The 70647-nt window shown below is 51.4% G+C and overlaps 1 protein-coding gene across 1 annotated transcript; it reads left to right on the top strand.

Moving 5' to 3' along the window:
* Window positions 1–14348: 14348 nt before the first annotated feature.
* SLCO2B1 (solute carrier organic anion transporter family member 2B1) lies at window positions 14349–57669 on the top strand (the record flags this gene model as incomplete). Its single annotated transcript, XM_080612760.1, has 14 exons — window positions 14349–14429; window positions 23768–23905; window positions 23997–24159; window positions 25648–25875; window positions 27281–27379; window positions 29271–29401; window positions 39004–39112; window positions 45967–46131; window positions 48117–48309; window positions 49324–49483; window positions 53858–54027; window positions 55762–55826; window positions 56524–56644; window positions 57495–57669. The coding sequence occupies 14 exons, from the start codon at window positions 14349–14351 to the stop codon at window positions 57667–57669; spliced, it is 1998 nt and encodes a 665-aa protein (XP_080468886.1).
* Between the last annotated feature and the right edge of the window lie 12978 nt (window positions 57670–70647).

Genomic DNA, 70647 nt, shown 5'->3' with positions numbered 1-70647 from the left:
TCTCCTCCTGGTACCTTATGTTCCCCTTGGATGTGACTTTGCAGCTGCCCTGGTCCCCACAGTGCAACATCATAAAATCCCAGCCTGGTTTGGGTTGAAGGGACCTTAAAGCTCCTCCAGCTCCAACCCCTGCCACGGGCAGGGACCCCTTCCACTGGAGCAGCTTGCTCCAAGCCCCTGTGTCCAACCTGGCCTTGAACACTGCCAGGGATGGGGCAGCCACAGCTTCTCTGGGCAATCTCAGTTTCCCTTTGACAGCTTTAACTGGGGCTGTTTGTTAACTCCTCTGGTTCTTATCTGGAGATTCCTCAGTGATTGGTGCAGAAAGGAATAGGGAGAGAGATCGAGAAATAAAAAACCCAAGTTTATAGAAAGAACCTGATCACAAATCCCAGGATAACAGCAGAGCTTTGAACATTTAAGGAATAAATGCAGATAAAGCAAATGGAATGGGCGAATGAATATGGAAATCACTGTGGAGGGATGGGACCCTTTGCTTGGAGGGGATGGGACCCTTTGCTTGGAGGGGATGGGAGATGGAATTCGGACTGGGGCTGTGTAAGCAGTTTGCAAAGCTCTGTCTCAGCAAAGCGCAGGAGCTGCCCAGTCCTTCGGGACTGTAACTTCAGGAGAGCCCCAAAAGACCCCATTGAGAGAGGTTGCAACAGTTTGGGTTCAAATGCGCTCCTGCTTTCAGAGCTGCAGCCTAAGCCCCACCTCCCCACAGCCATCCCCACCTCCAGGCTGGAAGTTAAAGTACTGAATGGCCCCAGCAGCCGCTGGCAGAGGAAAAGTGCTCCCGGTGCAGTGGGATTGGGATCGGGAGAGTCCTGGAACTGTGAGTATGGCAGCGGCAGCCTGGGCGAGGAGGGAGCTGCTGAGGCTGAGGCTGGTACCGAGCTGCAGGACGGGGTTAGGGATGAGCCGGTGGGAAGTTTCTCGCGCTGCTTTTCCCTATGGTGTTTTGCAAGACTCCTTGAACCATCCCGCTCCAGAGCTGGAGTTTTCCAGCAGCTTAAAAGCTGAAGGGGAGGAAACCCAGGAGCGATCACAGTGTCCGTGCGCCTCTTCCATGGCGCTTTCTGCGCTTGGGTTTTGTGGCTTCCTCTCTGCTTGTTCTTGCGCCACTGGGGCAGCTCCGCTTGTTCCTCCCTTTGCAGGGACCTTTCCCAGCCCCTGAAGCTGCCGCAGTCCATTTCTCTTGCCCTTCTGCTCCTTCTCTTATGGCAGCTCCTCTCTCACCCCAGGCCTTGGTGGGCTCTCAGGGTGGGTGCCAGGCAGGCATGGACCTGACCTGGCAGCGTTGGGACCTTGGCCAGACCCAGGCATCTCCAGCAGTGCATTGCTTGGAGAGGAGCCGATTGACACCCATCCAGAGCAGGACCTGCTCCTGCTTAATGGTTTGACTTGATGATCTTAAAGGTCTTTTCCAACCCAGCTGATTCTATGGCTGGCTATGAAAAGCTGATGGGAGCTCCTGGCACTGGGAGAACTGGTGGCAAGGAGCAGGAAGGGGTTAATGCTGAGGGAAGAGCCTTTGTGCAGCTCTGCAGGCTGTGGGTGAAGATGCAAACAGGCCAGTGATGGGTTGCATTCTCCTTGTTTGCTGTGTGGTTGTAACCCTCTTGTGCATTTGCTGCTCAGGGGAGAGCCTGGGTCCAAACCCCGTGTTCAGGGCTGAGCTGCTGCCTCTGCCTGCTCCTGCAGCATCCTGCTGAGTTTTCCCTATCTGACCAGGGGGAAAGCAGGCTTCTTGGTTTCTCCTGAGTCTTGCAATGGTGGAGCTGTTGCGTCCCTGAAACCCTGATTTCCAACAGTTAGAGATGAGATTGATTCAGGATCAGAGATATCAGGTTGAGATGAGCTCTTAGGCAGAAGCTGTTCCCTGTGAGGGTGCTGAGGCGCTGGCCCAGGGTGCCCAGAGAAGCTGTGGCTGCCCCATCCCTGGCAGTGCTCAAGGCCAGGTTGGACACAGGGGCTTGGAGCAAGCTGCTCCAGTGGAAGGGGTCCCTGCCCGTGGCAGGGGCTGGAGCTGGAGGAGCTTTAAGGTCCCTTCAATCCAACCCATTCTATGAGATTAAAAGCTGGAAGAAGGCTCTGTGCTTCACACAACCCAGTGGATCACGCGTTGACCGTGCTTGGTGCTTCTGTTGAGTTTTGGTTGTCCCAGGTGGGCATGGGGACAATGGGGTTGGCTGTGCAGGGATGCTGTGGGGAGACATCCCACCTGGCTGGGGGCTGCTGCACCCTCTGCTTCCAGCCCCTGCGGATCAGCGTAGAACCATAGAATCCCAGACTGGATTGGGTTGGAAGGACCTTAAAGCTCCTCCAGCTCCAACCCCTGCCACGGGCAGGGACCCCTTCCACTGGAGCAGCTTGCTCCAAGCCCCTGTGTCCAACCTGGCCTTGAACACTGCCAGGGATGGGGCAGCCACAGCTTCTCTGGGGCTGCTCAGCCTGGGCCAAGGCTGCCCCATCCTTAGCCGTGCATCCAGGCTGCAGGGAGAGGGAGCAGGGCTTTATCTGGGAAACCTCAGGGCGCAGGCTCCGGGTTGCTCAAGGATCCTTTCTGTCCATCTCAGAGGCTGTAAAACCTGTTACTGCTCCAGCTCGGAGCAGGTTTTTCTCTTTGCTTAAGAGGCATGTTATGCCCAAGGCATTTGCAAGATATGTGCAGGGATTCACCCTGGACCTCCCCTATCTCTGGTGCTTTTGGGCAGCTGCTGTGTCAGAAGGGCACATCCCTCCCTCCCTCCTTCCCATCTCACCTGGGTATGTGCCCAGGTGCCTTTCCACAGGGTTTGCCATGGGCTTTCTCCAGTGGAACCCCTGCAGTGCACCTTAAAATGTATGGGACCTCTAGACCGTGATGCTCTCGGGTCCTGCTGCTTCATGTCCAACCTCTGAGCTTAGACGATCTTAAGGTCCTTTTACATGATCTTATGGTCTTTTCAGATAATCTTGATGTCCTTTCCAACCCTGACCATTCTATGGTTCTATGAGCTCCTCACTGCTGCACTTAGTGCTCCAGGTGCAAAAAGGAAAAGGCCAGTCGAGGATGTTGGAGTAAATCAAAGAATAAGGACAAATGAGGTAAAAAAAGAGACATTTTGGGCAGGTTATGAGCAGCGTCAGGGATACCCAGCTACAGACAGACCAGAGCTGAACTGCTTCAGCTTATCAAAGTGCACGTCTATATTTCACCCTACCAGCAGTCTATGATAACCTTCCACAGCTCCCATTCGAGGCAGTGCAGTGCAGCTTGCCCACTGCTGCTGGTACAGCTCCAGGAAGCAATGGAGCATCCTTTCTTCAGGCTCCCATCAGGATCTGACTTCTCACCAGTGCTCCAACCATATTGATCTGCACCAAAAGGCCTTTTATCAGCTGAGTGCAGGTATTTAATGGCTTACACTTTCTTTTCCACTCCCTCCCTCCCTGCTCCAGACTCCAGTGTCTTGTGCTCAGGCAGAAGATGCTGGAAAGGGGAAAAGCATTAGAAAGGAACATCTCCTCCCTGCTGTGGACCCCATTGTTGCATCTACCTGCTATGAGAGCCCTCCTTCTAGTTGTTGTTTATTACAGAGTCATCGAAGCACGGAATCAGTTAGGTTGGAAAAGACCTCTAAGAACATTGAGTCCAACCATTAACTCAGCACAGCCGAGTCCACCACCAGCCCACGTCCCCAGGTGCCACATAGGATTGGATTATTTGGTTATTTTGCAACATATCCTCATTTATCTTCATTTTCCCTCCTACTCTTCCCATTTCCTTGCTTTTCCCACCCATGCTGCTGGTTTAGGTGGCATTTCCAGGCTCTGAAGGGCTCACCCCAGCACTCCTCACCCAGCCCTTCAGCCTTGCTCAGCTGCTGGCTTTGCTTCCCCTTTGCAGCAGCTTTGGGTCTCTGGGGACCTTGGTCTGGTCAAAAATAGATCCCCCCCCTTCCTCTGTGGTTCCTGGCTCCAGTTTGCTCCCAGTGCTTCCCTGGGGATGCTGTAGCTGTAGCTCAGCTTTAACCAGACCCGGATGCTTGTGCCCTGGCTTGAGCCATCCCAGGGATTAAATTCTTGGTGTCTCAAGCTGTTACCTTGCTAAATGTGGACTTTGGAGCTCCATGACCCAGCTCAGGACCTGCCATTAGCCCCCAGGCCTTGAAAATGTTCATTTTAAAGAGAAATGGAGACAGCGGTGTAGGACTGCAGAGACGTCAGAGCAGATGGGACCACAGGCAGAAGCTGTTCCCTGTGAGGGTGCTGAGGCGCTGGCCCAGGGTGCCCAGAGAAGCTGTGGCTGCCCCATCCCTGGCAGTGTTCAAGGCCAGGTTGGACACAGGGGCTTGGAGCAAGCTGCTCCAGTGGAAGGGGCCCCTGGCCGTGGCAGGGGTTGGAGCTGGAGGAGCTTTAAGGTCCCTTCAACCCAACCCATTCCATGATTCTGTGATTCTATGAAGGGGAATTTCTGGCTTGAAACATGTTTCCAACCCCACAAAGCACTGGAATATCCTCTGGGAGAGATCGATCGCCTGTGGATGGCTGGAGAAACCCTGGCAGAAGATGGCTCCCAGGGATGCAGGAGAGGGCTCGCTGCTGGCCAGGCACTGCAGTGCAGACAGGCAGCTTGGCTGAGGCCAGATGTGGCTCCAGCTGCAGGCCTGCGGACTTCCAGAACATAACCTCCTTTCTCCCTGGGTTTCCTTGCTGTTTCTGCGTGTCCCAGCCTGGAGCTGCTCCTCGGAGAGCAGGAGCAGCTTCTTCCAAAGGGTGTGAATAAACCTGGCACTGAGAAGCAGCAGCATCCCTCGGTGATAACATGGACTTTCTGCAGCCCATTCATATTAGATAATGGGAAAAGGACACTTGGCTGCGACATGAGTTAATCCTCCGTGCTGCCCAAGCTATCAATGTTTCTTCCCTTCCCTGTGCCAGCTCCAACCTCCAATGGTTGCACTGGGCTGGAGTTTGCTCCAGTGCTTGCTCCTTGTGCCACCATCGCCCCATAGTGTGACCCACAGCGTTTCCTCCTGGATGTTTAGAACTCTCTGCCTCTCTTTTGCTGGCTAAGGAAGTTTGGAACTTCTCCTGTGCTCTGCTTTCAGTTCCCTCTTCATTGTAGCAGTGTTTAGATTAGATGGGATCCTAAGAAGCTCTTCCCTGTGAGGGTGCTGAGGCGCTGGCCCAGGGTGCCCAGAGAAGCTGTGGCTGCCCCATCCCTGGCAGTGTTCAAGGCCAGGTTGGACACAGGGGCTTGGAGCAAGCTGCTCCAGTGGAAGGGGTCCCTGCCCGTGGCAGGGGTTGGAGCTGGAGGAGCTTTAAGGTCCCTCCTATCCCAACCCATCCCATGGTTCTATGATCTCTATGCAACACCCTTCGGTCAATCCCTCTTCCATGTGGGTGGCCAGCATCATTCCCAGCTCACAGTGAAGTAAATCTTCCTGGTCTTCCCCCCAGATTTTGGGATGTTTTGATTGCTGATCTATGGATTAGACTGAAAGCAGGAAAGAGCTGCCTTTGAACATCCTATGGGAATAAATAGGTGGGAAACAAGTGAATTGATGTATAGGTGCTTTGCATGCAGTCCTTGGGGTGAGCAGGTCCATGGCCCTGGGCAAACCAAGTGTGCAGATGGAAAATCTTACTTTTGATTGGTTTCTTACCCAGAAGCTATAGATATAGATAATATATAGCAAACAACATCTGGATTGCTCCAGGAAGAGTCTGCTCCATAGAGATCTTGAGACTTCCGCTCAGGCTTTGCCTACACTGCATGAAGAGTTTCTGCAGCATCTCCAGCTCTTCATTTTGTGATGGCTTCCTCTTGGAAAGGTTGGGTTTCCTCATTGGAGCAGGTCAGACACTGGAACCCTTTGGCTGCTGCCTTTTCCTTGCTTTCATGTGTTTTTCTCCAGCTGCTCCTTGCAAATGGCACCACAAAGTCCTCCAGCTCCTTAGAAGTAGTCAGTAATAAGCCTGCTCCTCAGTCTTCACTCCTGTCCAAGCATAGTAAAGATAGAGGAAAAGAGCTATTAGGAAGGTATTTATGGTGTACAAAACCCCAAAGTAGAAAAGTAGTGGTTTGGGATCACTTTCCCCCAGACTTCTATTGGCAGATGTTGCTCCATGGACTGAAATACAATGTCTGCAGGCAGGCCCCCACTGGGGAACAGGCTTTTAGTACTTCATATTTCATACTTCATTCATCATTTGAACTCCTATCCTGTGGTTTGGAGCTGTTCAGAGCAGGGAACATTTCCCAAACACAGAAGAGGTGGTGCTAAAATAGGAAATCCCCACCGAGGACACAAGGCATCAGTTTCTGTAGCACACATCACATCTGGTCATCCCCTATAGCCGAGCATGCTCAACATCAGGCATGGTCCATAGGGAGAGGGATAACGTTATTCAATATTCTGCATAAAATCCTACAGAGAGGGAGTAAAACTGGGAAAGAGGTGGGATCCTGTCTGCAAATCCCCGGAGCTGACCTGCAGTGACCCACAGCTCTGCTCTGGAGCCACGCTGAGGGAGCTGGGCTGGTCCAGCCTGGAGAAGGGAAGGCTCCTGAAGGGGAGACCTTAGAGCAGCTCCAGTGCCTAAAGGGGCTGCAGGAAAGCTGGAGAGGGGCTTGGGACAAGGGCCTGTAGGGACAGGCCAAGGGGAATGGCTTTAACCTGCCAGAGGGGAGACTGAGATGAGCTCTTAGGCAGAAGCTCTTCCCTGTGAGGGTGCTGAGGCGCTGGCCCAGGGTGCCCAGAGAAGCTGTGGCTGCCCCATCCCTGGCAGTGTTCAAGGCCAGGTTGGACACAGGGGCTTGGAGCAAGCTGCTCCAGTGGAAGGGGTCCCTGCCTGTGGCAGGGGTTGGAACTGGAGGAGCTTTAAGGTCCCTTCAACCCAAACCACTCTGGGATTCTGTGATTCTATGACAGCTGCCAGCACGGACAGACCCATGGATCACAAGGAGCTGTGGGAAGGTTTAATGGGAAGTTGGTCTTGCAGAGAGCAGGAAGCATCCCACAACGGCTTGGGAAGCAGCAGGAGCAAGATGTCAAGTGGGGGATCTTGGAGGGTACCAGACCCCTGATTGCTCCATAGCCCTGGGCATCCTTTGAAACTGAAAGTGTGTGAGTGATTCATGTCATGGTGCAATCCCAGCTTTGTTGCCTGTGTAACGCAATGAGATCGTGGATCTCAGCTCCATCACTCCCTCACCCATGACCCCTGCGAGTCCTTCCCTCTGTGCCCTGAGCCAATTCTGCTCTTGGGTGCTTTCCCCTCTTGCAGGGAAGGCCACTTCAGCCCGTGCAATGGGCACTTTCCTCTTCCCAAGGATGCATGGTGATGGCAAGTGCCACCACCAAGGTCATCCAGCACATGGGGACAGTCCCAAGCTGTGATTATGGCTCTGCTGGCCTTAATCTGCAGAGCTGCAGGAAAGCTCCTTCAGTGCTTCAGAAATGATCACCCAAAACAACCCAGTTTTGCTCATTGCTGGACTTTCCACCATGTCCTCAGGCTGGATTTGTGCTGCCTTTGCTATTAGCAAATGCACCTTGAATCATGGAATCCTGGAATCCCAATGGAAGGGGCCTCAGGGATCATCCGCTCCAGCCTCTCCAGGCACAGCATGACCCAGACTGGATGCCCAGCACCCTGTGCAGCCCCATCTTAACAGTGTCCAACACTGGGGAGTCACCACTGCCCTGGGGAGATTGTTCCAATGGCTGCTTGTTCCCATTGGGAATGATTCTGCTCTTGTGTCCAGTGGGAATCTCCCCAGCAGTAACTCGTGCCCATCACCCCTCAGCTTTCCCATGGGACTCCTTGTCCAAAGGGAGTCTCCATCTTCTCTGTAGCCACCCTTTAAACACTGGAACATGGGGATGAGGGCTCCCCTGAGCCTTCTTTTCTCTATGGAGGTGGTCCAGGGGCAGAGGTCCCCAGCGTGGATGCAGGACCAGGTGACCTCCACATCTGCATGACAGTGCCCGCAGCTCCAGCTCCTCCACATCACCCTTTGCAGCGCCTCATCTCCATTGGGGATGGTTTTGGTACCCCCAGAGGAGCTCCAACCCTGCATCTTGCAGTGCTGGAGCTGGTGAGGACCCCTCCAAGAAGGGCTCCAGCATCTGGCAGCATCCTGAGGTGGGCAGGGAGCTCTGAGACCTCATCAGAGGAACAGGGAGAAGGGCTCCATCCTTCCCAAGCCAGAGGGGCTCAGGGCTGGCAGGGACCTCTGGGGAGCAGCAGGGCCTGCCCTGCGCTCATCACCCGTGGTTGTTTTCATGGGTTTCAACACCAATTTCCCCTTTCGTTCTCATCTCTGAACTTCTCCGTCGCAGGGTTCCTCCTGTTCTGTTCCTGTGAGGTTGCTGGGATGTGTCATCCCTGACACATTCCTCATTACAGATAGGCACCGAGTTGGGCTCATTTCATTTGCACTTTGGGTCTGCCAATTGGTGCAAAATAGAAACAGCTTTTGGGCACATCTTCACATCCCTTTTCTTTCCCAGTCCTTTTCCAGGCAGGGAATGATGGGTTTACACTGTCTTTGTCCTCCGTTGTCTTACAGAGCATCTTTGCCCCCCCATCTTCCAAATCAGCTTCATGTTTAACACACTTGTAAATGCCCACACTGACACCATTCCTGTTTCACTGCCAGTGAATGGGAGTTATTCAGCAGGAAGACAGATTCTGGGATATTTGCTGGCATTCTGTGTCCCTGCTGGGATTTAATTTGCTGTGTTGCATTTGCTGTTATTTACTCAAGCTCTGCTGAGCCCAGCACGTGCCTTTCCCTGTTCAGCTCACAGGAGCCGTGCTGCTATCGTTAATAAAGGGCTTGTGATAGGTTCATGTCCTTGGGAACGGGACAGGATACTGGTGCCACTGGGACCGGTCCCCTGCTATCCCAGCCAGGACATTGTGCAAATCCCAGTGGAACTGGGAGGTTTGGGGGTACTTCCCCCTTGTAGGGATAGGAAAAGGGGGATGGCTTTAAACTGACAGAGGGGCTGTGGCCATGGGATGCCATGCATGCCGGCCCTGCCTGCAGGATGAGGACAGGGGTTGCTCCAAGCTGCCTTCAAACGCCAGGGCAGCATCCTCTCTCCTTCCCTCCAGCCAGCCCCATGCACAGGGTTTCTCCATGTTGGCCTATTGCTGCTGGCAATGGGATATTTCTGCCAAGCTGGAGTCGGTGCCACCGCTTGTTTTCAGTCCTGAGTGGGACACTCATCAGGACAACGTGGCCACTGGAAGCCTGCTTGAAGAGGCCTCTTGGTGACCAAAGGGGATGAGCTTGCCCCATACAGGGATGGGAAGGGATGTCCAAGAAGCACAACGGTGGGCATGGAGTGATGGCAAAGGTATGTTTCTCCCTATACACCTCTCCATGGAGGTGCCTTAGGAGCAGGGGGTCTCCTCCTCCTCCTGGGATGGTCTTCACCATGGATGGGAAGCAGAGACAGCACAGGCAGTGTTTGCTCCCATCACAGCTTCGCATCCCTCTATCTCACAGAGCAGTTCTGCTCTGAGAAACCCTCTGAGCATCTTCATCCAAACACTTCACCATCCGTCCTCCTTTCCCCCCCTCACCATGAGCCCCATGGTGAAGCAGCCCTGGCGTTCCTGCACTGCTCTCTCATGCTCAGCTTTACCCGTCAGCTCCACCACAGCTACGTTCATTCACACACATCCAAGGGGAGAGGGGTTATCTCAGCCCAGCGAGGGATTCACGGCACCAAACTGCTCTGCTGAAGCTCTCAGTGCTGCCTTTCACCTTTTCTCCCCAAATCTGGAGCGTGAAGTTCATTTGCCAGGGAGACACAGCCACAGAGGCTGGGGCCGGGTAGGATGCAGGCAGCGGTGGCAGGATCGGTGACTGTGAGCACTGTCACCAGCCCTGGCACAAAGCCCTTTAAAGCCATTGCTGCACCCTAATGAAGCGGAAAATTGCTCCTTTACGTGCCTGCAGGTAAACTCTCCAGTGAAATTGCTTCTCCCGTTGAACTCAAGGGGTTTCAGTAGCAGTGTTAGGAGCCCAGTGAGGTGCATGGGTGGCTGGGTTTCACCCATCCTGTCTCAGTGCAGGGGCTTGGTGGAGCAGCTCATGCAGCAGGACCCCAACCAGCACCCATGGTTTCACTCACATACTGCAGGGAATCCTGGCATCATGGAATTGGGTTGAAGGGGCCTTAAAGCTCCTTCGGTTCCATCCGAGCAGGGACCCCTTCCACTGGAGCAGCTTGCTCCAAGCCCCTGTGTCCAACCTGGCCTTGAACACTGCCAGGGATGGGGCAGCCACAGCTTCTCTGGGCACCCTGGGCCAGCGCCTCAGCACCCTCACAGGGAAGAGCTTCTGCCTAAGAGCTCATCTCAGTCTCCCCTCGGGCAGGTTCAAGCCATTCCCCTTGGCCTGTCCCTACAGGCCCTTGTCCAAAGCCCCTCTCCGGATAATCCTGGTGTGTGCAAACACAGCCTCATTGCTCTCAGGTTAATTATTAAGAGGAGCTGGAGGAGGGGGTTTGGTGTGGAGCAGATGCTCAGCTGCAGGGATGCTGTGGAATCGTTAGAAACTCATCGCAGCATCTCAGCTTTATGGTGCCTTATTGCTCAGGACAAAGTGCCTTCGTGCCTGAAGCTGAGTGCACAGTGCAGGAGTTGCAGGGAGGGAGGGAGCAAGGCTTCCTACAGCACCCTTTCCTCCCCAGTATGGCCAGTGCTGTGCTAAGTCAGTCCCTGCTGCCCCATTCACAGCCTTTGCCTGTCCCAGTTTATCCACTGCTCCCCAAACCCATTATAGGGGCAGGCGGTGTCTGTTCCCTGGCTTGTTCGTGGGGAAACCGAGGCACAAAGATGGGAAGCAGCTTGCTCTGGAATGGAGGTTGGGATCTGCTGGTCCTGGTCCCGCAGGGCTGGGCTGGGAGTGGGTTTGGGTCAGGCTCTCCAAAACAAGGGATGCCATTCCAAAATCGACTATTCCTCAGCTCTCAGTCTCCTTGATTAGTGAAAACAGCTCTACCAGTGCTGCCTGCCATTTTCTCCTACCAGGAAGACTATGAAAGCTGAGTAGGGAAGCGGCTGGGCTAATTGGATGCCAGGCTTGGAGCAAGCTGCTCTAGTGGAAGGTGTTCCTGCCCATGGCAAGAGGTTGGGACTGAATGAGCTTTAAGGTCTCTTCAACCCAAACCAGTCTGTTCTATGATCTGATTCTCTAATTCCATGTATAGCAGCTTCCTGGACACCCAGAGGGGTTAAAGGATGTGCACATTTAAAGCGGGGCCTCAAAAGGATGGGCAAGGGCACCACAGGGTTCGTGGTTTGCAGATCTCATTGAGTGCATCTTTGGTGAGGAGGCAAAGGCATTCATATGGATAACCAGGGAAAGAAGGGCACTAAGCCTACAGTGGTTACCAGCTCCATGGCCTTTCCCATCCCTGGAAATCCAGGCTCAGACTCCTTTTGCTTCCTCTCTTACCACCCTGGCACCCTTCTTCTTTCTCCTGTGTCTCCCCTGAGCATTCCAGCGGCTCCAGCTGCAAACTCAGTGGCTGTAAATGATTCCTCCCAGCTCTGCTCCTAGAGACAGGCAATCTGGTCTGGAGACAGGCTGGTGCTTTAGCTCCTGCTCTGCTCAACCCTCCAGAGGTTCAGGGCAGCTTCTCAGATGCTTTAATTCACAATCGAATTTACTGTATTGATCCCATCCTGTATTTTGTTGCAGCAATATCTTGTCTCTGGCAATGGGGCTGAGGGCAGCAATTGCTACTTGCAGAGGATGATGTAGGGATTCTAACTCAGCAGCCCAGGTTCCCCTCCTGGATTTACCTCCCCTGTGCACTGCACTTAATGCTTGTATAAATGCCACTGTTAAGTCTCCTCTTGCTAGAATATACATCACCCCATCCACTTGTTAATTTGTTTGAGGCTATGGTACTTGCTCCTTTGCTTTCATCAAGGGGGAAATGGAAGGACTCGATAACACAAAGCCTTTCACCCCATTTGCTGTAGAGCCTGCAGATGCCACTGAGATGGAAACATCGATTAGAGTGTGCTCAACAACAAGCCTAATGGGTTTAACGTGCCTCCAAACAATGCAGCTTCCTGAGCAGGAAGCCTGGTACTAAAACCCAACAAAGGCATCGTCCTCCCAGACATCGTTCATGCCACAGATGTAGCTGCTGCGAAGGGAGGAGGGAGCTCAGGTCAGCGGTGCAGGGAGGGGGATGGAGGATTCCCATGGATTTACGTTTCTTTGGATGGTTAAATTTAGGTGGGAGGAACCTTCCAGGGAGGTGAGAAAACACCATTGGGGGGAAATGAGAGTCCAGAAAGGACGGCTTTGATCATAGAAACAGGGAACGGTTTGGGTTGAGGGGACCTTAAAAATCTTCCAGTTCCAATCCCCTGCCAGGGATGGGGCAGCCGCAGCTTCTCTGGGCACCCTGTGCCAGCACCTCAGCACCCTCCATCAGAGACCCAATGTATGGAGGGGTGCAGAAGAGCTGCTGAGCCCTTCTTCTACCTCTGAGCCTGCAGGGAAGTCCCCCAAACCCACGCTCAGATAGGCAGAGTAATGGGTGTGTATTGGGAAGGCCGTTTGGCCAGCTTGATCTCACTTCTGCACACCATGCCCCTTGCAACCATCAGCCTTGGGAGCTGAAACCAGTTACATCCCATGAGGACATACAGCAGCAAGTGTGACCTCAGCCATAGCTGGTGAGCTTGGCATCGCCCTGGTGGGATCTTCATGTCTGGGCAGATCCTTCACACATGGCACAAGACTGCTCCAGCACTGTTCAAGGGCTGAGCTAATGCTCAGATGGGGCTTTCTTCTGAACCCCTTTTCCCATCTCTCTAATGCCATGGGTATTTTTCTCCCTCCACAGCACTGACCTTCAACTACAGTGTCACCAGGTGATGCATATTGCAATGGACCTGGAGCTTATATAGAGCACCCTCACAGGGAAGTGCTTCTGCTTAAGAGCTCATCTCAGTCTCCCCTCGGGCAGGTTAAAGCCATTCCCCTTGGCCTGTCCCTACAGGCCCTTGTGCAGAGCCTGGATCCTGCTCTCAGCTGTATCTCACCAAGTCAAAGGAGCTGCTACGGGACGGTAGAGTCCCATGGGAAAGAGAATAAGGCTCAAGGAGGCTTGCACCAGCACAGTGGAGACCAGAGCCTGCCCCACGCACTATATGAAGCCCTTAGGATGCTCTCTGCAGCCAGGGTTCAGGGTGGGAACGGGGAGGTCTGGAGATCTGCTTACTAATTTAGATGGTTGATATAGGCATGTGGTCAATAACAGACAGAAAGAAACCAAGATGTCTTGTGTAATTGAAGGATATAAAGGGTCTGATCAGAGCAATTAGAGTCCTATAGCTTGGGACAGTAAAAAAATTGCCCCTTTTCCCCTATGGCATCCTGATTACAGGATCACTGAACGGCTGAGATTGGAAGGGACCTCTGGAGATGAAGGCAATCCTCCTCCTAATGCAGCCCAGCTGGCTTTCCCTGCTGGCTTCTGTTCAACCCTAGGTCCTTCCCTACAGAGCTGGTTGGCAACAGACAGTGCTGGTGCCTCCCCAGGGGCAGGACTTTGCCCTTGTCGGGGTTGGACTCCATTGAGGTCCCTCTGAACGGCAGCACAACCGTTGGCTCTATCAGTTGCTCCTCCCGGTCTTGTATCTCCTGCAAGTGACTGAGGTGCTCTCTGCCCTTCACCCGGGGCACTGATAAGGATGGTAAACAGAGCTCACCCCAGTAACAGGCTCAGACCTGTTTGGGCTGAAGGGAGCTTGAAGCTCCTCCAGCTCCAACCCCTGCCACGGGCAGGGACCCCTTCCACTGGAGCAGCTTGCTCCAAGCCCCTGTGTCCAACCTGGCCTTGAACACTGCCAGGGATGGGGCAGCCACAGCTTCTCTGGGCACCCTGGGCCAGCGCCTCAGCACCCTCACAGGGAAGAGCTTCTGCCTAAGAGCTCATCTCAGTCTCCCCTCGGGCAGGTTCAAGCCATTCCCCTTGGCCTGTCCCTACAGGCCCTTGTCCCAAGCCCCTCTGCAGGTTTCCATATTCAAACGCTGCTCTCCTTGCACACGTCAAACAGTGTTTAACCTCTCAGGAGTCCTAGCTGGTGTTTTGCATCAACTGCTGCTTTGCAGAAGCCGAGTGCAAGGAGAAAATGAAAGGCAGGAATAATCACTAATTGCTTATGAGGACCATGTGCTGCTGTGTGGGTGCTCACAAAGCACAACAGGATTCTGCTTGCTGAGCAAGGCGGATTCAAGCAGAGCAACTTATTCTTGTGCTGAATGGTTTTTCTTGGCAGGCGGATAAAGCTGAGCTGACAGGATGACAAGTACCAGCACCAAGAGCAGCTATGTGGAACAGTCCCGGAGAACACTCTGCAAGAACCCATTTCTCAGTATCAAGGTAAGCACCTCCTGCTTTCTGTAACACCCCCTTGTATTACAAAGGATACTCCCTGGTAAAGAGGAGTTTGGCTTTCTGCAGAGGAGGCCACAGGGATGCTCAGGGGCTGGAGCAGCTCCTGTATGGAGCCAGGCTGAGAACATTGAGGCTGTTGAGCCTGGAGAAGAGAAGCTGCGTGGAGACCTCAGAGCAGCTTCCAGTGTCTGAAGGGGGCTACAAGGATGCTGGGGATGGACTCTTCATCAGGGACTGGAGTGATAGGACAAGGGGTAACGGGTTCAAACTGAAACAGGGCAGACTGAGATGAGCTCTTAGGCAGAAGCTCTTCCCTGTGAGGGTGCTGAGGCGCTGGCCCAGGGCGCCCAGAGAAGCTGTGGCTGCCCCATCCCTGGCAGTGTTCAAGGCCAGGTTGGACACAGGGGCTTGGAGCAAGCTGCTCCAGTGGAAGGGGTCCCTGCCCGTGGCAGGGGTTGGAGCTGGAGGAGCTTTAAGTTCCTTTCATCCCAAACCATTCCTTGGTTCTATGATAAGCCAGAGCCAGTCTATAACAAAGTCACCAAGGCAGAGGGTTACCAGAGCTGCGGAGGCTGGAGGCACAGCAGAGGGTGCCCTACAGCCCGGAGGGTTCACCCCCATCCTCTTTCCCATCCATTCAGCAGTTCTCTTTTCAGTCACCAGCAAGATGGGCTTTAAAGTAAACCCCATTGACTTTTTCCCTGTGGAAATGTTCTAAAGGGGTTGAAGCTTCAGAGATCAGAGCTGCTGAGGTGCAGTCAGCTTGGTCCGTGAGCAGGATCAACATCTCCTTTGCTGAGCAAAGGTATCTGTGAAGGCAGATGCAGAGGAAACTCTTAGGGGGAGTATTTCAGGCCAGACCTGGGCAGGGCAATGGGTAGCTCTGAAGCTGCCCATGTCTCCTATTGCTTATTGCTGTTCTGCAGCACACCCTGAGAAGGGCAGAGGCTTTGGTGGAGACCAGCCCTGCTCCTGATGGACACCTCACTGCTGGGTTGCTGCTTGGGAAGCTCAGCAGGGAGATCCTGATGGATCTTTCCAGGTCAGAGCAGCGTTGCAGGAAGCTGGAGGGATCATTGCAATCACAGCAACCTCAATGAAGCCATGGCCAGGCCTTATCCTGCCATTGCCAGGCATTACCCTGGCTGCAGCCCATGGCCAAAAGGAGCAAATCCTCCTTTCCAATTCTATCCTTCACATTTAAACTGCTGCAGAACCTGTTTCCAGCCCCGAGGCAGAGCTGACCTGGCCACGCATGTCACCAAGCACACGACTGTACTCAGCACAGGATGTTTTTCCCCAGTCTCCTCTCTTTTTGTGTGGTTTTCTGGGGTGGTTTTTTTTTTGCTTTCAAGAAGTTAGGTCACCGTGTCCGGTTTCTAAATGACTTCCTTGGAAAACATCACTTCAAGCCCAGGGTTTGAATCGTTCTTGCAGAAGCACAAACCCATTGCACAATGTGGTTTATGTGCTTGACATGGCTGGAGGACCAAAAATCACAGCGCTGCAGTTTATATATATAGATGTAGCTCCAGAGAGAGGGAATGTGACATGAAAACTGGTTGCCACGTATCAAAATGCAGCTGAGAAGCTGTCCTTCTGGGAATGATCCTGGGACTGATGGTCCCTGAGCTTTTAGAGGTACTGGGCATGAATCCCTATAGTCCATCAGAGCAGGTTAAATCAGGTTTGCTGCTCCTTCCATTGAAGTCCAACCTCTTGTCTTGGCTTCAAGCAGCATTAAGCATCCAATGCTGGACGCATGAGTTTGGGAAAAGCTGCTTATGCAAACACATGGAGAAGTAGTTTGGGATCCTCTGGTGGAGACTGCTGCAGAAGGAGAAACGTTTTTGGGAAGACTATGTGGTTATTATGGTAACAGCTCATCTGCAGATGAAGGGGAAGGAGGTTGGGACTGATTCATTGCTTGGCAGCAAAGCATAGTCCATAGCGTGATCCACTACAGGCAACAGAAGGAGGTTTTGTCCAATAAAACTGGGATGTCTGGAAGACCTGAAAGGCCACTTGGACACTGAAGGCTGTGATTGTTGGTGTGGTCACTGCTGGGTCATCTGAAGTGCACGTTTTCAGGCATCATGCCATTGAAGAAGTGTGCAGTTCTGGTGTCCTCAACATAAAAAGGACATGGAGCTGTTGGAACAAGTCCAGAGGAGGCCACGAGGATGCTCAGGGGCTGGAGCAGCTCCTGTATGGAGCCAGGCTGAGAAAGTTGGGGCTGTTGAGCCTGGAGAAGAGAAGCTGCGTGGAGACCTCAGAGCAGCTTCCAGTGTCTGAAGGGGGCTACAAGGATGCTGGGGAGGGACTCTTCATCAGGGACTGCAGTGACAGGACAAGGGGTGATGGGTTCAGACTGAAACAGGGGAAGTTTGGATTGGATCTAAGGAAGAAATTCTTTACTGTGAGGGTGGTGAGGCACTGGAATGGGTTGCCCAGGGAGGTTGTGAATGCTCCATCCCTGGCAGTGTTCAAGGCCAGGTTGGACAGAGCCTTGGGTGCCATGGTTTAGTGTGAGGTGTCCCTGCCCATGGCAGGGGGTTGGAACTGGATGATCTTAAGGTCCTTTCCAACCCGAACCATTCTATGATTCTATGAAGCTCCTCTTGGTAGGGTCATGCATGGGAAGGTGAGCGGCCCCACAGGGGTGCCATGGTCTCATGGGCACGTGCTTCCCATCCCTGCCAACCCCTGCCTGTTGCCATCCAGCACCTTGAGGATGTGCCCAATAACATTTCCCTCTACTGTGCTCTGGGCCAGTTCTGCACCCAGCTCTGGGCTTAGAGCAGCTCCAGTGCCTAAAGGGGCTGCAGGAAAGCTGGAGAGGGGCTTGGGACAAGGGCCTGTAGGGCCAGGCCAAGGGGAATGGCTTGAACCTGCCCGAGGGGAGACTGAGATGAGCTTTTAGGCAGAAGCTGTTCCCTGTGAGGGTGCTGAGGCGCTGGCCCAGGGTGCCCAGAGAAGCTGTGGCTGCCCCATCCCTGGCAGTGTTCAAGGCCAGGTTGGACACAGGGGCTTGGAGCAAGCTGCTCCAGTGGAAGGGGTCCCTGCCCGTGGCAGGGGTTGGAGCTGGAGGAGCTTTAAGGTCCCTTCACCCCAACCCATTCCATGACCTTAATCATAGACATTCACCCTCTGTGGCAGCTTCAGCCCTTGATGTTCTCTGCTCTATGCTTTAGTTCAGGAGCAAACCAGAGCTTTCCTGCCCCAAGCCTTCATTACCAGTGGGTCTGCACAGTGGCAAAGGGCTTGTGCCCAATTACACGCAACTGGTTTGGATTAAACTGGCACAAGCTGATTTGTCGCAGAGCCCTTTTCTCCTCTCTGTAAGCACAACCCAATGCACAGGCTATTATCATGTGCTGAGGCACAAAACCCTTCCTTAAAATAGCAGCAGAAGTCTCCCAAACACATGGGAGCAGCATGATGGGGACTTCCCTGTGGCAATGGGGGCAGGAGTGTGCAGCTTTCAGAGCCCTTACATGGAGGATTTGTTGCCAGACTGCACCAACAACACTAGAAACACAATGGAGGCTTTGTAAGATGTTTGCAGAGCACCAAGAGAGGAGCTGTTGGGGTCTAATCCCCAAGGTCTGCAATTTATGGGCTGCTGAGGTTTGAGTACATCACTGTGTTCTCTTACATGGATGGACTGGGAGCAGCAATAAGTCACCGACAAGACACAAGGCTTGGTAGGGCAGAGCCTGCAAAAATAGAGTTAAAAATATATAGAGAAAATACGTATTTTATATATATAAAATATAGATAACATATATTTAAATATACATAATATAATTAAATATAACTATAAATTATAATTAAATTACCTTTAATATAATTTTATATGACATAATTTAACATATTATATATATTTTACGTATTTATAAATGAAAACATAGAGAAAAGCAGAAAATCGACGAATTCCTCCGATATTAATGATTGATGGCAGAGAAACCCCTCCTTCAGTGTGTGGTAGAGGGGAGATGCACCCATCCCAGGGCTGATTGTGGAGGATGCGGACATTGGGTTGGGACATCATTGCCTATGGGTTAAAGCACCTCAGCAAAGACCTGGCAGGGATTGCTGCCCTTCCCTCTGGGAAGATGCCCTCTCCATGGTGGGAAGTGGTGGTGGCACATCCCCAGAGGAGGAAGGTTGCTCTTCTGGCACTGCAGGGGGGTTGTCTGTGGTAGAGGGACCTTGGTACCAAGCACCCTCTGCCCCTGCTCTAGTTGCTGTGGTGGGAGTGATCTCAACACAGAGCCTGAGCAGGCTCTTATAACAACACCTCCCAGCTGTTTATTGAAGTAAGCTATTAATGAGCCTCTCCCTTCCTTCCTCCTCAGCTACACCAGCGCCTGTTTGGATTCTCTGGGTTGTTTTAGTTCTACTGATGTAGAAGGGATTTGTTAGAAGCACGGCTGAGCCGTTTGTGGGAAAGAGCTGGGCTCGGGGCTGCTCCTGGCTTTCTGTGGGTGCATCCTGCTGTCAGGATCCAGGTCTTGGGAAAGGCTTAGTGTCTGCAGACCCAGGTCACCTTCAGACCCTTTCCTGGGGTAATCCATCAGATCCAGGCTGGCTGATCCCACCAGCCGATGTCCAAGCATGGAAGGACCCCAGCCTCAAGCCCTTGGGAGAAGTCACCAGATGGCATGGAAAGGTGACACAGAGGATCTGCCTGCCCTGTGACAAGGACTGTGTCCCAGATCCAGCTGGGAAAGGCATAGGGTGGCATCTGAGACTGTGTGTGGTCAGCCCTAGACCAAATACCGTGGTCCAAATACTATGGAAGGCCCCATAGGAGCCCTGTGATAGATGCGCTGCTGGGGCTCGACCACCCATCACCATCATCCCATTGCAATGGGGCACACTGGGAATCACACACTAGCCATTATCAGCTCTCTGTGTCTTGCCATGAAAGTATTTCCCAGCCTAAAACTGCCCCATGGTGAGCATGGTTGTCCACAATGAGACCCTGAGGAGCAAGAAGGAGACTTACAGGGCTTTAACCGCAAGACCTTCCATTTTGCTGCCTTAGGAAAGTAAATCACCACCACGGAGAAATGGGAAACACACAAATTCTGGGAGATCCTAGAAAAAAGGAGTATTTTTCTATGTGATTTCCCAGAACCAGTCGACTTCGGATCCCTGTGGAAGTAGGAGAACAATGGTCTTCACGTTCCTCTTTGTTTCTTCCTTCTCAACCATTTCCATCTTATAGAATCATGGAATGGTTTGGGTTGGAAAGGACCTTTAGATCATCCAGTTCCAACCCCCCTGCCATGGGCAGGGACACCTCACATTAAACCATGGCACCCAAGGCTCTGTCCAACCTGGCCTTGAACACTGCCAGGGATGGAGCATTCACAACCTCCCTGGGCAACCCATTCCAGTGCCTCAGCACCCTCTCAGTAAAGAATTTCTTCCTTATATCCAATCTGAACTTCCCCTGTTTCAGTTTGAACCCATTACCCCTTGTCCTGTCACTACAGTCCCTGATGAAGAGTCCATCTCCAGCATCCTTGTAGCCCCCTTCAGACACTGGAAGCTGCTCTGAGGTCTCCACGCAGCTTCTCTTCTCCAGGCTCAACAGCCCCAACTTTCTCAGCCTGGCTCCATACAGGAGCTGCTCCAGCCCCTGCTCATCCTCGTGGCCTCCTCTGGACTTGTTCCAACAGCTCCATGTCCTTTTGATGTTGAGGACACCAGAACTGCACACAATGCTCCAAGTGAGGTCTCCCGAGAGCAGAGCAGAGGGGCAGGATCACCTCCTTCGACCTGCTGGTCACACTGCTCTTGATGCAGCCCAGGATACGGTTGGCTTATCTTGATTTTGACTTTAAATGTTCCCTTCCTTTCTCTGGGGTTCTGTGTCTAAAACCCTGTGTGCAGCATCCACTGCAGTTACCACGAGGACATCGAGGTTTCTTATAAACCTCTTGGTCTTTGCTCTTTCAACACACACAGTGCAAAGTGTTAAATGTTGGCTCCTCTCATGTGCTGGGGTTTTAGCACTCATTGCATAAAAGGCAAATGCTGAAGGGAAGAGATGGAAGTGTTTAATTAGAACCTGCTATTGATGGCTTGATCTCCAGCAGCTCCGCTGAGCAGCCCCTGGGTATTTCCTTCCCTTCCTTTCATCCTGCTCTTGGATGCCTTTGCAGCTCTTTCGTCATCCCTGCTCCCTCTGTGGGACTTGGTGCATGTCTGAAGGCTCCTGCAGGGCTGTGTTTAACCACCCCACCAGCTCCTGGTGCTACCAGGACTCCTGTTGTCCACCTCCAGTTTCCTTAAGCTGCTTCAGTCCCCTCAGGATGTCCCAGCACCAATGATGTCCTCATACCCTTGCATTGACCCTGGCTTTTGCTCATCCCTATTGCATCCCTATTGCACCCATGACCTGTGGTGTGGATGGCACCTCCAAACCCAAGCAGGCTGCAGGGACACAGGTTGTGGTGCTCTGCAGGCTGCAGAAAGTGCAGGATCCTCCTTCCAGTGCATGGTTTTGGTCTGGATGAACATTGCTGCAGGCAGCAGCTTGCTGGGAGGAAACCAAAACCCTCTGGTGATGAGCATCGTGGTGTGATCGCATTTCTGGGCTCCTTAGAGCAGCTCCAGTGCCTAAAGGGGCTACAGGAAACCTGGAGAGGGGCTTGGGACAAGGGCCTGTAGGGACAGGCCAAGGGGAATGGCTTGAACCTGCCAGAGGGGAGACTGAGATGAGCTCTTAGGCAGAAGTTGGAACTGGCTGAGCTTTAAGGTCTCTTCCAACCTGAACCATTCTATGATGCTGTGATCTGAAGAGCAGGACCATTCCTAGCAAGCATTTGGGGTGAAACCACCCTGTTTTGAAGGCTCAGTGAGTTTGGTAGGATGGGTGCAGCCTGTTCCCTTCCCACTGACCTTGGTACCAGAGACTGGACCCTGATCTGTTTTGTTTGCAAGTGTAGGCTCATCCTTTGGGACTTGGCCAAAACTAACCTTGCATTAGAGTGGAGGGGACCTGAATCAGGGCTCTTGGTGTCACACTCCTCTTCCAAGGTTTGTGAGTAGACAGGATCCACAGCCTGTGCTTTGAGAGAGTGGGCAGGGATGCTCTAGGTTGGGAGGTTTGTTTCCTGGGAGCTGATAAGCCCATCTAATGTGATTTTAACGTGTTGCCTTCATTCCTGACAACCCTGCTGTCCGCTGCTTCTCCCTCCTCTTGCTGGGAGCAGGAAGGAGCAGGCTCTGCTGACAGGAAAGGTTCAGATGAAAGCAGGCTTCCTTAGCCCTGCTGAGGCCTCCTGGGGCAGAAGTTCACTGTGGTTGTGCATGTCCCTATGACCTCTGGCAACGTGGAGGTGCCTGTGGCTCTGAGGCAGAGCTGAGCTTATGCCCTCCTCAGGGAGAGCTCTAACTCTGTTTGCTGGGGTCACGCTGGTGTCAGTGATGGTGTCTTCTTCCAGGCGTGAAAAGCATCTTTCCTGCCCATCCAGGTCAAGAGCCAGATGTCCTGAGCAGATACAGGGATGTAAACAAGCGGCTCTGGGCTGCAGGACAAGCCCAGCATCGCCTGTGCAGCCAGAGCACATGGATCTCTCCAGCAGATCTGGAGTCCATGAGTCTGCTCCTGCCTTTCCTGGCAGATCAGCAGCCGTGCTGTGATCTGATGGCAAACAGCAAACAGCTCCTGGAGCCAGAACTGGAGTCCTTGCCTGGTGCTGACACCGAGGCACTGCGAGTCCTTTACAGGGATTTAGTGCTTTAAAGTGCCAATATAGGGGAGAATAAAACACCAGATTCCCATTCCCAACCCATTTTGACCTCCTGAGCTGAAGAGGATGGGGGGGGCAGTGGTGTGCAGCTGATGTAAACCATCATGCCATGAAGGTCCTGGGTACCCACTGAGCTGTGTGCTATGAATGCCCGGGTAAAATATGAATCTAGCTTCGGAATTTCCATCTGAACTTGTGTATTCAGGAAGCAGTGGCTGGATATAGCCAGCCTGTCCCGCAGGAATGCAGGAGTTTCAGCAAAGCTGGCTCTGGGAAAGCTTCCCTTTGGCTGGGTGACATTTTCCTTGTCCAGACATAGATTGTGACATGAGCCTGGAAGGGGGAAGGTCCTGGCTGGCATCCTGCTTTGCATGATGCCAACGCCATCACTCGTGCTGGTGGTACCCGTACTCCTGTGCGCCAGCTCTCGGGGAGCCAAGGGAGCTTCACCGTTCTTGTTGTGTTCTAAACTGTCCCTCTGCTTACAGAGCGGTCCAGTTTGGCAGTGACCACGCTTCAGCCCTGGATCAGAATGAGACACAGCAGAAATCCAGGCCGGGCTGAGCAGCTCCTCTGGGTGAAACTGCTCTCTGATGAGAGCTGGCTGCAGAACGCACAGAGCCAGAGCAATGCCCTGCCCTGGCCAGGGACTGGGAACAGGTCTGCCAAAGCAGTGCCTGTGGATCTGGGGTTGTGTCCAAGGCTGAGGGCAGCAGCTCTGCAAGGACCCAGGATACCCAGTGCAGGGAGAGGGCTGCACCCCAGAGTGTGAGCAGCAGCTCAGGAAGGGGATCCTGCCCCTCTGCTGCGGGAAGGGGAGACCTGAGAGCAGCTCCAGTGCCTAAAGGGGCTGCAGGAAACCTGGAGAGGGGCTTTGGACAAGGGCCTGTAGGGACAGGCCAAGGGGAATGGCTTTAACCTGCCCGAGGGGAGACTGAGATGAGCTCTTAGGCAGAAGCTCTTCCCTGTGAGGGTGCTGAGGCGCTGGCCCAGGGTGCCCAGAGAAGCTGTGGCTGCCCCATCCCTGGCAGTGCTCAAGGCCAGCTTGGACACGGGCTTGGAGCAAGTTGTGAGCTCCAAGTGAGGTCTCACGAGAGCAGAGCAGAGGGGCAGGATCACCTCCTTCGACCTGCTGGTCACGCTGCTCTTGATGCAGCCCAGGATACGGTTGCTTTCTGGGCTGCGAGCGCACACTGCAGCCGGCTCATGTTCATTTTCTCATTGACCAACACCCCAAGTCCTTCTCTGCAGGGCTGCTCTGAATCTCTTCTCTGCCCAACCTGTAGCTGTGCCTGGGATTGCTCCCACCCAGGTGTAGGACCTTGCACTTGGCATGGTTAAACTTCATCAGGTTGGCATCAGCCCAGCTCACAAGCGTGTCGAGGTCCCTCTGGATGGCATCCCTTCCCTCCATTACCATTGATGGTGGGTAATTCAAAGGCTCATGGGGACAGCTTTATGCGCAATGATCATGCCTTTGTGTAGGAGCTGCAGTGGGTTGTGTTGCAGCTCACAGTAACCATGCTGGATGCTCTCTTTCTGTCTTGGCAGTTCTTTGTCTTCTGCCATGGGTTTCTGCAGCTCTCCCAGCTCCTGGTCTCTGGATATCTGAAGAGCTCCATCTCCACCATCGAGAGACGATACGGCCTCTCCAGCCAGACCTCAGGGCTGCTTGCATCCTTCAATGAGGTGAAAACCAGCTTCCTTCTCCTGGTGAACGCTCTCCCCACGCTCCTGCTGTTCCCCGGTGAGACCTCTTGGTCTGTGTGTCCTGCTGCAGGTTGGGAACACGCTGCTCATCGTCTTCATCAGTTACTTCGGGAGCCGGGTGCACAGACCTCGCTTCATCGGCTGTGGTGCCATCCTCGTCTCCCTGGCTGGGTTCCTCATGTCTCTGCCCCACTTCATAACGGGACCCTACAAGTATGACCAGTCCATTGCCAGTAGGTACTCTAGGAACTTATCTTATGCCTTTTGGGACAATAAAAATGAGACCTTCCCTGGAGGGGTTGGGAGCTGCAAACAGCGGGTTTGCCCTCAAGGAATTTGAATTGTCTGGGATTGAAATCATCTCAGTCCTAAGAGGCAATGGAGGATGGAAAGCAGAGCCAGGGATAGCTGGAACCATGGGAAAAGCCATGAAAAGAATCAAAGCATAGGCTGTTCCTCTGTTTCTCCTTGTCTTCTGCACATCCACACAGCAAACAAACCCTGGGTACCGGGAAGGTCTTCTCCAGCCATTGGGGCTCTCGTCTTCCATAAGTTGAACCAAGTTGTCCTCATGCACATGAACTCCTCCCTTACCGTCCTAACGTAGATAAGATAAAGTCTCATGAACTCTGTCACCCTTATGGGGAGGAAACAGGAGGTGTGGGAAGGAGCTTGTCTCAACCCGATGGGGCAGCTTTGGGGGTGAAACAGTGCTGTCTGCCATAGGTGAATGATGGTTTCACACCTAACTTCTGCCTGTGGGGGCATCTCACCTGGCACTCCTGATCTAGCTGAGCTGTCTGGGGTTCAAACTGTAACAGGGGAGATTCAAGTTGGATATAAGGAAGCAATTCTTTACTATGAGGGTGCTGAGGTGCTGGCCCAGGGTGCCCAGAGAAGCTGTGGCTGCCCCATCCCTGGCAGTGTTCAAGGCCAGGTTGGACACAGGGGCTTGGAGCAAGCTGCTCCAGTGGAAGGGGTCCCTGCCCGTGACAGGGGTTGGAGCTGGAGGATCTTAAGGTCCTTTCCATCGCAAACCATTCCATGATTCTATGAATGCTTTCAGGCTTTAGGTCCCACCAGAGAATCAACCTCCTGTGAGAAACATGCAGCTCTAAATCACTCATGGAGGAACAGGTCATGGATTTGGGATTTTCTCCCTGAAATAAGGTGAAGGAATGAGAAAGCAAAGAAACAAGCTTTTCCTTGTCCCATCAGAGCTCAGCTGCAGCCACCAAAGCCTTAATGGGTGACTTAATGGATCATGGCAATAATTCATGGCTGCAAACAGGGGTCAGGAGCTAAGGACAGTTTGGAAACCACCAGCCATGCTTTGCAGTAGTGTTGGTGCAGGTGCTATGTGAGCACTCAGGGCTCATGGCGATCCCGCTGTAAACACCACTACCATTCTCCCAGGGGTTTAAGGAAGATGAAGGTGCTGGAATCAGCACTTTCACTTTGACATCCCTTTCTGAGGAGAATGAGTTCTCATTTCCATCCCTGGCAGTGTTCAAGGCCAGGTTGGACACAGGGGCTTGGAGCAAGCTGCTCCAGTGGAAGGTGTCCCTGCCTGTGGCAGGGGTTGGAGCTGGAGGAGCTTTAAGCTCCCTTCCAACCCAAACCATTCCATGATTCCATGTTTCTATATCTATGTGCTTGCTGCTATCCCAGGGAAGCTCTTCAGAGAGAGCTCCTTAATCCTGCTTCCCTTCTCATCACAGGCATGTTCAGTAACACCACCGACCTGTGCCAGCCCGGGGTCCAGGGCTCCCAGGGGAACACCAGTGATGCCGGCTGCACCTCCCATGCTGCCAGGGAGAACCACGAGGTTCTCCTCGTCATGTTCATCGCCCAGGCGCTGCTGGGCATCGGTGGTGTCCCCATCCAGCCCTTTGGGATCTCCTACATCGATGACTTCGCCAGTGAGAGGAACTCCCCCCTCTATTTGGGTAAGGTTGGGGCTGCTGTGGGCTGGCAGGCTGAGAACTGGGCTGGTCCAGCCTGGAGAGAAGAAGGCTCCTGAAGGGGAGACCTTAGAGCAGCTCCAGTGCCTAAAGGGGCTGCAGAAAAGCTGGAGGGGAGCTTGGGACAAGGGCCTGTAGGGACAGGCCAAGGGGAATGGCTTGAACCTGCCAGAGGGGAGACTGAGATGAGCTCTTAGGCAGAAGCTCTTCCCTGTGAGGGTGCTGAGGCGCTGGCCCAGGGTGCCCAGAGAAGCTGCGGCTGCCCCATCCCTGGCAGTGTTCAAGGCCAGGTTGGACACAGGGGCTTGGAGCAAGCTGCTCCAGTGGAAGGGGTCCCTGCCCGTGGCAGGGGTTGGAGCTGGAGGAGCTTTAAGGTCCCTTCATCCCAACCCATTCCAGGATTCTATGATGAAGAGAGCAAACCAGAATTAGGTTGATAATTAGGTGCTAATTGGTGTTAATGAGAGCAGGAGTTGCCGTAGCCCTTCTGCTTTACCCAGTGCTAGGAAGGTTCCTGCAGAAACAGTTCATCTGCTTCAAGCTTGTACAAGCTGCAGAGATCAGGAGTGCTGGAAAACATGGTTTAGGGGACATGATGGAGTGATAAGCTGGAGAGGAACATCATAACCATGTCTTCCTCCAGAAAGGCTTCGGCATGGAGAAGACAATAACCTGATCTCTGTTGTTCACAGCAGCTATGGGATTAAGATACAGCAATGAAGACTTTGGTCAGATATGGGGAAAATCATAGGAAGCTAAATAGGCAGGATCAAGCACTTAGGAAGTGGGCAAGTATCCTTCTGCAGAGGGGGTGCTGGAGAATTGCTTGGTGTCTAAAAGAGGTGACTCAAGGGTGGTGGGATGGTCTTTGCAGGTCTTTCTAGCCCTTTTCTAGCTGAATTGGATAACAAGTGTGGCTGAAAACCAGGTTATTCCCATCAAGAAACTGGGAGTGCTGCATTAAATTTTACGCCGGTACATGCTCCAAACCTCTGAACCATATTTGAAAGGCTCATCTGTTGCAAGATGGATCTTGTATGCATTTGGGGTTTTTATCAGTATTTCATCTGGGAGAGTTTGCTGATAACTTTTGTCTCCTTAACCTTGTAAAAAACATTGCATTTCCCGCATTTCTTATGCCAAGGGGCACATCTTGTTCCTGGGTGTATTTCAGTCTTTCTAGGAAGCTGAAGAAAAGGGGAAGGAAGGGTCTGAGTTTTGCAAAACCTTTCCTGTGAAGGGAACATGGAAAGCATGGGGCTGTTGCCCTTTGAATGGTGTGAGATAGGAAAGCTGCCAGGGGAGCAGCTGTGCTGGAGGGGGATGTGGTGGACCTTGGTCCAGCCCTATCCTGCCCCAATGTTCCCTCTCTGCTCTCATCCCTCTGCAGGCATCTTGTTCTCTGTGACCGTCATCGGGCCAGGGGTGGCCTTCATGCTGGGCTCTGCCATGCTGCGCTTCTACGTGGACATTGACAAAGTCACTGGAGGTGAGCGAATGTGTCCTTGGAGAGCCAGCAGCATCCTTCACACTGCGTCCCATGTACTGAGCCAGCCCCTCTCCAGGCATCCTGACCCTCCGTGGATGAGGGTGCAACCAGGGTGTCTAAAGGAAGCTGGAGAGGGGCTTTAAACAAGGGCCTGTAGGGACAGGACAAAGGGAATGTCTTTAACCTGCCAGGGGGGAGATTGAGTGTCGGGTATGGAGCTGGATGAGCAATACGTGTTGATAATACAGGTGCATTTAGGAGCTTTGTCTCTTTCTCAGGGCCTCTGGTTCACTCCCGCTCACTGCCTTCACCAGTCGTTTTTTGCCCTGGGCTTTGTCACCCTATGCATTTATGATGTTTGCAGCACAAGAGCACACTCTAGTCTTGATCTGCCTCCTCCTATGAGGGTTATTGCTGCAGCTATCCGTCCTTTTCCGTGGGTGAACCATGGAGAGGTGTCTGGAGTCTTGTCTCACCTGCTTCACCTGATGAAGCAATGGGATGAGGGTTGCTGTTTACCTGCACACCCTGATGCTCTGTTCTTCTAAACTGTCTTCTGCAGATGGACCTTGAGTGAGAAATGTGCCCAAGTAGCCAGAAGTGGAGAACACCTAGTTTTAGAGCTATCTTCAGCCTAAAGGTGTTTTCACCCCACTGGAACGAGCCAGCGAGCTGTGGCTGCTTAATACTAAATCTAATTTAACTCACTAATCTAATTTAACTATGAAAAAACACAACTTGGTGTTTATTCAGGAGGAGATTTAAAACCCCAGTTTGCTGAAAGCATCGTGCAAGGAGCAGATGATCCAATTTCTTTGGCCTATCTCTTGCTCCTGCCATGGATGGGAGACGAGATGCGGCCATGGCCGCTGTGCCGAATCCAGTGAACTGATTTCAGTTTTAATTGCACCCCTCCGGTGAGGATAGCTCACTTGTGTTAAACCTCACCGTGAACAAAGAGGCTTCTGGGAGCACTCATTTCCTGGGGCTGCTCGTGACTAGTGCCTAACCACAGGTATCCCCTTTTCCTGTACAAATAGATCTTGGTTCACACTCGCCCTGTTGTGAATTTGCATCCTGGCTCCTGCATGTTCTGTGTTATTAATGCCAAGTACCTTCCCCACAGAAAATGTTATTTTTGGCAGTGTCCTGAGGATGACAGGAGAGGAGGATGGGATGAACTGGGGGAAGACAGGGAAGAGGAAGGGATATAATCCCTGTTCCAGCATTTGTGAAGAAGGAGTTCTGTTGGTTGAACTGCAAAGCAGGCACTGGCTGATGGACCAGACTGGTGGGAATAGCTCCATGGTCCAGGTCCTGCTGTGAATGGGGTCCTTGTGTGGGTAGCCAGACTGTAAAGAAACCTAACAGTGCTCTTGGATGCTGAAAGTGAACTGTAGTTAATTCCATTTTCATCCTAATAAAGGATTTTTCTGAAGGGAAGTGAAAGGGAAAAATAGGGAAAGGAAAGGGGAAGAGAAAGGAAAGGGAAAGGAAAAGGAAAGGAAGTCCTATTGACAGATATTATGACTTAATCCCCTTGAGTATTTCCAAGCTTTGTCACAACACGGTTATCTCTTATCTGGAAAGGCTGTGATGGGGATGCTTTCCTTTGCCTTTCCAGCTCGAGGACATCCCTGTCTCAGCTGTCTCCATCCAAAGGGCTTAGTGGGTTTTTAGACACTAAAAATGATGGTAAAGAAGAATGAAATGTCATTTAGCACCACGGGATGACTTGGGTGCAAAGGCTGCTCAGCCCCCAAAAGTGATGCTCCCCAGAATGGGAGCCATTGCTTTGGAGCAGGATGATGTTTAGGATACCCATCACCATCTCTTTGGGATCCCTCCAGTCACCTGTGATTTAATACCCATATCTCTATCCGCGTTGCAGGTGAAGTCCAGCTCACGAACAAGGACCCGCGGTGGGTCGGAGCCTGGTGGTTGGGTTTCCTGGTTGCAGCCAGTCTCGTGGCCCTGTCTGTGGTGCCTTATTTCTTCTTCCCACGGGAAATGCCAAAAGAGGTAGGAGAAGGGCTGCAGATTCCCCTTTTTGTATTGCACACCTTGTGTACTCATGTGCGCGTTCCTGCATCACCATCACCATTACTTGCTGTGGCTGTGTGCTGTGGCTCCATCACCATTACACCACTGTGGATGTGGTTGTGATGTTTATAGCTGCATCCCAAAGTCAGTTGTGAGCTGTGATTTGGTCTCATCTCTGATGTCAGAGGCCCTTGTGTGCTGAGCAGATGCTCAGTGAAACCCAGCGTGGTGTGAGCAGCTTAATGGATGTGATGATTTCCTTGCTGAGCACTGGGGTAGTGCCTGTGTGTTGATCCCTCTGCATAGGCAGGACGGGGCTTGGAGCAAGCTGCTCTAGTGGAAGGTGTCCCTGCCCATGGCAGCGGTTGGGGACCAGATGAGCTTTGAGGTCCCTTCAACCAATCCCATAGAATCCCATGATTCTATGAGCAGTCCATCTCCTTAGGGTGTGTGACCATTTCCCTGTGATCTCTTCTCTGGCCAAAAGGATTTTAGATGCTTTCCATCCCCTAAACACCCTGGCTTTGTAAAGTCCTCAGTGATAAGTGACAGGGAAAAACCTTTAAGAGCCTGAACGTGTCGCTTCAAGCCAACGTCTGTCTGCCTGCAGCTTGTCCAGGGGATGTTTGTCCCTGGCTCTTGCTGGGACAGTCTTTTACTGCATGTTTACTACGAGGGTTTTTACATCTCTGGAGCCTCTCTGAGGGCTTCAGTGCCCACTCCAAGCTGCAGAACAGCTCAGGAGGTTCCCAAGCACTTCAGTGGCTGCAGGTCCCGGCGTTTCATGAGGAGTAATCCAAACCAAAGTGCTCTTTAAGAGGAGGCATCACGCTATGGTTTGGAATGTTACAGAAGCTGCTGGGACGCGCTTAGTAGGTGATATTGCACTCAATTGATACTCCAGCCTGTGTGATTGCCTTTCACACGTGCTTTACCTTAGGGCAGTGTCGAAACTCGCTTGTCTAAACAAGCCCATGCACTGCCTGGTGCAGAATAAGTCTTCATTTCTGATTCTGCTGCTTGAATTTCCACAGGGATGAGTGATTCTTACAGAGATTTGGGTTTCACTGCCTGGGAGAATGTGACCGCTTGTACCAGTTACAGTTCTGGGGGTGCTGTAATCTACTCCTGGGTTATGAATCATAGAATCAAGGAATGGTTCGGGTTGGAAAGGACCTTAAGATCATCCAGTTCCAACCCCTCTGCCATGGGCAGGGACACCTCACACTAAACCATGGCACCCAAGGCCTCATCCAACCTGGCCTTGAACACTGCCAGGGATGGAGCATTCACAACCTCCCTGGGCAACCCATTCCAGTGCCTCAGCACCCTCACAGTAAAGAATTTCTTCCTTATCTCCAATCTAAACTTCCCTTGTTTCAGTTTGAACCCGTTACCCCTTGTCCTGTCACTGCAGTCCCTGATGAAGAGTCCATCCCCAGCATCCTTGTAACCCCCTTCAGACACTGGAAGCTGCTCTGAGGTCTCCACGCAGCTTCTCTTCTCCAGGCTCAACAGCCCCAACTTTCTCAGCCTGGCTCCATACAGGAGGTGCTCCAGCCCCTGCTCATCCTCATGGCCTCCTCTGGACTTGTTCCAACAGTTCCATGTCCTTTTTATGTTGAGGACACCAGAACTGTACACAATGCTCCAGGGAATGCTGTGAGGTTTGCAAAGGTGCTGTGGTCCTGCAAGGGAATGGGGTGTAAACTGAGTTTAGAGGATAAGGGTGATCCTGCTTTGTCCTCGTGAAGCTTGGTTCTCTTTCAGGTCACTTCCAGATGATCCATATTAGCAGAACGTGTTTGATGTACAAGGGTGGCACAGTGCATCTCAGGAGAAAGGTCCTTTATTAGGGCTGATGGCAATATTCATTTCATAAATGGCTCTTGAGGGAAAATAATGCACTTTGAACTGAAACAACTGCACCTTGATTGTGTGCAAGTGCTGCTCTCTGATCAGTCTGAGCTGTTGTGAAGAGTTTCAGGGAAGGATTGGTTGGCTGTTGGTTTATAAAGGCAGCAGGAAGGGTTGTGAGTGACTGCAGGGAGTGCTCCCACATGGCTGGGCACCCATTTATCCCTTTGCAGGCTGGACCTGCTTCCTTTTCTCCCCGTTTTACCATTTCCACCAGAAAACTGTTGGAAACCGCTTCTAGTCAAAAATAGTAACGGGACAATAATGGAAGTGATGGCAAAATTCGAGCCCCTGGAAGGATGGGTGATGCCAGGACCAGCCGAGCCAGTTCATGCCCATCCCATGGGGTTATCAGTGCTGGAGCAGCAGTAAAGGGCTCTGCTTAAGACAATAAAACAACCCAAAAAGCCTCATGTACAAACGTTGCTGGACGCTGTTCTGTGTAAAACATCTGTCTGCTGCAGGAGCAATCAAAGTTTTCTAGATAATCTGCATTATCATGGGTGATCTTCCATAGGTATTGCAGAGTGAAAACTAGAAATCATTTTCTCTTGCTTGCCCTTGGGGTAAATCAGTGTTTGCTAAGGGTATGAACATGACTGCTCCTGCATGGTGAAGGGCAGCCCCCTTTCCTCTCCAGTGAGCTGGAGGCAGCAGCATCTCAAAGGCCACTGAATTACTGCACCCAAAACTGAGCTTCTTGCAGCCAGGGTTCACCTCCAAAAGAGCATCAACCAGGGATATATGACAAAACCCTGCAGAAGGGATGGGTAGAGCTGTTAAGACATGCGATGCAGAATGGAAATGTCTGTCTCCAGGTGTAAAACTCAGCTCTGGTAAAGCTCTGACCCCAGTTTTCATAGAACCATAGAGTCCCAGAGTGGTTTGGGTTGAAGGGACCTTAAAGCTCCTCCAGCTCCAACCCCTGCCACGGGCAGGGACCCCTTCCACTGGAGCAGCTTGCTCCAAGCCCCTGTGTCCAACCTGGCCTTGAACACTGCCAGGGATGGGGCAGCCACAGCTTCTCTGGGCACCCTGGGCCAGCGCCTCAGCACCCTCACAGGGAAGAGCTTCTGCCTAAGAGCTCATCTCAGTCTCCCCTCGGGCAGGTTAAAGCCATTCCCCTTGGCCTGTCCCTACAGGCCCTTGTCCCAAGCCCCTCTCCAGGTTTCCTGCAGCCCCTTTAGGCACTGGAGCTGCTCTCAGGTCTCCCCTTCAGGAGCCTTCTCTTCTCCAGGCTGCCCCAGCCCAGCTCTCTCAGCCTGGCTCCAGAGCAGAGCTGCTCCAGCCCTTAGAGCATCTCCATGGCCCTTCCTCTGCCCCAGCTGGAGCAGATGCCCTTTCCCAGTAGGTCCCTGGTACCTCAGTAGCTCGTGCTGCAGCTTTCAGGTTGCACCCAGGTATCTTCTCACCACACAGAGCAAAGCTGTTGTTTCTTCTTGTGCTCGGCTCTGGTTTGGGATGGAGAGGGGCAGATGTGGCATTGCAGTGAGGTAGGGTGGGATCCCTGTGCTGTCTCTGCAGCCTGAAGCCCCATCCCCTGACATGCAGCAGAGGGGAAGGGAGGGATGGGGTCAGCACAGGGTTTTACAGACCAGCAGATCAGCAAGAATGGACACTGTGATAACCTTGGGGTCAACCCTGTCTAAGTACAGCTGCAGCTTCAAAGACAATCAGCATTTCCTTTGCTGCCTTTGCTTTCAGGGCTTCTTCCTGTCTAAAGCAGGGATAAAGCAACCAGCAGCCGCAAGCTGCAAGCGCTTGAAGCATCAGCTGGGTTTTCCCACCGTGTTTGTAAAGCCCCAGCACAGCATCTTACCCACAGCAAACACCTGTAGGCACGTCAGCCATAGCAACACATAGGAAAAGCACAGACCTGCGCTGTCCAGAGAAGAGGCTGAGATGATTCTGCACCACCAGCCATAGGATTCCTTCTTGGAGGCCAAAAGGTCAATCTGTCTTTGTGCCTCTTGCTGCTTGCAGACCCCTGCATGTCTCAGTAGATGATGAGCCTGCCTGGGAGTAACGTGTCCACGTTGAGCTGTGGATGCATTCCACTGCTGCACAGTCTACCAGACGAGATCCCAGTGGTGCAGACAGGCCCATGGCTCAGTCCTTCTCCCTGCCATAGGGATTATTCCTCTTCTCTGACCCTCACCCTACCTTCATTTGTCCTCCTTTCTCCTGCCTTACTCTATTTAGCTTATCTGAGCCCTTGGTGGTAAATCCATACCAAACACCATCCACCTCAATGGGCATCATCCAGGAAGCACTGGCTAGCAGCACATCCCTCTGCCTCTTTCGAAGCTTATTTGCCTCCTCCCATCAGCCAAGACAGATCTCGATTACTTATTCTATGACCACATTTCAGCTTCTCTTTTATTTGATAGCCTCTTCCTTTGAAGTTCCTGGGATGATTTGTGCACTCAGGGTTAACATCAATGATCATCAGAGCTCTCTCTTTTGATCTTTCTTTTCATATATCAATCACTCCAGACACAGAGCATTTTTATTTCTCTGCTTTGATACTTGTCAGTGAGTTTCTAGCACCAAAGCATCCCAAATAAGCCCATTAAGGGATGATCACAGCAAAGCTATAAAGTTGTCATAGAATCATGGAATGGTTGGGTTGGAATGGACCTTAAAGCTCATCCAGTTCCATCATGATCACAGGCAGGGGATGGGAGGATGAGGCTGTTACTGGACAAACTACTTCCAGTCAAAACCAGTATTTCCCAATAATTCCAGTTTAATCCTGCCTCCATGAACCTGAACTCTTTTCTTGGGATTGTGCCCTGGCTTATGGGGAACTACAGCATTTGAGCACTTTCCAGCTGCTGAGCAGCCAAAGTTTAGCTCATTCTTTACTATCTGGTGGTGTTACAGTGTCCCAACACAGGCAGTTGTATTCTGACTGCTAAAGACTTTCCCTTTAGGAAAGGCTTTTTCCTGGGCACTGTGTCTGTTTGCTGCAGGCTCATTGCCTGTTGTATTGCAGCAGGGTAAAGCACCTCCCCAGTCACTGCATCTCCACAGGTGATGGGAAAAGGGTTGCAAAGCAGAAAGGTGATCTCAGGAGCACCTCAAACAAAAGCAGGAGCATTGCCCTTGCTCAGCATTTCTCTTGTACAAGATCTGTCTTTTCCACCCCATTATCCCCCGGTTCAGGTTTCATTCTGTGACATTCCACAGTCACACAGAACCAAGCATCTCCCCAGCCCATGCAAAGGGGGTGAGTGAGAGACGCTTCCTCCTTGCCCTGACAAAGCCTCTCCTGTAATGTCAGCACTTGTCATCTGCAAACAGATGCCTCATGAGAAAGCTGGGATGGGTTTTATGGGAAGCAGGTCTACATGTCCTGGTCGTGTCCAGGCCCTGGAGCTGTCACACAACCCTCTCTGGGTGTCAGTCCCTCTCAGCAGTGCTTCCCTATTAAGCCACACTGGAAGAGATGTCCGGACATCACCATTCCTAATGGAGGTGGCCTTGCTTGGCGAGGTCCAGGCAACTCCTGTCCCTCCAGTCCCAAGGCAGAAGGGTTATGATGAGTAGAAGCTCCTGCAGGTACAATGCAGCCAGGACCCCTCCTGCGCTGCCCTGAGGATGCCGCATGGATGCTGCTCTTGGCTGCACACAGGATTGCACCAGCATGTCTGAGCCTGCAGGGAGCCTCCTGCCCTTCACCGGGCTCGCCGGGGACTTCCCATCCCCTTCCCAACCCACAGAGGTTGTTTCAGGGTACAAACAGCTCTGTTTGGGGTTGTTCTGGGTCCTGGATCAGTGGGGAGGTGCTGGAGCAGTGATCTGACCCTTCAGTGCAGGCAGAGACATTGCGCAACTGTGCTGGGGCAGTGCAAACTAACATCTCCAGTGTGTGTGTGGGGATTGCAGCATTTATCCAAACCCTCCCCTGTTTGTTCAGCAGGGACCTGGTGTGCTTCCAGTGATGCTGACATGGGAGATGATGGGGAACTTTCCTCGATGCCTGCTCCAGTTGGGGTTAGCAGTTGGTAGGGAAAGGTTAAAGAGAGGGAACAGCGGAATCTGAGGCTTAGCCTGGAAACTTCTGCCCCTGGGATGCTCTGAGGCTGCCCCATTAAACCTTGTCAAGGCAAAGGCAGCCTAGGTTTATACAGGGCATTATCTAGGGAGGTAACGGGGGCACAAGAGCAGGGTGTGGAGGTGCTATTGGCAGGAATGGGATGATCTCTACATTTAGGGAGCTTTATAGATGGTGGCTGAATACAACCATCCCATTACACGTGAGCAAGGTGCCTGTGGGCTGGTTGTTGAACGCTCTAGGAAGCCAGGTCCCTGGTGGGACCCACACTTCCTGGAAGAGTCACAGGGATGTGTCGTGGGGAGCGTGACCTTGTCAGGAGGAAACGGATTCCTTTGCACGCCAAGGGCTTTTGCTTTTTGTTTGCTTCAGATGAAAATAGCTCCTCCCTGACCTTGTTTAGCACCGAGCTGGAAGCGCCAGGGGATGCGCAGCCACAGGGAAACGCTCCAGCAGCCTCACATTGAGCAAGGAAAACCTCTCAGCCACAGAGCCCGGCTTTTATCACCTTCTCCAGGGCTGTGCTTGAATAGAACCAGGCTGCAGCACCTCTGGCTGCCCTTCTCGCAGGTGCAGCGGCAGGAGGGGGAGAGCAGAGCCTGGCTCGCAGGGAAGATGCTTCTCCTGCAAAGCAAGTCCTGGTCTCAGCCCTGCTCGTACCTCATTTATTCATGCCCATGCAGGGAAACAGGGCTGCATGCCTTTAATCCTGGAGACGAGAAGGATCTGGGGAGCCCTTAGAGCAGCTCCAGTGCCTAAAGGTGCTGCAGGAAACCTGGAGAGGGGCTTGGGACAAGGGCCTGTAGGGACAGGCCAAGGGGAATGGCTTGAACCTGCCCGAGGGGAGACTGAGATGAGCTCTTAGGCAGAAGCTGTTCCCTGTGAGGGTGCTGAGGCGCTGGCCCAGGGTGCCCAGAGAAGCTGTGGCTGCCCCATCCCTGGCAGTGTTCAAGGCCAGGTTGGACACAGGGGCTTGGAGCAAGCTGCTCCAGTGGAAGGGGTCCCTGCCCGTGGCAGGGGGTTGAGACTGGATCAGCTTTAAGGTCCCTTCCAACCCAAACCAGGCTGCGATTCTCTGGCTTTTCTCAGGTTGATCTCAGGTTAGGGGTGCTCTTCCTAATGGAAAGCATGGAGCAGCTTCATCCTCCTTCCTCAAAAGCCTCCACCATCCCCACACGAGGCTAGACACGATGGCTATAGACAAAATCCCTTTACAAAAACATGAGGTGCAATGGGAGTCCATTCACTGATGGACACGCACTCATCCTTTGAGGAATCATCCTGAAAAATCCAAGCGTGGGGGCACGTTGTAAGCTGCTCCCCACATTTGTCTGGTCTTCTTTGGCATGGTGCTGTTGGAGTCAGGGCAGTGCTGAGCAATCAGCCCATGGTATCGCACCTTCCAACTCCAGCCTGCTCTGAGTAACGCTGAAATCCTCTGTGGCAGGAGCACAGCATCGCCAGCAGGGCTTGAGCATCTCTGATGGCAGACCCAGCATCCTTCTCCTCCCCACCCACAGTGAGGAAGCAGGATTCATCCCGCTCCCTCTGCATCTTGTTTCCCAGCATGTGAATGTCCCTGCTTCATCCCAGAGGAATGCATTTCCTGATCCTTTCAGACAGCAAGTAAATACACCAGGGGTCCAAGCCAGCTTGGGGAGAGGAGTTCTCCTCCTCCTCGAGGGCTTGGCTGCATGTGCAGACAGCAGCTGCTCCTCGGGTGGGTGCTAAGCCAGATGTGCACAGGAACATCCCACTTGCAGGGGTCATGCTCACACAGAGGCATTCCAGAGCGGGGAATTTCGGGGATTTGGGGCTTTTTGTGGTTTTCTGGATGAGCAGAGAGTGCCCAGCAGAGTGATTCCTCTCTGAAGGACAAAGAGCTGGAAGCTGAGAAAGCCACAGTGAACAGCTTGGATGTATTTCTGGAAAACACTGCCGTTTTAGAGCAGAGAGGAGAGTTTGTACCCTGATTGTAAAGTGAAAGGAAGCTGGAGTTTGTCTTTCACAGCATCACAGAATGGTTTGGGTTGAAGGGACCTTAAAGCTCCTCCAGCTCCAACCCCTGCCACGGGCAGGGACCCCTTCCACTGGAGCAGCTTGCTCCAAGCCCCTGTGTCCAACCTGGCCTTGAACACTGCCAGGGATGGGGCAGCCACAGCTTCTCTGGGCACCCTGGGCCAGCGCCTCAGCACCCTCACAGGAGTCACATTTGAGAGGTTTATTAAACCCTGATCTCCAGCAGTAGAAGCCATGAAATGGGGGTTATCACTTTCCCCTTGTAGAGGCTGTTCCACAAGGGAAGGTGGGAGCTGCAGCACGGGATGTTTTGACTTCCTCGGTGCTTAATAATCAGTCTTGTTTTCAGAGGAAAAGAGACCATTTTAGCCCAAGAGCTGCCCAGTTCTCTCCATGAATTAAGAGCATCTAATTTCTGTTGAATGAACCCATTTGTCTGCCTCAGTAAACTGGTGCTGGCTGTTACCACAGCGCTGCTGCTGAGCCGTTGCGCGTTGCCAGAGACCGAGCTGCTGCAGCCAATGTGGGATGTCAGAGACTGAGCTGCTGCCTCTGGCCCTTGGGCTAAAAACACTGCGGTTTTCCATGAAAACCATGCTCTTGAACACTTTCTGCTATTGCATATGGATAATAGCACCTCTAATGTCATTAAAGCCCTCCATCCCAGTGATTCCCTAGCAGCCTGTAGAGCAGGGGATGTGATAGCCAAGGGAGAAATCCTCTTCTCCCTTGGCTTGCTGCTTGCTGGCAGGGGAATGATGCCCTGGGGTGCTGGACACTTGCCTCGGATGTGCAGTCATCTAATGAGGCTGCAATGGATCTTGGATGATTCGAGCTGTCCATCTTCCATCAGCATCTCTTTGCTTCTGAGCAGCAGCACCAGGTCCTGTGGGCACCCAGGTTAGTGATCCACAGAGCTCTAAACACTGGATGAGGCTAAATTAAGCAGAGATACATGGATCCATCAGACCTCCAGCAGCAAAGTGTTGCTCTTCTGCATAGAGAAGGATAAAACCGAGAGAGCTGCAGGATCTGTCCCGTTCCATGGACCAGTGTGGGCAGAGGCACTCACACAGCAGCTTGTAATGGTATATATGGAGATGTGGGGGAAATGCTCATCCTCCATCCAGACCCAGCATCCAAACCTTTGGTTGGAGGTCTAGGATCATTGCTCCTTCAGTTCCTGTGCTTCCTTCCCCCCTCCCCATGGGTAAACCAGACCCTGTGGGGAAGAAAGACATCTCCCTGAGGTTATCCAGCTTTCTGGATGCACAGACTTATACCCCTTGAATTCCCATGTTCATGGGAGCTGAGGACATGCTGTGCTGTACCCGGGTAATGGCCTAGCTTGATATTTAGGAAGTGGGATTAATTACGGTGGGGAAGGGGGCTCTTATCCCTGTAACAGAGATGTATGCATGGATGATCCCACCCCACAGGACATGGACAGCGCTGGCCAAGCCCAAAAGCATTGCAGACTCCATCTCCAAGATGGGCTGCTGTCTGGCATGATGGGGGAGAGATACAGCGAGTAGAGTGGGAAATGGCATGGTCAGTGCAGTGACAGCCTTTTGTGTGTCCCCAGGTGGCGAATGGGATGGAAAGTGACAGCAAGAAGAGCGAGGATGTGCTCAGCCAGCTCAGGTCGAGATCTGAACACGTGCAAAACCTCTCTCTAACCAAGTTCATCAAACGTAAGTGTCTGCATCCCCGGCCTCCCGCTTGGATGGGGTCTCTCTGCTTGCACAAACACACGTCCTGGCAGTGGGCAGTGCAGGGACTTGCGGTCATGGGATGGTTGGGTAGGAAAGGACCTCAAAGCTGCTCCAGCTCCAACCCCTGCCACGGGCAGGGACCCCTTCCACTGGAGCAGCTTGCTCCAAGCCCCTGTGTCCAACCTGGCCTTGAACACTGCCAGGGATGGGGCAGGCACAGCTTCTCTGGGCACCCTGGGCCAGCGCCTCAGCACCCTCACAGGGAAGAGCTTCTGCCTAAGAGCTCATCTCAGTCTCCCCTCGGGCAGGTTCAAGCCATTCCCCTTGGCCTGTCCCTACAGGCCCTTGTCCCAAGCCCCTCTCCAGGTTTCCTGCAGCCCCTTTAGGCACTGGAGCTGCTCTCAGGTCTCTCAGCCTGTCTCCATAGCAGAGGTATAATTAGATCTGCAGGTCTCTTCCTGGTCTGCTCACAGCAGATGCTTTCCATCACGTCCACACTAGTCCATTCCATCTCATGCTGATCAAAGCATCTGGGGTTGGTAGCTTGCAGTGTTGTGTGGCTTTGTGGCTTGTCTAGGCTGTGGGAAAGGGAATGCAAAACCTCATCAGAGCCCCAAACCAGGCAGGAAAAGGGTGCAAGGTGCAAGCCACGGGAAAGGAAAGAGCCCCATTTAGAGGGGTTTTGCAGTATGGGTGCATCCAGCTGCCTTTGCCCATCTCTCAGGTCAGTGAGAATCAGACCCCCAGCATCACCCCCAAAAACCTCCCCAGACTCCCTCTTCCAAGGCTGGTGACAACACCCAAGCCAGGCGCCCTCCCTGTCCTTCCAAGGAGATCCAGGGTCTGAGCAATTCAAACCAGCTGCGTGTTTGTCTGGGGTGGTTTTAACCCAGGGCAATGTCTTGGTTAGCACTGAGTGGGCTCTTTGTGCTGCAGGGATTCAGCTGGGCTTTAGCCTGCTCTGGGTTGTTTTTGTTGAAGGAAACACTCTGCACTTTGGCAATTACTGAAGGAAAGTGACCTTCTGAAGCCAACCCATGGCAACTTCATCCCTATCTCCTGGATATCATCCCTTTAATGTATTGGAACTTCTCTGTATTATTGAGGTCAGTGCAGGGCAGGCACGGCCACAGCAGCGTGGGCAGGTTTGTATTCTGCTCCTTGCACTGTTTGCTCGCTACCTTAATGCTAAATTAGAGGAGCGAGCTGAGGGTTTATCCCCGCACTGACCTTGTTGCATTGTCATTTAGAAACCCCGTGTGATGGGAACAGATTTATCGCCCTCGGATGGGATTTTCACACCGATGCTGCTCTTTGCCTCTTTAAAATGAATGGAAATGAGCTCCTGGGTGAAGAGGGAAGGGAATGGGTTGTGTGTGGTTGAGCTGCAGCGTTGCTGTTGTCAGGGCTGTGGAGCTGTGCTAACAGAAATTCATTGTTTCTGAGAATTCAGCCCCAAAAGCCCAATCCTAAAGAAAATGAAGTGTCTGGATTTTTGGTGTCTTGCTGAAATCATAGACTCATGGAATGGTTTGGGTTGGAAAGGACCTTAAGATCATCCAGTTCCAACCCCCTGCCATGGGGAGGGATGCATTATCAGGATCTCTAACACAAACCTCTTTTTTGAGCCAGAAAGTGGGTGGGAACTAGTATGAGGTGGTTAGATGGAGACAATTGGGTGAAATGGCCTACAAGGATTCTGGAGAGGGACTTTTAATTAGGGACTGCAGTGACAGGACAAGGGGTGATGGGTTCAGACTGAAACAGGGGAAGTTTAGATTGGATCTAAGGAAGAAATTCTTTACTGTGAGGGTGCTGAGGCGCTGGAATGGGTTGCCCAGGGAGGTTGTGAATGCTCCATCCCTGGTGGTGTTCAAGGCCAGGTTGGATGAGGCCTTGGGTGCCATGGTTTAGTGTGAGGTGTCCCTGCCCATGGCAGGGGGTTGGAACTGGATGATCTTAAGGCCCTTTCCAACCCAAACTATTCTATGGTTCTATGATTCTATGAATCTATGACTTTAGTGCTAGCTCACCTACAGGTCACTAGAAAGAGGATTTTGCCTCCGATTTTATGACTTTTTTGCTTATTCTGTTTCTTCTTTCTCATTCTGTTTCTGTTCTTTTTGGATGCTGAAGAGGGACTCTTCATCAGGGACTGGACAAGGGCTGGTGGGTTCAAACTGGAGCAGGGGAAGTTCAGGTTGGAGATAAGGCAGAAGCTCTTCCCTGTGAGGGTGCTGAGGCGCTGGCCCAGGGTGCCCAGAGGAGCTGTGGCTGCCCCATCCCTGGCAGTGTTCAAGGCCAGGTTGGACACAGGGGCTTGGAGCAAGCTGCTCCAGTGGAAGGGGTCCCTGCCCGTGGCCGGGGTTGGAGCTGGAGGAGCTTTGAGCTGCCTTCAGCACAAACCACTCTGGGATTCTATGATTCTTTCTCTCACCAGGCATCCTTTCCTCTCTTCTATTCTTTTCTACACAATGGTTTATGAAAGCAACATCTGGAGATTTTCCAGCCTGAGTCACCTTGGAATTTTAAACCTTCTGTTGTTTGAAAAGAAAGGCAGAATGAAACACACGTGATGGGGAAATGCTGTAGGACAGTCTGGTCCCTGTACCTTGCTCATACTGAGCCTTTTGTACATCATACCTCAGTACAAAAGGATTACCCATCCAGAAGGAGGATGGTCCCAGTTTGCATTCTCAGCAGGCTGGAAGCGATGGGGTTGTGCTGTGGAGTCTTTGGGAGATACTTCCTTGGCTTGTCTGGTTGCATCTGGCATCTCTGCCGGCAGCATGGGGGGCAGAAGGGCAAGAGATGGGCATTTAGGGGATGGGCTGTATCAATCCATCAGCAGAAATGACACAAAGCAGATTCCTATCGTATCTGACAGGAGAAATAGCAACCTGTGTATTAATTCAGCCTTGATGCTCACGCTTTTTCACAGCTTGTAAAAAATATGTTAGTTTTATGGGCAAGGGGCTAAGCATTGTGATGGAGATGGCTGTTGGCAACACCTCATCTGCTTGTTGGTCCATCTGCATCTCGAGGGGAGCTTTAACAGATGGTCCCAGAGCTGCCCAGTGCTTTGGTGCTATCCTTGGAAGAGACAGCCCCAGAACTACCCAATGCTGATGGCTGTGGGTCCCCTGTTTGGGATGGCATGAAGGAAAGCCTTAGGATACCAGCAGGGATTGGATCAAACAGGGACTGCACAAGATCTCAGGTTTTTCCATGGGATATCTCAGTCCTGTTCTTCCAACTTCCCATGTAAGACAGAGTTCTCCCTCTGAGCCACCCATGTGGGATGGCTGCAAACCCAAGCTGGGACCAGAACCATGATGAAGGCAGCATCTCCCATTGGGAAGCGTCCCTTTGCCTGTCAGCTGGAGGGAACAGGGATGTCAAAGCACTTGACGATGCTCCTTGAGTAGCATAAGGCTGAAAAGCACCTTTAAGGGTTTATCATTCTCTTAAGGGCTTGGCAGAGGCAAGCCTTAAGTTACTAAACTGACCTGGAGCAGAAAGATGTCCAGCAATGTTGTTTAGTCGCTTAGTTCAGCTTAAATGATGCAAAATGAAGCGTGATTACAGAGAAGGAAATGGGTTTTGTCATTTGTTCTGTTGCTTCATTGCACATGGAAAGAACTGAGAGCAAAAGAAGGGGATATTTGCCATTTGCTTTATTGGGAGTGGAATGCGGATGGGTTAGAGCCCATCCCATGAGGTGCTTCGTGTTCCCCATTTCTCTGGAAGCCTCTGGGCTTTCAGTCTTCCTGGGGCAAGGTGTGATGAGCAGAGAGCCGTTTGCACAGCCCTGGGAAGTCTGCCTCAAGGACAGGAAGAGCTTTTCCCTCCCCAAGCACCAATAACAGGATGGAGCCGTGTGCAGGATAAATCCTCAGGCAAAGCACTGGGGACAGATCCAAACAATGAGGTCAGTTACCCGAGGAGGGAGCAGCATCCACTCGCCGGAGTTAGTCAGAAGTAGGAAAGTCAAAGCACTGCTGGGACTACGTTTGGGTCCCGCACAGATGCTCTGGGTGACATTGGGTTGCACCCCGCTCTTTGTACTCACCAAGTGCTCCTTTTGCAGGCATTGGACCTGCTCGAGAGTAATCAAAAAGGTAGGATTTAGCCTCAAGTAATTTCCATTGCTAATTTCTGCTGAAAGCACCTTGGGAGGATGTGCAGCTTCTGTTGCATGTACTGGGAATTAAGCCATTAAAGGTGATCTTCAAAGCAATTAAAACACTGGGCTTGTGACTTGTTTGGGGGGTTTTATCACTGGTGCCTAAAGATGGTTTCAAGGATATTCTTGTATTATGATTCCAAAGCTTCCGTTTGCTTTTAGCACCTGCCCAGCTTCTTCTCTGGAGCTGTAAGGCTGAATTCGTAACTAGATGGTGGTTGCAGAGGGTGGTTTCTCACCATGAAGTGGGGAGCCTGCTCGCTGTTGTAGCTTTATAGCTCTGATCTGGGGTGGCAGAATGCAGTGTGCTTGAAAAGGCCAAAGCACCCTATGGAAAAGGAGTTGTTTTAGTGTAAGATTCCCATTGCCCCCCACAAAAGGCTGGATTAGTTCTTGGGAGATCTTTCAGCAAGCAAGTTGAGGTTTCACATTTGCAATACGTCTGAAGTATTGACAGAACTAGGCAGGTATATGCTGCAAAAAGCAGAAGTGATAAATGCCCCATCCCGGCAGTGTTCCAGGCCAGGTTGGATGAGGCTTGGAGCAAGCTGCTCCAGTGGAAGGTGTCCCTGCCCATGGCAGGGGGTTGGAACTGCATGATCTTAAAGTCCTTTCCAAGCCAAACCATTCTATGCTTCTATAGCTAAGGGTAAACCCACCTTCCTCTTTGGGGTTCACCTTGATCTAGCCCAGAGATATCATCGCAGGTCATAGCTGAGTGCTAACCTCGCAGCTCTCCAGCATATCAGTATTTCAGGGTCCTTGAACATGTCTTGCATGCTTGAACCCTCTCTTGTGCCCTGCTTGTGCTGCTCCCCAATGTCTTTAGCTGCTTGCCTAACCCTGAGAGCAGAGTGCTGAGCTGGAGAGGCAATCCTTCCATGAACAAGAGCTTTGCCTTTGAATAGGGGACATCCATGGATGGACCGGTGCTCTTCACATAAGAGGTGAAGACCACTGCTTGCTCTAGTGGAAGGTGTCCTTGCCCATGGCAGGAGGCTGGAACTGGATGAACTTTCAGGTCCCTTCAACACAAACTATTCCATGATCCTACAACCTTTTAGGACAGCTAAAACAAATACATAGCTTGGGACAACTCCCAGACAAGCAGCCGCAATCTCCCAGCGGCTCCGTACTGGAGCAGATATAAAGATTGTCCCAATTGTTTGTGAGCTGCAAAGAATTAACACCATTAATTTATGGCAGGCCACTGCATTAATCCTCCCTGTTAATTCCTTATCTCTGCCTCAGCATATTGCCTTTCATCTGGGAAACTCATCATGTGTTTGTCTGGAAGTTGCCCTTATGCGCGCCCTTTGCTTGCACGCTGCAAAGCCGGATACGGAGCACGGGAGGAGGAGATGGTTCAGGGGGAGCAGAAAGTGGGTTTGGGATGTACACGAAGCAGAAATCACTCCAGGAGGGAGAACTGCAGCTTCCCAGCTGGTGGGTGTCTGCACCAGGCATCCCAAATCCCATGGCACTGGGGGGAGCTGTCTTTGCTGAGCAGGATGGAGATGTCTTTCCTCAAGCACTAAGGGTTCAGCCACAGGGGAATTCACTGGAGCAGTTCTTGCCTATCCAAATGTATCTCAAAATACATATTTTTTAATGATGGAAACAGAAAGGACGTTGAAATTGCAACCGCAGCAAACAAATAAATTAACTTTTAATGACTTCCCAGCTCCTTTGGTATTTGTTTTAGCAGAAGCACTGCCAGAAAGCTCCAGGGAAATGAACTGAGGCCCTGTTCACTCAGGGCATGAATGTTTGTAATGACCCCTATAATCACTCGGTGCCACAGCACTCAGCCCATGGATGGTGGGGGAAAGACAAGCAGGTTTCCATGTTGCTCTCAGCCATCCTGGTGCAGCACCCTCACAGGGAAGAGCTTCTGCCTAAGAGCTCATCTCAGTCTCCCCTCTGGCAGGTTCAAGCCATTCCCCTTGGTCTGTCCCTACAGGCCCTTGTCCCAAGCCCCTCTCCAGGTTTCCTGCAGCCCCTTTAGGCACTGGAGCTGCTCTCAGGTCTCCCCTTCAGGAGCCTTCTCTTCTCCAGGCTGACCCAGCCCAGCTCTCTCAGCCTGGCTCCAGAGCAGAGCTGCTCCAGCCCTTAGAGCAGCTCTGTGGGCTCCTCTGGATGCGCTTCTCATGTTGGGCAATGACCACATGAACAATGCCCTTCTTTACGTGCTTTAACTTTTGGTCAGCCTTGAACTGCTCAGGCAGTAGGACCAGATGACCACTGCAGGTCACTTCCAACTGAAAACCTTACTTTTTTGCTTGCAACAACTAATTCTGCCATTGATTCGCCCATCCCATGGCTGGTTCCTGAGGCAGGTGGATGAGCGATCATCAGCTTCCATCTCTCACCCTGGTCTTCAATTTTCAGGTCAGTTTTTGCAATGTCATGATGCTTCATTCTGACTTTTTAATATCCAGATGGTCACTCAATCAAGCCCTGAAATGATAAACCCTGAAAGCACTCCTTCTGCCCTTCTGTAAATGAAATGTTCAGAAGAGCTCAGCACTCCTAAAGAATGAGTTGGGTGCATAAAATGTAGGAAAATTCAGGGTTTTGCCACTTTCCATGGATTACTTTGCTGTACACCTCCTCTCTATGCAACAGTTTTCCCTTTTCCTTCCAGATTTCCCTCTGGTGCTGCTGAGGAACCTGCGTCATCCCGTGTTCCTGCTGGTGGTGTTGGCTCAGGTCAACCTCTCTGCCATGGTTGCTGGGTTAGCCACGTTCATGGGGAAGTTCCTGGAGAGGCAGTTCTCCCTTACAGCATCCTTGGCCAACATGATCATCGGTGAGTGCTGCTGTCAAGGCTTTTGAGCACCTCTTGGAGCATAAGTTGAAGATTGCAGTTTAGTGCAGACGAGGCCACAAGGATGAGCAGGGGCTGGAGCACCTCCTGTATGGAGCCAGGCTGAGAAAGTTGGGGCTGTTGAGCCTGGAGAAGAGAAGCTGCGTGGAGACCTCAGAGCAGCTTCCAGTGTCTGAAGGGGGCTACAAGGATGCTGGGGATGGACTCTTCATCAGGGACTGCAGTGACAGGACAAGGGGTGATGGGTTCAGACTGAAACAGGGGAAGGTCAGGTTGGAGATAAGGCAGAAGCTCTTCCCTGTGAGGGTGCGGAGGCGCTGGCCCAGGGTGCCCGGAGAAGCTGTGGCTGCCCCATCCCTGGCAGTGTTCAAGGCCAGGTTGGACACAGGGGCTTGGAGCAAGCTGCTCCAGTGGAAGGGGTCCCTGCCCGTGGCAGGGGTTGGAGCTGGAGGAGCTTTAAGGTCCTTTCCAACCCAAACCATTCCATGATTCCTGAGAAGGAACATTTCCTGTGGAGCCGAGACAGAGGTGACACAAGGTCCTGGCCCATAGTTTCTCAGCTGCTATCTACTTCCCTTCCTTTACACTTCTTGCTAGAAGAAAATCTTTTAAGACCTGGATAGATGTTTGTTATCTCAAGCTGTTCTGTATAATCAAGGAAAGGAACCAACTCTGCTTCAAGGGAGCAAAGAAACAGCGGATATGAACTGTGCGTGTTGCTGTAGTGGGGATTACTCACATTAATCATTGGGTTAAGGATCTTTAAATAGTAGCTAGTAAATAAAATGAAAGCCTGCAGAAACATAGGAATGCATTTGAAGGCACTTTGGAGGAAGAGGCCAATCAGGCTCTGATCGTGCCTGAGCTCTTCAGCAGGTCTTCTATAGTCAGACTCATTGCTTGTAGTTGTTGTTCTGCTTGTGTGCCGCTGGTGTTGTTAGGAAGGAAAAGAGTAAGTGCTGAGCAGGATATGTGCTCATGAGATTAGCCTGCTTTTGCTTGCATTGTAATATCCAGAATATCCTGTCCAAGGCTGAGGTCTCCCTCTGTGATCTTCTCATGGTAATAAAAGTACAAAGAAGAGCACTCTCCTCTTGTAAAATTAGTTGGGGAGTTCAGAGATCCAGACGGGGAAGTATTTTAAATACACTTTAGCACAAACAGCAGGAATCCTCCTAAGAAAGAGTTTTCTGATGTCCATAGCAAATAAATCAGAGGAAAAGGAGCGGAGCAGAATGGCAAAGCCCAAGCTAAATACAGGCAGAAAGGTTAAAGGCAGCAGCAGTGGTGTCCTGCACTGATGTGCCCTGCTGAGCTGTTCCCAGGCTTGATTTACCCACCCTGTTAAAGGGTAAGAAACCTATTTATTGGGTGAATTGATCTAGCTTTTGTTCCCAGCTACTGAATCTTGTTTTGCCTTCTTCTGTTAGATCAAAAAGCCTTCTGCAGTTGGAAAACCCTTCCTCGTGTGGGTATTTATCAGCTGAAAGCAACCTCCCCATTGATTCTTTGTTGAATTAAACAGGTTGTGCTTTGATATCCCGTTATAAAGGTGGGTTTTGTAGAATGCCAAGTGTGTGATGGAAACCTTCACAGTTTTACAGTGATGACAACAGAAGTGGGCAGATGGCTGCATCACACAGAGATTTAATATCTTCTCTGGGTTCACTTGATGTTTTCTCCTTGTCTACACTGAAAAATCACATTTGCTGGGTGAAGCACAGGTTTTGACTGGTCCCTACATCTTCCACGCATGGATACATAAGACAGCCAGTCTGCTGTGGAGTCCTGCTGGTTTTGCATCTTAGCATCATCCCACCGGTCCTTGCAAAAGCCTTGGTACCCATCAGAGCACAGATGCTACAAACCAGGAACCCAACAGCAAACCCTCTGGGCCTTTGTTATAATAAAGGGACTGATACGGATCAGAGGATGGAGAACAGGGTTCAGGACCTGTCTTTCCCCAGGTGCTGTGAACATCCCCGGGGCCATGGTCGGCATCGTGGTCGGTGGTGCCATCCTGAAGCGGTTCCAGATGTCCTTGAGGCAATGCAGTGCTATGTGTGTCCTTGGCATGTTCCTCTGCCTGGTCGTGGCCTTCCCCCTCCTCTTCCTCGGCTGCCCCACGCAGAAAGTCATGGGTGTTACCTACAGTGAGAGGTACTGACAGGGTGGGAATGGGGAGGGTCATTCCCAGTGATTTGATTGAGCACTGATTGAGTGGAGGTGGGAGTTAAGCAGAATACCCAGAAATGGGCTTATTCCCGAATGAGAAATAATGAATGGTGATAAAGTAAGGCTAGAGATCAATGCTGTTGTGAATAAACACTGACTTCATTGCATCCTCACTCCTTCCGTCTTCATTGACCGGTTGGGAAACCCAAAGTGAACATTTTTGGCATAAACAGCCCAAGATTAAAAATTCATCTTGGGAAGTGCAGCACTTACTCAAAGGAGAAGAGTTTGGGCAGGGGCCAGCCCTGGGATCACACCTTCAAAGCTGTGGCTGCTTCCCTACACAGCTAAACATGGGCAGGACCTTCTTGGTCCAGTGTGTCTGTAAAGTCTCATGTTCAGCATCCTGTGGTCTGGGTGGAAGCTGGTGTGAGCCCTCAGTGGGAAGCTCACCACCTCTGTGGTGTTGCAAATACCCCAGGAACCCAGATTTGGGGCTAAATGGGAAGGAAGTGGGTGATTTTCTGGGCCGTTTGTGGTCAGGATGCTTTGTACAGGCAGAGCAAAGGCTTGGGGGGTTGTAGTGGAATTTCTGTGGGTCTTCACATTTAGGCCAAGGGGAATGGCTTGAACCTGCCCGAGGGGAGACTGAGATGAGCTCTTAGGCAGAAGCTCTTCCCTGTGAGGGTGCTGAGGTGCTGGCCCAGGGTGCCCAGAGAAGCTGTGGCTGCCCCATCCCTGGCAGTGTTCAAGGCCAGGTTGGACACAGGGGCTTGGAGCAAGCTGCTCCAGTGGAAGGGGTCCCTGCCCGTGGCAGGGGTTGGAGCTGGAGGAGCTTTAAGGTCCCTTCCAACCCAAACTGTTCCATGATTCTATGACATGGGGAAGGTTTTGTTAAGCAGTCAAATGTTTCTTTGCTAATCCCAATATACCTGCAGTGTATGTTCAGTATATTAATGATAGTCAACACCATGCATTAATATTTTCCTCCTGCTGTAGCTCTGAATTTGGACACCACGCCTTGGAGTGCAACCTCCAGTGCAACTGCCCCGAGAAAGCCTATAACCCCATCTGTGGCTCCAACGCTATCGAATACATCTCACCCTGTTCTGCTGGCTGCAGGGGTGTGAATGTCGATGCAGACAACAACTCAGTCCTGGTAAGTCATTCCTGCACTGCATTCCTGTCCTGGCATGGGATGGATAATGAGGGATGACCCACGCAGTGCTCAGGTCTGGTGGTTGGGTTTTCTGATGTTTATTAGTGTTGGATAAGCTCTGCATGACCCTGTGGGATGGACAGGAGAAGGTTGGGAACATCCCAAGAAAAGCCTGGTGTCTCTTAGCACTCTCCAGTATAACAGTCCTCGGCCAAGGTACCCGACCTTTTGGGACACCAAAGTGTCCTTCCCCATCAGCTGCTCTGTCATTGGGTCTGGTTTAGCTCCACAAACCCCAGCTTCAGTATCTCCCTGCTACCCAGCAGGTTGAGTGGACTTCATGCTTTCCCCTCACCCCTAAATGCTCATCAACAAGGATGAGCTTTAAGGTCCCTTCCAACACAAACCAGTCTGTGATTCTATGGTCTGCTTCCACCCCCCTGCCATGAGCAGGGACACCTTCAACTGGAAGCTGAAAACACTCAACTGATACCTACAGTTGCAGAAGCATCCAGGTTATCTCCATCATATAACTTGTTTTAGCTATGTTACATCTATAGATGAAGAGAGAGGAGGCAGCTTTTGCTTCTGGGGACTCAGGGAGCAGCTCTGTGTGCTCTGAGCCAGGCAATGGAGGGACCATTGCCCCAGTACACACAGCACTGATATTTAGTTAGTGAATGCTGTGGGAGGGCCTTGGTAAAGCAATGTTATTCCACCTCTCAGCCTGTAGATTTGCAGGTTACAAAGTCATGATCCATTTGCAGTGTGCATCCTCCCTGTAAATATCGGTCCTCAAACCATGTGTCTGCACAAGAGGATGATGTAGTGGGAAAATCCTGATGTGGGAGCTGGAGAAATGGGGCTTGCTCTTGGCTTCTCCCTGATTTGCAGACCTGAAAGTGCTATTGTCCTGCCCTGTGCTTCCCTCTCCTCTCCTGCTCCCTGCCTGTCACCTAAACCCCAATGGGACTCAGTATTCACAGTGCCAGTTATCAGCTGAGTCTCCAGGCAATACAGTTCAACAAGTAAATAGGAAGGGAGGCTTTGCCAGTTCAAATACCCATCTGAAACACATTAGCAATCCATACAGGGTGAGTAGTTTCCCGCTGGGTTCTTGGCACAGGATGTAATGGCAGCAAGGGACTGTCTGGGCACTTTTTAGCAGCATTTTGTTAATTAACAACACTTCATTCTAATAACCATTACGTTTTGTGCCAAGGGTTAGTCCCAGATGTATTCTTCTGCATCCCTGTGCCTGTGTTTAGAACAGCAGAGCTTTTTCAACTGCTTCTTCCTTCCCAAAGATGCCTCCAGCCCTTTGACATCCTAAACTCCTGAACGTGACCCACTCCTGCATTCGTTATATGTGTAATTACGTGGTGCCAGATGCTACAGCAAAACTGGGGATCCCTGGCTGGTGCCATCAAATACTACTTGGTAAAGGCAACATTAGCTCTTCCTTTAGCACGGAGATACTTTGCTGGATCTTCTTGACACCTATTGAATCATCTTAGAGTTATAGGATGGTCTGGATTGAAGGGACCTTAAAGCTCCTCCAGCTCCAACCCCTGCCACGGGCAGGGACCCCTTCCACTGGAGCAGCTTGCTCCAAGCCCCTGTGTCCAACCTGGCCTTGAACACTGCCAGGGATGGGGCAGCCACAGCTTCTCTGGGCACCCTGGGCCAGCGCCTCAGCACCCTCACAGGGAAGAGCTTCTGCCTAAGAGCTCATCTCAGTCTCCCCTCGGGCAGGTTCAAGCCATTCCCCTTGGCCTGTCCCTACAGGCCCTTGTCCAAAGCCCCTCTCCAGGTTTGGAGCCTCCAGCCAACACGAAGCTGTCTTTGAGTCCCTTTAATTCATGGCTCTGCCTCTCTGCAAGGTGCTGGTTGCACGGATCAAGCGAGTTTTAATTTATCTAATTGCATTTCTGTGAACTGCCTTGGCCCAAATTCATCTCAGCTATCGCAAGCACTCATCTGTGCTGGGTCCCTTGGAGACCCTCCTCTCTGTCCTTGACGGCAGAAGGAGCCCAAATGCTGAGTTTGGTTTAGTTCGTTTCAGAAGGCTGAAGAAGATAAATCCCTTAATTTAGATACTAGATCCTCTTTCCTCGAGGTGGGATGAGGGATTTTGTCCCCTTTCATCCCAAATCTCCCCCTGTGCTCTCAGCCAAGAGTGGTTCCTTGTGGGTCTCTTATGGGCATCAGCCATGCCCCTTCCCCAGGCAGTGATGTGGCAGTGGGGACTTAGGAGACCCTGGTCTGCTCCTGCCTCTGGGATCACCCTTCTGCAAACTGCCTTCCTGGTGTGAGTCTGGCTCCCTCCAGCAACAGCAAAATCACACCCCTTTCATCTAAAGGTCTTTAAAAAGAGGTTTCTTGTTCAAGAAAAAGAGAATTGTGACTGAAATGTGGAGAAAAAGACAAAAATCCCTGTTTCTTGCCCCAGGGCATCTTTCCTTTGCTAACGCTGTGCCAGGAATTTATGACCCTCTCTCAAAGGTGAGATTTTGCATTTTCCCCAGGCAAGTGATTTTCTGATTTAATCCTCCCCTGAGCCTGGCACTGGCTTTGGTTGCAGCTCTGCTCTGCATGGAGCCACTGGATGGAGGGGTTTGCAGCAGGAGACAAGGTGGGTACAGGGGATGGAGCCCAGGCTGCTCCCCTGGAGATTTCCACCTAAAGATCACAGAATAATCGAAACAACCAGGGGTCCACGGGGTGTGAACCCTTGCAGGGACGGTGCCTGCAGCCCTGCCCTGGGCAGCCTGTTCCAGTGCCTGAGCACCCTTTGGGGCAGGAATTGTTCCTCAGCTCCATCTAAACCTGCCCTGGTGCAGCTTGAGGCCGGTTCCTCTTGTCCCATCCCTTGTTCCTTGGGAGCAGAGCCCAGCCCCTCCTGGCTCCATCCTCCTCTCAGGCACTTGCAGGGAGCCATCAGGTCCCCCCTGAGCCTTCTCTTCTCCACACTGAACCCCCCAGGTCCCTCAGCCCTTCCCCATCACCCTTGGGCTCCAGGCCCTGCACCAGCTCCAGTGCCCTTCTCTGGCCCCACTCCAGCCCCTTCATGTCTCTCTTAAATACAGATGTAACACAGGTGAGTAACCTCACATCAGGCTTTAATGTTTTATGAGCTGTGTTTATTTCATACCAAGAGTCCAGATTTATTCAAGTATGCCAAAGCATTCGTATGGCAGATGATGACATTGAAATAAACCTGTGTGCATAGCAGACATGAAACAAGCATAGAAGGATTGCTGCAGGGAGTAGGGATGCACTGCTGCAGCTCACACCAACAAGGCAAGGATGCATGTGGGCTGGGAGCACTTCCAGATGTCTCTGGAATGACAGAGAGATGAATCAAGGTACCACTGTAGATGACCCTGGAGGATACCAGCTCCATAGGAGTGAGCAGTGGCTGCAGCAAAGAAACCCAACAGGGTGCTGGGGAACATCCCCAAGGGCATCACCACAGGGATGAAGGTGCCATTGTCCCACCGTGCTGGGTGCTGGTCAGGACACCCCTGGAACATGGGGTCAGGTTGGGTCCTGCTGCACAGCAAAGCTGTGGCCGGGCTGGAGAGGGGCCAGAGAAGGGCCCCAAAGATGGTCCCAGGGCTGGGCAGCAGTGAGGAAAGGCTGAGAGAGCTGGGACTGTTCAGCTGGAGAAGAGAAGGCTCAGGGAGACCTGATCCATGTGCCAGGAGTTAAAGGGGGGCTGCAGAGAAGATGGAGACTCCCTTTGGACAAGGAGTCCCATGGAAAAGCCAAGGGGTGATGGGCACAAGTTACTGCTGGGAGATTCCCAATGGACACAAGAGGAGAATCATTCCCAATGGGAACAAGCAGCCATTGGAACAATTTCCCCAGGGCAGTGGTGACTCCCCAGTGTTGGACACTGTTAAGATGGGGCTGCACAGGGTGCTGGGCATCCAGTCTGGGTCCTGCTGTGCCTGGAGAGGTCGGAGCGGATGATCCCTGAGGTCCCTTTCACTGGGATTCCAGGATCCTATGATTCGAACCAAGGCACCATGGTGGTACCAGCTTCCCCATCACCTGTGCGTGCTCACCCATGTGACATCCTGGTGATGCCCTTGGGACACTGTGAGCCTGGGACCTCCTTTCAGCGATGACAGCACATTGTAGGCTGTAAGTGGGGATGGGAACCTGTGCTTCCTCAATGCGCTCGGCCTGTTATTCCCATCCAGCTTTATCATATGTGTTTCTTCCTCCCCTCAACCCCTCTTGGAAGTGCTGAGTGCTGATTACTGCTGACCATGCACAGACAACCCTATGGCAGCTGGCATTTTCCCCTGGTATCTCCATAGCCTTGAGCAGATGAGCAGCCTCTGTTTTCTCTCCTCTCTGCAGAACTACACCAACTGCAGCTGCATCTCCGACAACGGGCTCATGGGCTCTGCCAGACCCGGGACCTGCAGCACCGGCTGCTCCCACCTCTTCCTGCCCTTTGTGATCCTGTCCTGCCTGGCAGGGATCCTTGCCAGCACATCCCACACGCCATCCTTCATGCTCATCCTCAGGTGAGCACCTTGGGCTGGCCACGGTCTGGGTGCAGCTGGAAAAGACATCAGGAAGTGCTGTTTGGAAGACCAAGAGGTCCTTGAACTGGGGAAGGTTCTCTCCAGCTGAGGGACTGGAGGGGAAATCAACCCTGTATTACACCTCATGCCCTGCTCCTCCCATTGTTTGTACATGGTTTCTGCTCGTGTTGGTGCAGGGAATGGGGCTCCCATCAGGGCAATGCGTGTGATTGTCCATCTTCTAGGCTATGCCTGGCTCAGGAGACCTGGCATTGCTGGGCAGGACAGAACCATCAAGCATCTCCAGTCTCAAATGCTGGAACAGGAGAGACCTTCAGGACTTGCTCTTGAAGACCCAGCACTAAACGGAGCTCCTGCTTCCCTAAGACTGCAAAGGCTCCTCCAAGGTCTCTCTGGTTATTGCTGCCGATCCCTGCAGAGTTAAGCAGCCAAGTGGGGATCTCAGGCTGCTGGAGGCTCCATCATGGAGCCACGGTGCTGTGGCCAATTGCTCTTGTAGGGAACGTGGTGTTCAGCAGCGTGCCAGGCCCCCACAGCCCCACCACCCAGCAATGGGGCCGTGGGGCTCACAGGAGCCCCGCATTGCCCTCAGCACCCCTATTCCTCCAGATCCAGCAGCAGATCCTGTTCCTTCTCCCCACCACGGCTGGTACCTCAGGAATGAGATGCACCATTAACTCAGCATTGACTCAGCACTGCAGAACTTCAGCACTTTTTAATGCAGTTCTGTGTTCAGTGAAGAAGTTTAATTACTTTCCTTCCTTCTGGTGGATCTCCCTTGGGCACAGCATCCCTTCCCAGTGCAGAGAAGCAATTAGGACTGCAGTTGCCCATACCCTTGGAAAGGTGCCTATGGGGCAGGCTGGAGCCAACCTCAGCACAAGCCCCAGGCTGGGATGGGCAGGAGAGGGAAAAGCCATGGATTAGTCTACACATGATATCCCCAAGCACATTTCTGTGGTCAAAGCCCTCCAAAGAGTTGCTTTTTAGGGAAAAGCTATGGTTAAAACCTGGTTTTAGCTTGACTTATTATTAAATCACATAAACCTCACCTTTAATGCCATCAGTGAGGTATGTGAAGAGCAGGCAGTCAGGGAGGAAAGGGAAGCTGAGTCCCCTGGAGTGATGCCCCATCCCTGGCAGTGTTCAAGGCCAGGGGGATGGAACTGGATGAGCTTTAAGGTTGCCTTCCAACTCAAACCATTCCAGGATTCTATGATATGTGTGGACCTGAAGGTCCTCTCCCACCCGGTTCTCTCCCATGCGTGACCCCATGAGGAACCACAGCCTGAAATACTTCCAGAAAACTGGGGTACCACCAAAACACACACTGGGACATCCTCAAGGAAAGCGACTTCCTCAATGGGTAAATCTCTTTTGTAGCTGCAAAAAGCATCCCCTGTATTGCTTGTGTTTGCAGAGCCAGCAGCTAAATTGGGGTTTGTTTGTGGCTTACTCTTTAAACAAGAAGCAAAAATACTTCACTGAGCTCCTCCCTGTCTCTTATGGAGCTCAGCAGGTCTTCCAAGGCCAGGAAAAGGCGTCTGGCCTTGATGAATGAAGCTTCATCAAGACATTGATGTAAACGGGAACTGCCTGGGGTCCTCGGTTGGGTTGAAGGATGATTTGGGGGGTGAGGTGCCGTAAGGCTTCATGTGAGACCAGGGAGGGAAACATCCATCTTTGCAGCACAATTTCCGTTCTGTGTTTCAGGAGCATCCAGCCTGAAGACAAATCCTTTGCTGTCGGGATACAGTTCATGCTGCTGAGAGTTTTAGGTAAATGAGAACATGTTGAAACAGCATCCTGGAGAATCATGGCAGCACTGGGGGAATCTGCAGCCCCAGGGCTGCAGAACCGGTGTTTAATCAGAGCTTCAGACTGACTAAAGCCTGTTCTAAGCCAGGGAAGATGCTGCCTTGCAGGGTCTGGGGGGCTGCACATGGTGGGGAGGGAATGAGGCGTCTCCATGGGGTACATGTATGTGGTGAAATAAAGAAGGGCAGGGAATAAGTTTAGGTCCAGGTGTGCAGCCCTTGGCTATGTGTAGATACTGCCATGTTTGCCCTCAGCATATCAGGGTGGCTGCAAGCCATGTCTTGTGATCCCGCTAGTTAGTTTTCCTATGGTGAAAATCCATGTTCAAATAGAGACCCCCAGAACACGCCATTGCAGTTGTGGGATGGAGCATATGTGCACAGTGCATGAAGGAGGTGAGCATCATTCCTGGGATGAGCAATGGTCCTTTATCAAAGAGCAATGAGAAAGAAGGACCATCTTGCTTCTCGGTGGGGTGCAAACACACAGCCAGCCCTTGGTGCTCTGTGCAGGACCAGTGGCTTCATGGGCCACCACAAAGACCATCCCCAGCCACTTTATATCCCCTCACATGAGAGAGTAACCAGGGTTGGGTTTGTCATGGCAGAGTTCCTTCTGCAACATCACAAAGCCCCTCTTAACCCTTTCTGCTTCCAGCATGGATGCCAGGACCTGTTCTGTACGGCAGCGCCATCGACACGACCTGCATCCTCTGGGAGAAGAAGTGTGACAGGAAAGCAGCCTGCAGATACTATGACAATAACCTCTTCAGGCAAAGGTAGGGATGCGCATCAGTATAAGGGCTGAGGGTGCAGAGGGAAGCCCAGAGGCAACGTGGCATCAGGCCACCTCCTACATGGGATAAGTTGCTGCATATGCCATGGTAAGCAAACAGGGAAACTCGCTTCTCCCCTGGCCCAGGAATGGTTTGGAAAGTCTTTGTCACAAGCCGAAACCCTGCCAAGGACCATGTTAACTTGTTGCTGTAGAACACAGAGGACCAGTTCCAGAAGAACTCCCTGCATTGAAGTCAGAACAATTGATCACTGGACCAGCCTCCCCAGGGATGTAGTGGAGTCCTCATGGAATCCCAGACTGGTTTGGGTGGAATGGACCTTAAAGCTCCTCCAGCTCCAACCCCTGCCACGGGCAGGGACCCCTTCCACTGGAGCAGCTTGCTCCAAGCCCCTGTGTCCAACCTGGCCTTGAACACTGCCAGGGATGGGGCAGCCACAGCTTCTCTGGGCACCCTGGGCCAGCGCCTCAGCACCCTCACAGGGAAGAGCTTCTGCCTAAGAGCTCATCTCAGTCTCCCCTCTGGAAGGTTCAAGCCATTCCCCTTGGCCTGGCCCTGCAGGCCCAGGCTGAACCAGATGACCTTCTGCATACGCTTTCTTGTCAGCAGATATGATCTCTTAATCTAACACCAGAGAAGTGCATCTTGGTAGCTTCTCCTCCTCTTCCTGCCACCCATCTCAGGACCCAGGGTTGCAGCAGTTGCTGAATGTGCCCAAGGAGCCAGTCCCCATGTTCAGTGTCTGCTGGGTGCCTGAGAACACTGGGTATTGGTGCTTGATGTGCACAGGAACACACTTCCTACCCTGATTTATTGCGTTTCCACATCACAGGTACCTTGGTCTCCAGTTTTTCTTTGAGGTTGGTGCCTTCCTGTGCTTCGTGACTGTCTATGTGATCCTCAGACGGCAGGAAAGGGAAGCCAGCAACGCAGCAGGGACAAAGGCAGACCCAGAGAAGGAGAAACTGGCAGGAAACTCCATAAAGAGCCCAGAATCCAAAGTGTGACACCAGAAATCCATGACCTTGGAGGTGAAGCCATGTGAATCATGCCACACTTGAACTGTGAAGGATGGACAGTTGAAGCGGTGGACAATGGGGCTGCTTCCTAATGTTCTGGGTGGGATGTACTACATCTGTAGTGCCATGGGCGTCTGCCTCCTCCACCTCAATGGTGCAGCTTGCTCCTTCACGTGGATTAGTCCACACACATTAACCTTTGGACACTGCAGCCATCTGGATTTATGTCCTCCAAAGCACTTGCTCCTGCTGACGGTCTTGGTGATGCCAGCGCTGAGCAGTAACCACGAAGCTGAAGGATTCTGTGGGGTTTCTAAATAAATCATTTGTAAGAAATGGTTTTGTGCTGGATCCATCCATCTCCGTGAGCGATGGGTTGTCCTTGTCCCCAAAATGTCACTGTGCTTGTTCCTTTTGCTCTTGCAGTGTTAGATGGTCTCTCTTCCTTGAAGGCTTCATCCCACTGGAGCTGACATTGATGGGGTGTTTGTCACAGGCTGTGGACCAATGCAAGGACAAACTTGCCTGTTTCACCCTGCTGCTGTGCAGATGCTGCTTTGGAGGTGAGGGGAAAGGATGAGGATGCTGGGGATGGGAGGAAGTCAAAAGGAGCCACAGATCCAGCCTGGGAGAGAAACTCCAATACCTGTTCAGTACCTTGTTCAGCCTGGAGAAGAGAAGGCTCCTGAAGGGGAGACCTTAGAGCAGCTCCAGTGCCTAAAGGGGCTGCAGGAAACCTGGAGAGGGGCTTGGGACAAGGGCCTGTAGGGACAGGCCAAGGGGAATGGCTTTAACCTGCCCGAGGGGAGACTGAGCTGAGCTCTTAGGCAGAAGCTCTTCCCTGTGAGGGTGCTGAGGCGCTGGCACAGGGTGCCCAGAGAAGCTGTGGCTGCCCCATCCCTGGCAGTGCTCAAGGCCAGGTTGGACACAGGGGCTTGGAGCAAGCTGCTCCAGTGGAAGGGGTCCCTGCCCGTGGCAGGGGTTGGAGCTGGAGGAGCTTTAAGGTCCCTTCCAACTCAAACCAGGCTGGGATTCCATGATTCTACCCACAGGCTTTGGCAGTTTGGCCACATTTTGCAGCAGTAATACTAATATTAATAATTCTTATTGTTTTATTATCAGTACTTATTCAGGAGCTTCCTGAATCACGGCAGTGTTAAGGCTCTTTCCCTTTTTCCAGTTGAGAAAGGCAGGACTTTCCCCAGGGATGCAGGACTAGAAAGAGGGGTTGAACCCATCCCTCTTGCAGACAGAGCTCATGGCCAAGCCGTTTGCCCACAGCTCAGCCAGCCTCGCTGCGCTCCTCAAGGGGTTACTGTCAGATGCAGCTCTAATTATGGGGTGAAAGTTGAGTCTGGTGTGATTTTTGGGGCAGTTTCTTCTATTTCCTGCGTTCTTCCCATGTCAGGGCTCCTTTCCATCCAAGCGTAAATTCTGTTCCTGGTCTCATGCCATCAGGGCACAACCACAGACTGTTGGGTAACTTGTCATTTTTGGCTGAAGAATGGAGCTCAGTAGAAACCCCAAAACCATGAAGTTCAACCCAAATATGCAGGAGAGAGAAGACACACACAGAGGAGAAAACTCCTTAACTCCTCACACCCCGGCAAACAGTCCTATGGTGAGGTCTGGGTGTGCCATGGTGGAAGGGAGAAAGGCCGGTGGTTAAGTGGCTGGTTTGGATAGTTCATCAGACTCTTTGCCCAGCCATTGTGAGACCAAATTAACACCCATCAGAATGAGAAACTGATTCCGTTTTATTCTGTTTTATTTTACTTTATTTCACTTAAATCTTTATTTTATTTTATCTTCATTTTACTTTATTTTATTTCATTTCATTTAATTTTACTTTATTTCATTACATTTTATTTTATTTCTCTTTATTTCATTACATTTTATTTCATTTAATTTTACTTTCTTTCATTACATTTTATTTTATTTCTCTTTATTTCATTACATTTTATTTCATTTAATTTTACTTTATTTCATTACATTTTCTTTAATTACATTTTATTTTATTTCACTTTATTTCATTGCATTTTATTTCATTTAATTTTATTTTATTTTGCTTTATTTTATTTTAGGGATTTTGGGGGGCTATTTTTTTGCAGAGCATTTTGACCATTGAGATGAGAGACTCCAGCCCTGTTCACAAGTACCTAAACCCAGAGAAGTGACTTCTGGCTTAAAGAAGGTTGTTAGAAGACACACAAAAGTGTGGATGCTGAAGGGATGTAGGTGGACCCACTCAAGGAAGGACCAGTAGCGTAAGCTAACCATGAGCATCAGAAAGCCCAACTTCAGGGAGTTTTACATTGTTGTTTTTGAGCCGTGATGAGGTGGTGTTTGTTTCTAAACCAGGCTGTTAGCAGGCATGGAATAGAAATGAGGTTCTATGGACAGGAGTAGAGAAGAGATGGCCCATGATGCTCACTGTGGTCTCTCCAGGTCTTGGCAGCCCATGAACCTGCGGCATCCCCGCTGCATCCGGTGGAGAAGAAGGTTCTTTCCTGGCTCAGCACAAGCCTTTGGCTTGCAGGCAGTTTCCTGCCTTGCTCAGCACATCCTCAAGTGACTCCAGGGTATTTCCCACCCACCACAAGCGAACACCAGCACAATTTGCTTTGTGTGGCATGAAAACCCCAGAGCCTCACTGTGCTATGCCAGGAGTGCCCTGGGATTGGCTTGGAGAATGACTTTAGGATCATAGAATCCTAGAATGGTTTGGGTTGGAAAGGACCTTAAGATCATCCAGTTCCAACCCCCCTGCCATGGGCAGGGACACCTCACACTAAACCATGGCACCCAAGGCCTCATCCAACCTGGCCCTGAACACCGCCAAGGATGGAGCATTCACAACCTCCCTGGGCACCCTGGGCCAGCGCCTCAGCACCCTCACAGGGAAGAGCTTCTGCCTAAGAGCTCATCTCAGTCTCCCCTCGGGCAGGTTAAAGCCATTCCCCTTGGCCTGTCCCTACAGGCCCTTGTCCAAAGCCCTTCTCCAGCTTTCCTGCAGCCCCTTTAGGCACTGGAGCTGCTCTCAGGTCTCCCCTTCAGGAGCCTTCTCTTCTCCAGGCTGCCCCAGCCCAGCTCTCTCAGCCTGGCCCCAGAGCAGAGCTGCTCCAGCCCTTGCAGCATCCTCATCATGCTTAGCTTATAAAGCTGAAGGAAGAAGGAAGGAAGGGGGGACATTGGGAGTGATGATGTTGTCTTCCCAAGTCAGATTTATGTGTGATGGAGCCCTGCTTTCCTGTAGATGGCTGAATACCTGGCCTGGCCCTGGGAAGATGGGAATCAATTCCTTGTTTTTCTTTGCTTACCTGTGTGGCTTTTGCTTTCCTACTAAACTGTCTTATACCCACAGATTTCATCACTTTTGCCTCTCTGATTCTCTTCCCATCCCACTGAATGGAATGAGTGAGGGAATGAGTGCCTGAGCAGGGCTTAGTTGCTGGCTGGGGTTAAACCACAACAGAAAGCCTCAGAGGGATGACTGTGCAGCCTTTCACAAAGCCCCCTTGTTTCTTAACTTCACATCTACCACAGCAGTGGTGTTGCTTATAGAAAGGAGGGGGAAAAAGGGGAAAACCCCAACCTTACACAGCAATTTGTCTTGTAAGTTTGCTCACAAAGAGCATCACTCAAAGATGAATGGGTTCAATCACGTCCCTTGCATTCGTGGTGCTATTTGATGTGGCAAGGCAGGATACACCATTCCTCAGAGGTCTTGCTTGTGATAGATGCAGAAGCAACCCACAGCACGTCCCTGTTCTTGCTGCTGGACTTGGGACTCTACGTCCATTTTCCACTTGGAAAACTCCTATCACATCACATAGAGATTGTTCACAGGCAATACACAGGGTACAGCCTGAATTCTTGCTTTCCCCATTATCCGTCCAGCAGAGGAGAGCTCCCTGCAGATAAGCATCCAAAGCAACCAGCGTGTCTTAGCTCTGTGGTCAACTATAGGCCTGTTATCATGCTTTTGCTGTGGTAATTTCCATTAACTTGGGCTGGAGTTTCTATAAAGAGACCTAAACCCACTTTCCCCCCTTCCCCTCCTCTGTGGTCTTTCAGAACACTGTTGAAAGGGACTGACTTGCAAGGGAAGATTAAACAAAGGCAGTTTGGGAAGGCAACCTCCTGCTGCCAGCAGGAAGGGAGATAAAGCCCAGGGAATATGAAAGGTTGTCAGCTCCAAGGTGGGAGGAGGAGTGTTTGATGGAGAGCAAGGGGCAGGCAGGTAGGACTGCAGAGGAAGGAAGCAAAGGAAGGTGTAGCATCGGCAGAATCCACCCGGTGCTCTTATGCTTTGCCAGGTTTTCCCTCGAGGAGATATTCCCCTGGAGATAACTTAAAATAGACTTTACAAAGAACTTCAGGATATATGGTAGGCAACAGCTATGAATTACATAAGGGAGGTTAATATGAGTCAATAATAACTCCATTGACTTCTTTCAGTCTTGCTGCTTTGTGGTCCAGGAAGGCTAAAGAAGATAACCCACAGCAAGGCAGGTATAGGAAGGGCATCCAGACCAAGAACTGAATGCACTGAATGTGTCTGTGCAGCACTTTGTACTACCAGGTTCACAGATATGAAGGTCAAACAGTGCCTTTAGTGCTGGGGGGAGCTGTACAGGGTCAAAAGGATGAATTAGCACAGGAGAGAAAGCTGTGTCCCCAATTACAAGAAGGCTTTGCAAGGTGCAAGAGGGTTGGGTGGATGGCATCAGCTCCAGCAAAGGCAGCAAACTGGAGAGCAGAGACACAGAGCTCTGCAGGGAAACATCTTCAAGTCTGGTTTTGTGCAGTTATGAGTTTTAAATCACCCTGTTCAGGTCAATCCATTACAAATTCATCTGTGCTCTACAGCATCTTTTCATCATATGCTGACACTCCTTATATATGTGTCTTGTTCTGCAGTACAATGCAGCATCCAGTTTAAGCAGTTACTAAACACAGCATTGTAGAAGCTCCTCAAGAGCTCAACTCTCCCATTAGAGGGTCAGGATGACAGGAATGCTCTAAGAGACCTCTGGAGGTCACCTGGTCAGCAAGACCATTCCCAATACTAGGTGAAGGCAGCCACGACTTTGATCTGACATAGAAGAACCTCCAAGGATGGAGACACCACAGCATCCTGGTGCCAGGGCTTCACCACCTTTCTGGTGTAAGATGCTTTTCCTAGTGCCCAGCCCCAACGGCCCAAACCACATCTTGTGGCTGTTGCCCCTTGTCGTGCAGTTTGCTGTGGGTGAAGAGTTCAGATGCATTCTAGGATCTGAAACGGGCTACAAGGATGCTGGAGAGGGACTCTCCATCAGGAACTGTAGTCATAGGGCAAGGGGTGATGGGTTCAAACTGAAACAGGGGAGATGTAGGTTGGATATAGGGAAGAAATTCTTTACTGTGAGGGTGGTGAGGATTCTATGATGATTCAGTCCTTGGTAACCAAGGCAGTATGATGCTGGTAGAGCAGTGGTACCTAAGACAGTGAGAACACCCCGATGTACCTCACTCAACAAGTTACTCTCTATCATCTTCAAACCAGAAGGAGTTAAGACACCAAAATAAAGCTGGACCATCCATCTCAGAGCTGGCCTTCCCGTTTTGCCCAAGCTGCCCAGTGGTCAGTGCACTGGGAAGCCCTTCAGAGCCCTTCACTGCAGGATTAACTCACTTCCTCATGTTTTCCTCAGGGGAAAACCAGATAGTTTTCCTCTTGACAGCAACTTTGCTTTTACTTGTCCATTACACTTTGACCTTCCCCTTTCTGGAGTAAATAAACCCAAGAGATTCAACCTTTCCTTCCTCACTCGTGTTCTCTAACCGCCAACAGAGCCATCAATGTCTCCTCCGGTCTCTCTCTGGTTCCTTCATCCATCAATCCTAGAATCATAGAATCACAGAATGGTTTGGGTTGGAAAGGACCCTAAGATCATCCAGTTCCAACCCCCCTGCCATGGGCAGGGACACCTCACACTAAACCATGGCACCCAAGGCTCTGTCCAACCTGGCCTTGGACACCGCCAGGGATGGAGCATTCACAACCTCCCTGGGCAACCCATTCCAGTGCCTCAGCACCCTCACAGTAAAGAATTTCTTCCTTAGATCCAATCTAAACTTCCCCTGTTTCAGTTTGAACCCATCACCCCTTGTCCTGTCACTACAGTCCCTGATGAAGAGTCCGTCCCCAGCATCCTTGTAGGCCCCTTCAGATACTGGAAGGGATCAACAGGGAGAACCCATAACACTGGAGCATGGCTGTGCCCAGGACAGTGTCTGCACGCCCAAGGCACTGCTTGGCTGCAGGGTAGGTGGGGAAATGGCAGAGATGCTGTGAGAGGGGGTATGGGGATCAGCACAACACTCAGCAGAAGAAAGGAGGATAGGGATGAATTTGAAATGTCTCCCAGGATTTGGGGGGTTGGAATTAGATGGGGGTTGGAGCTGGATGAGCTTTAAGGTCTCTTCCAACCAAACCAGTCTGGGATTCTATGATTTGAATTTCCTCAAAGCCAAGGCCATCACCTCCATCCCTGACGAGGGATATCCCAGTCCTTCCCCACAGCCCCTCGCCCGAGGCCAGCAATTCCTCAGGCAGAAGATGTGACACCAACATCTCGTTGGTGCCTGACCCGCTACCAAGGAGTGACAAACGGCAGCACAAATGGTGAGAGCAGCAATTTCTGTAACTGCTCTTGTCAATGGTATAAGATTGAGACAGCTTAAAACACACAGCAGGTCCTCTGCATCCCTGGCCAGCACCCAGACTCCATCCATCCAGCAGTAAAGGCAAGCTGGGTGCCTTCAAGTCCCACCACACACAGATGGAAGCTCAGAAAGGGGCAGAGCTGCATTTCCAGTGGTGAGGACCCCTTTGTGGCTGGGATAACCCCTACCACAGTCTCTTACACAAGGCAAGGATGGAGACCAGCACCTCAAAATGGGGTTCACAAAGGTGAGGTGCAGTGCTGGGAGCTGCCTGAACCCAGCAGAGATAAATGAAGGTTGGACTTGACAATCTGAAGCATCTTTTCCAACCTGGTTGATTCTATGACTCTATGAAGCACCAGCGAGGTGAGAGGGAGATCTCTGCCTACAAAGCCATAGCACCTCTCTTTTTCATCCAGTTAACCCATGATTTCAGCTCTTGCTTGGGCAGAGGAACCTAAACTCCAGACCTTGATTTCCATGAGGGTTTTCAATGCATTGCATCGTATAGACATCTGCATTGGTGCTATTCCTGGCATTTTAACCCCTTCCCACTAAACAACTGTATTCCAACACAGGAATATTAACTCCTGGTCCAAATCTCTGCAGGCTGGAGGAAAAAAACATCAGCAGAGTTGGCCAAAGATTTAGTGAACCTGGTTCATCACTGTCTGAATGGGGAAGGATCCAAGGCATTTATGGAGCTGAGCGCTACTTTATAGCTCAGCACAGTGCTCATTCTTCTGGAAAAGAGCAAAGCCAAAGCTATTAAATAACCTCACCTCCCTTCGGTCTATTCATCTCAGCTAGATCCTTCCTTGGGGTGCTCCTGGCCACGGCTCGGCTGCAATCCAAGCCCAAAGGGGTTCTCCTGGTTTGTCTGCTGCTGTTAAAGGAGCAGGGTTTTCAGCGGAGGGGATAGGGATGGGGATTCAGTGCTTGTTGCAGAATGCCAACACGAAACGTCTATCAAAACCCACTCAGTGCTTCTATTAAAACTCACTCAAACTGCCTCTGGCAACCCGAAATCTGTTCCCAAAATGCTCAGTGAACAGACACAAAGAATCCCTGTGCCTGGCCATAGGCTAGGGCTGAGGCAGAGCAAGAAATCCAGGCTCAAGCTGGGGAAAAGGAAGGCAAATAGTTCATGTATTTGCATACCAGTGGTAGAAATACCCAGTTTAGAAAGGTCTGGGAAGTTCCCAATGGGACACAGAAGAGAGGAGCCAAGGAATCACCGAATTGCTACCAATTACCCCACAATTTGCTGCGATTGGGAGTTTCTGGGGTATCTTAGAAAGGGAAAAAGCAGAAATCAGACAGATCCAGACCCAGCTCAGCTCTGAGCACCAGAAAAGTGATGAAGCAATTACTAATCCATGTACCGTCACTTGGATAATAGTGCCATGGATTGTCATAGACAGATCGCATCAAGCACTTCATTTCTCCTTTGGGCAAATAAATGGCTTACCTGGGGAAGCTGTGCGACCTCTTAAGGAAGGGTTTTGGCCTTACCCCGCCCCATTCTTATAAAGTAATTATCAACCATAGGAAATGATCGTGCAGAGAGGAGTAAAAAGAAAGGGGAAGAGCAAGTTTCATTAGAAAGCTTCACTTCCAGGGGTTACAAGTAGTTTACTACCTACCCAGAAGGACTGATCCCTCAGCATCTCACTGGAGTCTGTCCTGTCTCTGACACTAATCAATACTGTAATTAATGGCTTGGATGATGACAGAAAGAAGAGCCAACCAAATCTGTGCCTGCAGGTGGGAGCACTGCCCATGGCAGGATTGGAATTCAAATCACTTGTGGCAGGTGGGAGGAATGGCCTGAAATCAATAATGCTGGGATTTAAAGTGGGGAGTAAAAGAGCACAGCTGAGGAAGGAGTGTTTGGGAGCAAAATATGCTCTATGAGAAAGGAGATGTAGCAGCCCCCTTGTATGGAGTAGCTGTAAGGAGAGGGGATATCAGTTGTTTCTAGGAGAAAAAGCTGTAAGTTGGGGTAAAGATGTAGGTGGAGGAGCAGGAAAGAGTTTCAAGTCCAATGAGGTGCCCCAGCAGGGTCTAAAGCCCTGGGTCCATCAGTGGAAGGCTTTAGGAAGCATTGAATCGTAGAACACCAGGATGGAAAGGACCTCAAACATCATCTGCTCCAACCTCTCCAGGCACAGCATGACCCAGACTGGATGCCCAGCACCCTGTGCAGCCCCATCTTAACAGTGTCCAACGCTGGGGAGTCACCACTGCCCTGGGGAGATTGTTCCAGTGGCTGCTTGTTCCCATTGGGAATCTCCCAGCAGTAACTCGTGCCCATCACCCCTCGGCTTTCCCGTGGGATTCCTTGTCCAAAGGGAGTCTCCATCTTCTCTGCAGCCACCCTTTAACTCCTGGCCCATGGGGATAAGGTCTCCCCTGAGCCTCCTTTTCAGGTTGGGTTTCACTCAACACATGGAGAAGTATTCCACTGTCAACCCTCTGAGATATTAGCTGAAGTTATATTTGTATGATCACTTCTTTGGGGAAAAAAACCAGTAAGACTGGATTTTGGAGACAGGAAAGTTGACCTGGAAAGAGAAAGAGGAAGAAGAGACCTAAATCTTGGATAGTAAAGTCCTCTTCATTCCAGTTGTAGTTTAGTTGGGAATGTCTCCCTGTCCCTGAGCCAGAGTGTGAGGATTTACAAAAGTCAGTTTAAATCAAAGAATGCTAAAATCTTGCATAATTCCATCACTAAAGACAGAATGGCACCAAACGGGAGGTGGGAGTATCCATTCCTTTAATCCAGACTCCCAGGGTGACTCTAATACAGATAAAGCCTTTTCTTAGACCAAAATATGTATGAAGCTGTTGAGCCTCTTCCAACCCTCCCTTCCAGGCTCTACTGAAGCTCTGAAGAGCAGAGGAACAGGGGGGAACATCTTGGGACCCCAAGGGGATGCTTGGCACTGCTCCAGAGCTGGCATCCCTGCCGGGTTCATCCCTGTGTTGGTGCTACCAGCTCTGTGACAGTGAGTGAACCTGGCAGGAGACACGTTCAGTACAGTCACAGGAAGTCTGTTCCCAGATAACACCTGCACCTTCCCTGGTGGGTGGGAGAGCTGAAGCCAAGACTTATTTGGGCGTTCAAAGGATGTCGAATTCATCCCGATCCTGGGAATGCCCAGAATTACAGCAGGCATGGCTGAAAAGGTAAAAGGGAAGAAAATGTCATGTTTTAAAATGTCTTCTGTCAGATGGGGAGCAGGAGAACTTGCTCTTGGGGTTTCTTCTGTGGTCCAGCACTGAGACAGGTTATAAAGCAATGCAGAGCACTGCTGCAATGTGACGTAGGCAGGAGATCATCAAGAAAAGACTGTTCCCTGCAGGAAGCATTGCTGGTGTCTAATGGTTGGCTTTGCTCTGTGCTTTTGTTTGATCACTGACCCACCACCAAAGTGAAACAGGGGACGTTCAGGTTGGATATAAGGAAGAAGCTCTTCCCTGTGAGGGTGCTGAGGCGCTGGCCCAGGGTGCCCAGAGAAGCTGTGGCTGCCCCATCCCTGGCAGTGTTCAAGGCCAGGTTGGACACAGGGGCTTGGAGCAAGCTGCTCCAGTGGAAGGGGTCCCTGCCCGTGGCAGGGGTTTGGGACTGGATGGGCTTTAAGGTCCTTTCCAACCCAAACCATTGTGTGATTCTATGAACATCATCCCTGTTAGCCATTTATCCAAATACTCCCTCCTTCCTTTCCTGCTCCTGTGTAGCATCTGACTGTTCCTTTAAAGAAGTTCTTACACTGCGGTACTGGTTGCTTGGGTCAACATTTCCTTCCAGGGCTGTGACACCGAAGGTCACAGAGGACCTGCCATTTACAAACCTTCCTTCATCCGGCTGTATCTCAAAATCCTGTCAGGAAAAAGAAGAATGAACGAGTTATCCATCAAAGAGCAACCACCCCATCATGGGCTGCAGCCTTCCCTAGGTGACCTCTCTGTCCCTTGGCCAAGAGCATGGCAGGACATCGGGGAGGTGGCAGCTGCCTTAATGCAAAAGAGTGCTGCGATTTGGCTAAGATGCTGTGTCTTTGTTATAAGAGTTTTAAGCCCATATCATCCCTTTAAATTAAACTGGCATTCACTTGCACTCCTCTGAGGAGAAAGTACAGCTCCTTGCACTTTGAGGCATAAAATTATCTCCCCATCTCACTCAATTGAATGTGTTTCCTTACTTATTGCCGAGTGTCTTCCCCTCTTCTCTTTCAGTTGTGCTTACGTGAAGGTTCAAGACAGAGCAGAATAAATCAGGAAGCCCATTCTGTGTTTAGAGGCAGGTTGAGTAATAGGGTACATGAAATATGGAACTCATCTTTCAGGGTTTAGCGTAGGCACAACAAAGCTGTGCGGGAGCTTGTTGTCGAAGGCTCTGGAATTATTGTGGTGAGGGAACAACATCCTTTATCCTCCAGGTCTGATAAGGGCTGACACAGCGTCACGGAGCATATTCCCAGCTCCATCTCAACCTGTTGCTTTCAGGGCGCTGAAGGACAGGAGTGCTTTCAGACAGCACTGATAGCGGCGGCTGTGACATTCCAATCCCTCTCACCTAGCTTTTCTGCTTAAAATGTCATTTGATAAAGAGGGCAGAACCTGAGATGGTTCCGGGCTGTGCACACAGTTCCACCTCCCTGAGCAAACTCCAGTGAAGCAAAAGCATTCCCCAGCTAAACTTCCTATTGACACCTACTTGCTGCTATACCTGCTGTTAGAAAAGGTTCTCTTTTCCATCCTTCCCATCCCCTGCTTCTCCCAATGCCATGATTTAACCATAGCTGTGACTGGATGTATGCAATCAACCTCATACAGTTGTGGGGACTCTGTGCTTATCTTCTTTACCCTCAGCTTCTGATTCCTTGTGGCTGCTCTGGAGCAGAGGCCAGGCACAAATACAGAGATATGCAGACGTCTTTGCAAGCAGGAGGATGAACAGCCCCATAGGGAGGATGTGGGTCTCTGTCGAGTCAGAAGCACGGTGGGGTTCGTACATCACCCACTCCTTCAGCCTAGATAGATTTTCCATCAGGCAACCCTGGAGAAAGCAGAAGGATGTGGACAAAGCAGTGACCTGGGGCTGAGGGACTGCCATGGTGGGCAAGGACACAGCATGAAGGACCTTGATAGCATGGAGACGGTATCTACACCTCCATTGGTGGAGGCATAGAGAGAAAGCTAAGCAGGACAGAGTCTATGGAGACCCCATAGAGATGGAGGGGATGGAGAAGGATCAGTGGAGAGGAACTGGTCATGGTAGACAAGGACAACAAGAGAACTGGGAAGCATCAGACATTCTGAAGTCTTGATCTTCTTCATCACATGCAGATGATCCTGAGCAGGCTGAGGCACACAGGCCTTGCTGTTGGCAGATACATGGGTAGCAGAGGCAGAGTGTGTGAAATCTAGGAGCAAAGGACTGAAACACATGGGGATTAAACCAAGTATCACCTTCCCTTCCATTTTGAGTCTTGTTGCATTGATCGCCTACATCTGGAGCAGAAAAGGGCAAAGTTCTCCCCTCCCATCTCCCATCCACAGAGATGTGGCACAGACAGATCTGAAGGCCTGATGATCTTAAAGGTCTTTCCCAACCTAGTTGGTTCTACAATTCTATGATGACTGTTTCTATGTTCAGGCATACAAGGCAACACTTTGCTCTTGGGCCCTGGTGATAACGACAGGCAAGCCCAGAGGAAACTACAGCTTTACTCTTTCCAGGAACCTGGAGAAAAGCTGTGGTTAGCAGCCTGGTGTGCCAACGTAATTCCCTGAAAACCCAGCTGCGAATTCTCCTGGAATCCTCATAGCTCAAGGGAGCAATTGCAGATGTTCTGGGAACAGAGGACAAAGGGCTCTGTGATACGTAATAAAAGCCAGGACTCAAGGGCAGCTCAAGCAGGGAGCACGCTGCAAAGCAATCACACCTCCCAACAATGCGATGCCTCATTTCCTGTGTGGAGATGGAGAACACCATCCTGTTCCCATTCCCTGGACCTGCCCCTAGGGTCACAAACCTGTTTTCCAGAGGCTGGGAGGCATTGCAAGTGCAAGCTGTGTACGAAGCAGCAATGAGCCATGGGCCAATGAAGCCCATGATGGTTTTCAATCCAGAAGCATCTTTCCTCACCCCCATATACAGATACTGGGATGTGATTCAGTTTGCACATTAAAACCCCTAAACATAGATGTGCACATGCCTCAATGTGCTCACATATTTCAGCT

The sequence above is a fragment of the Psittacula echo genome (assembly GCF_963264785.1).
Source record: "Psittacula echo genome assembly, chromosome: 3".
Classification (NCBI taxonomy): Eukaryota; Metazoa; Chordata; class Aves; order Psittaciformes; family Psittacidae; genus Psittacula; species Psittacula echo.
Note: the sequence above shows the minus strand (reverse complement) of the source record. Positions and strands in the feature narration are given on the sequence as shown.